Genomic DNA, 68115 nt, shown 5'->3' with positions numbered 1-68115 from the left:
CTCAACTTCGACGACGGCCGCGCCGCCGCGGACGTCGTTTAACCGTGCATGGCAGGTGGAGTGTGTGTATGTCTGTTTCAGTACTCCACTTCTTTTCTTTTTAACTTTAGAGCCTCCTGTAATGGAAGCTGGTTAGTGTGTGTGATTAGTGTGGCGGTACTCTGCTCTTCTTGCTGCTTAATTTGCTAACTAGGAGCTAGTACTATTTTTGGTGAATCGGAACTGGGAAGGCAGATTCTGTTGCAAGGGGAAAGAACGCTTCTTTGCCGTTTCGGTGCTTGCTTGCATGTTCTCTCGTTGGCGTTCAACCGTGAGTGATAGTGCCGTGCCGACGCTAAGCGAGACACTCAGTTCGCTGCAGAAATGATTATATTTTGGTATAAATTTGAATTCTAGATATACTTGTATTTTGAATTAACGGAGGAGTAAGTCTTTACTGGAGCGCTTACTACTGAGTACTGACATAATCGGGGTAACTCGGTAACCAAAGCTGGCTTGAGCAGTAATATTCCCATCCATCTTTTACTCCTGCTTCACGCGACGATGAAAAGAAAACTGACAAAAGAGTACACATGCCGTGTAGTGAACTGGTGACCAGCTACAGTCGAGAAATCAACCTGCTGCCAGTTGGGTTGGACGCACCTGTGCTCTATGCACTACAAGAATTCGAGAAACTGTAAATTGTTCGGGGTATTGGTAATTGGTTTATGCTGGGTTGGAAGTTTTGAAGTTTTCTCCGTAGTCCTCCAGGGAACTGAAGTGTGACATCATCTTTTTTTTTCCTTAACACTTTTTTCAGTAGTGCAAATTTTGTTACATCGTTTCGAAAAATTGCACGTCTTCAGAGATATCGGGCAATAATGAAGGAAGAACACACCAACCGCGCGCGAAGAGAAGGCGGCAATGCGGTTACCGAGCTTGGAAGAAAGTGGAGGCGTAGTTGGTCGGAATTCTGAAACCGAGCTAAAAGCATGAAGGCCCTTACCACAAGAGTCACAAATCACTTTGGGCGAAAGGCGCGACAGGAGGAGGACATGAACACATGAACCCACGGGGTGGTTGTTACTGCGGAGAGAAAGTGAGGTGGAGTTTAGACCGAGAAATTTTTTTTGTTAGAAGTGTATCGGATGTTGGAAGTGATTTTTTAATACGAATGAAAAAATGAATTTCATGGCTAGCCTGGAAACCACGAGATAATCTTTTGAGCCTAATTAATCTGTCATTAGCACATGTTGGTTACCGTAGCACTTATGGCTAATCATGGTCTAATTAGGTTTAAAAGGTTCGTTTTAAGATTTCTTTTATGTGCAATTAGTTTTTTAAGTTCAAAAATTCGATGTGATGTTTTCATAGAAAAATTTTAGGAACTAAACATGCCCGAGGAATCTGCATTCCCATCCATCAATCCATTCCTACCCGTAAGCTCTGCGCATCCTGACGTCAAAAACCCGGGCGAAAAAATACCAGGAAATGTGACATGTGAATTCCGATGTGCAACGGCTGTATAGTCTCATCGTTCATCGTTCTTGGCAGGGCTACGATCGACTGATCGAACTGGTCAGCTATAAGAAAGATGACGTGAAGGTCAGGTAATAGTAGTAGTACCGTACTCTGCACACACCTAAATACTAGGTCAACTCCAATTTCTAGGGCATCTGTAAATCTCTAATTAAGGCCTTTGATTAATTTCTAAAAACTTTATCAAAAACATCATGTCAAATCTTTGAACATCTAAATAAAATATTAAATATACATGAACATTAAACTAATTACACAGTTACGGAGAAAATCTTAAGACGAATCTTTTAAGCCTAATTAGTACATGATTAGCCATAAGGGCTACGGTAACCAACACGTGCTAATGATAGATTAATTAGACTTAAAGGATTTGTCTCGTGGTTTTCAGGTGAAAACCAAAATTTATTTTATAATTAGTTACGTTTAATACTTTAAATGTATAACCATACACATCGATGTTACGTCTCTCCCAAAAAAAATTTTCCCACGGGACCTAAGGGCCTGTTCCTTACCCATGGAATTTATCTAGATTCACTCATTTTTCGTACGCACGCTTTCTAAATTGCTAAATAACATATTTTTTACAAAATATTTTATAGAAAAGTTACTTTAAAATATCATATTAATATATTTTTAATTTTTTATAACTAATATTTAACTAATCATGTACCACCTTCGTTCCATAATAACTTTATTTTTTAATTTCTATGTCTAACGTTTTCTGTGTCTGACGTTTGACCATTTGTCTTATTTGAAAAATTTGTAAAAAACTTAAAAAAAATTGTTCACGCATAAAATACTATTCATGTTTTATCGTCTAGTAACAATGAAAATACTAATCACAAAAAATTTAAATAAGATGAAGAATCAAAACATTCATCTAAAAACTGAAAAATAGACTTATTATGAAACAGATATAGCACTAATTTACGTTTTATGCACCATGTAACATCCTCCCACCGGAGCACGACCTAAATGTGGGCATTCGCTTATTTACCAAAATTAGTTTTGGTTAATTTGGTTTTAGTTTTGGTCATGATCAAAATTTCACAAATTGAGATTGCAAAAAAAATATTGGAATTGAAAAAATAATTAACAACACATCTCCTCTTTTATGTCTTTGTTTGATAGTTTAATAACCGATGATGACACCAAATCATAAACATATCAATGAACATGGCATTATATTTGTATAATTTGATGACTTTGTGTGATACTAGACTTTGATGTACTATTATTTATATTAGTTTGCTTATTTCGGTTAACCGGTAACCATAACTGAATTAACCGAAATATTTTGGTTAGTCCCAATTGATGACCAAAAAATTCTGTTTTAGTTAGTCTGGTTTCGGTTCCGATTAGCTCAGTTCGGTTTTTCAGTTTTGTTTTTTTTTCTTCCCACGCCTATGTCTGAGAGCTGGCATTAGCTAGTATCCTTGACCTTACTAGAGTTATGGTTAGATAGAGATGATTAGAGAAGAAAAAAAAACTATTTATGCATATGTAGCTTGCTTAAGGATGTGCATGAGAGTATTGATGGTGCAATAGCATATAGTAGTATCTGTCTAACTATTTTATAAATATACGGTTAGAATCACTACAGATGACATGCCACTTTTTAATTTACAAGTTGGCTATACTATTAAACTTGTTATAAGGTCATTCACAATACCAGATTATGGTTTTAACTCAACGTAAGAGGTACGCCGCCATGGATGAGAGAAGTAATGAGGTTGGGTGGCTTGAGAGGGATCCGTGTGCTATTCGTAAGGCATGGTACCAGAAAACTGATGAGGGCTAGCTTGAGGCACACATTCAGTAGATTTTATTGAAGAATAAGTGCTGAGAGTGGGACCCAAGATACCCTCCCTATGAGTCCAGCCCTAGGGGGTAAAGCTAGGAACACAAGATCTTTCTTTAATCGGGAGCCAACAGTGGACATCAAGTTTAGACAAGTACATGCCACATCGTTTGTAATATCCTACTCATGTGTGCCATGTTGCTTTATTTTACTAAGGTAGTTGATTTGCCAAAGGTATAAAGGTCCTTAACTCGATCCAAGTTCTCCTTTTTATATACACTTGAAGGCACCTACATTCCAAGGCAAGTAACATCGTAAGAAAAAGACAATAGCATCATATTGGAAGAAGCCCCCTCGGGTTTTGTATATATATCAGTCTTGTCCGCCATAGCAAAAGAAGGTGACCGTCGGTGCACCTCCCCGATTGGGTTCCAACGGCCAGTCTAACGGGGTGGACAGAAAGAGTGGAGTGGCCACCGATATAGACACTCATGATTCAAGCACCGATGCACAAGCAAATGAGCCGTAATCATTTTGTCAAGGTTTTATCGGTCAATCAACATCCAATCTGTCTTGTGCTCCTGACAAAGCACACTCGTGAATAGGGATGAAAACGGTTCAAAATCTTTCCAGATTCCGGATCAGTTTTCAGAAATGGAAATCATCGATCAATCGGAATATATCGAAAACGGAAATGGATTCGGATTTTTTTCTCGCATTGGAAATGGATACGGTTATGGTTCTATCCGTCGGAAATCGGAACCGATCAGAAACTTTTCGTAATTTATTTCAGAATTTTTCTGCGGGCCTATATAACATAAATCCGCAACATTAACCCAAATAGTCTGTTGAAGATGCTCTAACAACCCGAGTTGGTTCACTCCCAAACCTCCTCCATGTTGACCATATCCCCCATAACATTGACGGACGCATCGTCTTGCAACACACTCAGCGATTCATTCCCATTGTTCTATTTATGAAGGAGTATAATTTATAAATATTCTATATTTCAATTGAAAAAAAATAAGAGAAAGAGAAAAAATCATGTGGAAATATAATTTACGATCTTAAATTCAAGTTTAAAATGATTATTAATTTGAAAAAGGTTTATATATGAGTAAATTTAGAAATATTTTAATTCTAGATAAAATTTAGATAATATCGAGATACGATTGCATATTTTACCTATATTAACTGGCTCTTCTAGTAGCCACATATTGATCCTATAAGACAGAATTAGGTAGAAATTGTCACGTCAATTGAAAATTCTTAGAGTTCACGTGTTAAGCAAAGAAAAGGAAAAAAAATTAAATCCACCCATTCACATAAAAGGTAAAACTAAATTGGATCCTAAAATCTATATCAACCAAACAATGGAATTCCTAGCTTGAGTCCAAACTGCGAGGACCCATAATGAAATAAAATATAAGAAATCTGGTAATACAATAGCATTGATAACTTATCAATGGACATCGTCCTATTGATTTTAAGAGTAAGACGAAGAGAAGAAGAAAAATAAATATACCATAAAATTTATATATCTTTGACTCATAGAATACTAAAGTAGCCATCATGTTTGTTTATGCCCATACAAAGTATAATAATAATTATAAAACTATACATATAAATTTGATAAAGTTTGGTCAGAGTTTAAAATTATATTAATATTTAAAATATTTCATCTCAATAAAAAATGAAAGTATTTATGCTACCATGCGAAAGAATTTTATGAAAATGCTACCCGAACAATCTATATGGCCCACAACACTAGTTCTCTTAAAGACTGAATCAAATTAAACCAATACACCTTCCGTTCTAAAACATAACTATTTTTATAATTTTTATCATATACTATGAAAATGTTAAAATATTCTTTTTTTAGTTATTTTCATGGTTAATTTTTGAATTTTAAAATGATTAGATTGTATTTCTAAGCGTCTAATTGACTCTTGCATCATTGAAATGATTGAAATTATGAAAACTAGTATAGAAATATTTATATTACGTATGAAATTCAAATTATACCTGATATTTTATATTTTTAAACAGAGGGATATAAACAATGCGCAGTATTCCCCACACAAACGTTCACTCGTACAAAAGGCCATAGCTGTGTAGACAGCCCAGTGGACGGTGCTCTTTTGCGGCAAAGCCCAAGTCCTTTATTTTTCGCTGGATATTAGACCCAGCTTGGTCGAGAGCTCAACAAGGAGCCCATATCCTTTGTTATTTTTTTTTAGCGACAGTCGTCTCCTGTTGCTGGGTACGTCACAAAACCGTTATTTGTTTTAAAAGGAGTCAAACCCATGACCTTAAATACTACTAAGATATTTATAACCCCTAAGCTCTATACCCTTTCGTAACGTAAGACCCCTTTATTTATTTGGGATGTGACTGGGTTTCTTCGTTAATGACAGGATGTCCACGGACCGGTCGATCTCATGCATCCGACCAAGTGATATTGTACTCGCCGACCTCTTCGCCGGTGATGCCGAGCGCGTCCCACACAGCCTGGGACGCGTCGACGACGTTGGGGCGGCACGGCGGCTGGTAGCCGTGCTCCTTGTCGCAGCCGTGCAGGGAGTCGCACTCGTCGACGACCTTGGCGAGCACGGACCTGCCGTTGGCGTTGATCCGGATGTTCTTGTTGCAGCGCCTGTTGTTCGCGTACCACCCCGTCGACAGCGCCACCACGAGCTCCGTGTTGCTGTGGTACATACCGTCGCACTCCGACGGATCTGATCCGCCCTCACCGTCGGCGTCGAAGTTGTTCAGCGTCATCACCGCGTTGTTGCTCCCGGTGATCGCCGGCGAGCAGGTGTACGTCGGGTAGGACTGGCGAGCGCTGCAGCAGTCCTCGCACGAGTGGCTCCTGGTCGGCCTGAGCGTGCCGCTCGGCTTGCAGCCGCCCGCTAGTTCGCGGCCGCGGTGAGCGCCGCCGTCGCCGCGCGAGAGGCCTGGGAAGGAGACAAACACGAGGCCCACGATCGCCAGCACGAGGAGGCAATTCGTCATTGTCATCTTGCGATGTTGGTCTTGCGTAATATGGCTAGGATACATGATGTATTTATAGGCAACTTTATCCGGTACTGTAGTGCGGTGTGGCGTGCCGTGCCGTGCGGCGCGTGTTTCCACTTCGTTTTGTGCTGACTCCTGTTACTAGCTCTAAATTATGTATACTTGGACTGCGTTCGTTGGTGTTGGGGGTAAGTTAACTTACCCCGGCACGAAAAACGTAGTAGCACGAAAAACGTAGTAATGATTAGTACATAATTAATTAATTATTAAGTATAAAAAAATATAAAATAGATTAATATGATTTTTTAAAACAACTTTTCTATAGAAAATTTTTGCAAAAGATATACCGTTTAGTAGTTCGAAAAGCGTGCGCATGAAAAACGAGAAGGTAAGCACTCTAACCTAAGGGGGACGAACGCGGTCTTAATCTAATAACTAATTCATATAATAGCTATTTACCAAACATATATTATCTTATCACATCTGTCATATACATATTGCGTCTCGGAGTTCGTGATACAACTGACTGTAAATCTATAGCTTACTGTTGTTCTCTATCGTTTTCTTAAAATATATTTACATATAACTTATATAACTTATAGTCTTATACTGTAACTGCTCTTACTGTTTGCATCTTGGCATGGAAAGTCGTGAAAGCGTTGTCCTTCAGAAAGCACCGAAGGGTTGAAGAGAAAAATTCCGTAGACTGTGGCCTTCCTTGTCTGACTTTTTAAAGAAAAATGAAGGGATTTATCCGTAGATAAAAAATAATTTAAAAATATATACTAGCTTTAATGATCTAAAAATAAAAAATAAATTAGGATAAAAACTCTAAAATTAATTTATAAACTTAAAATTTAGCCTATAAGTATAAAAATGCGAAAAGATAAAACAATGTATTCGGTCGTATGCTTTTCCAACCAATTCCACTCATTTGTTTTCCGCCAGCATCCGAACGAGTAGAATGCAAGAGGAGTGGCGTGACAAGAGAACCGATTGATCTTGAGTCTCATATATTCATTTATGGAGAAACACTCAGGGTCTTCTGGCTAGCTCTACGAGGTGGTGGGAGCCAGCGTTCGAAGCATCACTTTTCTCTATTTAATTGATAATTGATATTAAGTCCTTCTCTTGTATATATTCATTTTTATTTATGTTTATAAGCCAATATTTAAACTTTTATGGCTCCTTTGAAATCCAGAATTCTTAAAACATATTAATAGAAAAAAAGTATAATTGGATTGCACATCAACTTAAATCCTATGGATCGGAGAACCACAAGAGAGCTGCAAGAGAGCTGCAAGAGTATGGATCGAACCGAGGAATTAAAAGAGAGATAGCCACGAAGAAATTTTTCAAGAGTTTAAACCGTATGTTAAAAATAATTTAAAATTCCTATGCTTTGACGTAATCCTAAGGAATTTCAAAGGAACTTGGAAGATGCATTTCTTTATTCCAAATGGCCATATAGAATTTTTTTTCCACAAGAATCTAATCCTTTAATATTCCTACGAAATTCTTTTTGTTTCAGAGAAGCTATCAATCTTGATTTTAAGACTTTTAATATAGTTTATTTTTAACCTTTGTTTTTGGATTACTAAGAACGTATATATAAAAATTTAATTCAAAATTTTCTTTTCGTTTATAAATATGTTGGTTTTTTTCTTAAAAAGAAAAAAGATGCACTTTTGGTGATGTGTGACAGAGATATCAGTGGTACGATAAGTTCGGTAAAAGAGCATAAATCGACTGCGGATAACTGGCCACTGGAGCGGGTGTGACGTGCACGCAGGGCGTCCATGACGAATAATAGATTTTTAGGGGCGGGTGGTCCAGTCGCTTCAGTTCATAATGTTGATGAAGATTCTGGCTGTTGGTTGGAAATGCAGCAATCACCGGTCAAGCTCGTAGGGGCTCAAAGACTCAAACCGGTAGTGCCTTGTCGAAACGGGAAAGCAATCAGCCATTAAAGGAGTGGGAATGAGTCATGATCAGGGTTCTTTCACAACCTTACTACCTTACTTAGTTCTAAAAAGATTCTATACAATTTTATTTTCAGTCCGTTTTAACTCAACCATTAAATTTTCTAAACAAAATGGTTGGGTATATTATCACCCATAACCATTCTTGGAATTATAAAAATATGAAAGCATAGTCTAGAATCCAACGATTCTTGGAATAATAAGAACGTGAAAACACAGTTAAAAGTAAGAAATAAGATATGAAAGGCTTAGTTAAGCTCGTTCTTTAGACATTTATTGATTATGAATTATCCCGGACATATTATTTAAACTTCTAACTGTGTGTTTCGTATATTTATTTATATATAAGTTCATCATTATCGTTCTAAAACAATATTTCTAATTTGTAGTGTCTGGATAAATCATTTATACTGTTGGACAGTTAAAGAAAAGAAAATCCAAAATCGATGGTAAGAAACGGTTGGGGCCTAACAGATAAATTTTTTAAAAAAATTGAACATTGTTGAAACGGAAAATCACGTGACTAAATTGTTACTGGAATAAGTAAATGAAAATATTTAATAATAAATGGAGATGCGGGGGATCGAACCCCGTGCCTCTTGCATGCAAAGCGAGCGCTCTACCATTTGAGCTACATCCCCCCTTGGTCGTTTTACCAAAATTAAATTTGTAATCGGAAGCCGTCGCTACACTTGGTCGGAATCCAAGGATGCCTCCACGTAAAGCACGGTATTTGATCCATTTGCAAATGCCTCGCTTGGTTTCGTCCGGCCGTGCTATTGTATCTGTGGATCTCCGGCCGTGTCCGTTCACTAGCCACCTGACCTCTCAATCGGTGCAGGCCGAGCAACTAACCACCACCGGCGCTACATGCCTACAGACACAGACACACCCGCGACGCCGGAATGTGGGGAATTCCCGGAGTGTGCCGCACCGGTCGGTCGTTCAGCCGGACGATTCCCTTGCCTCGGCACTCGCGGCCGCAGAGAACGTGATGGCGGATGGGCTGGTCGTCCGGGGGAGATAGTGGGAGAGATCCGTAGGCGTGGGCCTACGGGACGGCCAATCGTCCGCCACAGAACCAACGATGGGAAGGGTGATTCCATGTCCATTGATGGGTTCGTGTACAATCCTGCTGCGTTGAGGTCGTACTACTCATTTGGGAATGATCGACAAATAGTTTCTAAATAAAATGGTTATGTATGTATTTTTAATGACCTAAAAAATCAATATTAAAAAATAAACTTCAGTAAAGAAATTAGAAAAATCAATCATAAATAAAAAAATTAAATTTTAAATTTTAACTCATAAATATAAAGAGAAGCAAGATGAGAGTGTGGGTATAGAACCGACGCTATATTCTTGGCATTAAGGATAATCTATTACTACATCCCGCTTAGAAAAACCTTATTTTTTGAATTTTTTGTTAAATGTTTAACCATCCGTCTTATTTAAAAATTCTCTAGAAAAACTTTAAAAAAATTAGTCATGTGTAAATTACTATTCATGTTTTATCATCTAATAACAATAAAAATATTAGTCATAAAAAATTAAATAAAATAAAAGTCAGACATTATATCCGAAACTAAAAAAAAATTATTTTCAAATGGAGGAAGCAGTGCCAGATGTGCGACAGTTCCGATGAAGTGCAATGTTTAGTTCGCGAAAAGAATTTTTGGATGTCACGTTGGATATTTGATCGGATATCGGAAAAGGTTTTGGACACGGATGAAAAAATGAATTTCACAGCTCGCTTGGAAACCGCGAGATGAATCTTTTGAGCCTAATTAATCAGCCATTAGCATATGTGAGTTACTGTAGCACTTATGGCTAATCATGCACTAATTAGGCTCAAAAGATTCGTCTCACAATTTTCACATAACTGTGTAATTAGTTTTAATTTTCATCTATATTTAAGACTTTATTTAGGTGTCCAAAGATTCGATGTAATGTTTTTGGAAAAAATTTTGGAAACTAAACGGGACCTTAGGCCTTGTTTAGATTGCAAAAAAATTTTGTAAAAACATCACATCAATTTTTTGGACGCATATTTGAAGTATTAAATGTAGTCTAATTACAAAACAAATTTCAGATTTCGACTGGAAACTGCGAGACGAATCTTTTGAGTCTAATTCAACATTGTTGAAACGGAAAATCACGTGGCAATCGCTAATCAGGCTCGTATGGGCTCAAACTGCTTGGGCCTGGTTTAAATGGAGAGCCATAGATGAGAACGGATTGGAAAAAGAACTCCTATATTTATTTTCATACATTTCCACAATTAGAAACTCCGGATAAACGACAGAACGAAACATTATAAATTACAAATACAAATCGAATACAAATCAAACTAAATATGATAATCAATATTTGTCAAGGTATAATAAGAACACCTCAAACTGACCTTTGTAAATCAACCAAGAGATATAGCTTTTGTTTTCCCAAAAGACAATATATTGAGATTTACAAGTTTTAACAGATAGGACTACATATAGTAGTGGCTACGACCATTTTACATCTCTGGAAGTATCCTTGATGTATATGCTTCTCAATAAATTCCATCCATTAGTGCAAGACATACGTTGATATTACTAGTATCATGCTCACATAGTATTAGTTAGCCCGCGTTCGTTTTGGTTAGTTTTGAGATAAGTTATTCGACGCGAAAAACATAATAATATATTAGTACACGATTAATTAATTATTAATTATAAAAAATAAAAATAGATTAATATGGTATTTTAAAGCATCTTTCCTATAAAATTTTTCTTAAAAACATACGGTTTAACAGTTTGGTAACGTGAACACGAAAAACGAGACTATATAGAGGAGAGAGACAGTCGAACGCGGGCTTACATCAAGCATTACCTAGTCTATTTGGAGCAATATATTAGGTGGATATAGATTGCAATGGATATATTATAAGCTCGGGCGCACATCCTAACAAGAAAAGCACGTCCAAAGCCCAATGGTCGTACCTCTCTTCTAAAGAGGAAAGAGAGGAGGTAATGTAATAATGTATGTTAATTCATTATTCATCATACTATGGCCCTGTTTGTTCCTGTTTAGTCCCTTCATTTTAGTCTCTATTAGTCATTTTTAGTCCCTAAAATCTTTAACAGGAGAGACTAAAAAGTCTCTATTTAAAGTGCTAAAAAAATCCCTAAATGAAGTGCTTATTTGGGACTAAAGAAACTAAAAACCAGCCGGTCTCACCCAACCACCCGAAGAGGAGAACGTGCTGAATAAGTCCCTACTTTAACTGTTCATTAATCGTCTTTTAGTCTCTTGAATCAAATAGTATAGACTAAAATAGGATGGGTCACATACAATTAAAAATTCAAGAATGATAAAAATACTCTTAATCAAATCATAAGAGGATGCACCGGAGGCGGTCATCCTCCGGCAAGGTCCACTCTAAACATGGCGGGTTGCCCATGATTAGCTTCTGCCTGAGCCGGGCAACGGGGCTTGTCGTCCAGGGGAATCATATCATTCGGCCGACGGGAAAACGTTCTTCACTTTCGGCCCAGTAGAGCCTAGGAATGGTGATTCCGTTGACGGGATCGTGTACAAGACAAGCCCCTACGCTGTGATCTTCTAGATTCTATAATATGGTCCAAACACCACTCCCGGTCACATCAGTTTCGTTATATCGATCTACTGTATCGAAGCCCTCTTCGTCGAACATCTGGCACTGGACTTTGTGCACGCAAGGCATGTTCTTCTTTGTGGTCAAAGGCGTGAAGCTGCACTCCAATTCCGGACGAGACTTTTAACCTTTTGTCACTCTTTACTAAGTGAGTTTAATTCATTTTACAGTACACTATAGAAAGAGAGTAACAAATTCATAGACATTCACCTATAAGAGTGGCAAAAAGTTACAATTTTCATTCCAGACTGCAAAAGCCAGGGGGAGTACCAGGTAGGTGCACAATCGGTGTTATCTGTTAGAATCCCCCCTATGAAGAACAAAACTCTCTTTCTCTCACACACGTACAAGAATGGCTGGAGGTTGAAGATGAACAGTAGAATTTCAGCGACGAATGGCTGGAGGTTGTATCTTGGCTTTATTACTCACTGAAGATTAATTCGGCACTTACACTGGACGAGCACGGGGCTTCTTATAGGCCAGGGACAACACCAGGAGCTAGCCTCCATGCCGGCCAACGCGCCACGTTTCAACAAGACCCGCTCGACGTCGCCGTGAGTAGCACGCTCGCCCAGACGATGCGGCTTCCTCCCGAGATCACGCGCCCACGCACACCACTCCTCGAAAGACTAGCATACTAACTACTACGTGCACCTGCATGCCATGCAGTCAGCAAACCAACAAACTAATGCATGCATGCAACCAGCTCACAACGCCCATGCGTGCAACAATCGATCAAGCTTGCAGCAAGCAACCTAGCATGCGACACACACTGACTCTATCACGCCAGGTACACATCCATGGCGTGTTTATTTCCAACAATATCTCACCGAACACCTTAACAGAGCTAACCCACAAGCTATGATATGGTGGTTTCCTGCAACTTTTCGTGCACTCCAGCCTCCAAAATCGAAAATATGAGTCACATTCAACCTAAGAAACCGGCGTGAACGAATTGTTCTGGCCATTTGTTATGTCGACCTAAAACACTACCAACCTCAGTTTTTAGTTTTGCAGCTTTTCATAATCCCGGCACTAGATGGCAGTCTCTCTTCATCCGACAGTAGTAATGCCATGTCCAAGCATAAACGTGTAATTGATCTAGAAAAAGATAGCAAGATATGTTTTTGCTAAGTGGTTGGCCAAGATTGGAGGTTTGGGGCCATACTAGATTCGCAACCTATTCATAATTACAAGCCCCCTACTGGATTGGCCTATATATGCCCTGATTTGTATATGGCACTCAGAGACTCTCACACTGAAAAGGCCAAGACCGCAGGAACTGCCGGTCGCAGTCTCACCTCCCGACATATATATCCACAGTTTGCTTAGCAGCAGCAGAACGATCTAGACACTGCACCTGCTTGCCAAGAGCGTGCGTTGCATGTGGACGAGGCATGAGCGAGCGACCGAACAGCATAGATCACAACACACAAAGCAAAAGACGCACAGCTCAGTTCGTAGCTGAATCAGCAGTGACACAAACGGCAACGGCGAGTTCAGCCGGGGACCAGAACCCACCACCATGACCTGTCGGCAATTTGCAATAACCTTTTGCACTGTCTCGATGCTAATTGGCAGCAGCAGCGAGAGACCATACACACACACACACACATCTCATTTCGACTGGAGCGCACAAACCCTGCCCAAAAAGCTTGCGCTTTTATTAATCACAAAGACCCATTATTATTACGATGTACAGAAATCCATCCTTATCTGGCGCAGGGGTAGAGCCCATTCTACTTACAATCTATATATGTGATCGTATCTCTGCTGCTTTCTGCGGTGCTTTGAGCCACTTTACAACAAGCGCGAGCCCCTTTTGCCATCAGATTGCAACCGTGGGAGTCAGTGGAGGCCAATGTCAAAAGCTTCTTCTTTAGATCGACCCTGCACGTACACGAGCATTTGGGTGCAGAGGGAATGGAAAGCAGACAGCCAGGCCGATCGGTTTAGGGGTTTTGATGCCACCGTGGCTTTGTATGGATCGCTTGCACCTCCTGATTAAGGAAAGAACAGTGCAAAAGGATGGCCAGTGTTCCTAGGGGTTCCAATGGGTCAGTGTGTTTCCTATATTACTACTGGTTGGCCGATTGCTGATTGATAACCTGGCCACTTTATCCTGAAAGCGCCAATCTCTAGCTAGTAGTATTTGGCTTTATATAAGTTAAATGAGAATATTATACTGGTAACAGATTATAATACTATGTGTTAAAATGATTGCTTAGCTCTGAACTGAAATTGAGCCACCAGTTTCTGAATAAAGGGCTTATTCGGTGAACTGGTGGTGGGGATCGAAGCCCTGATCTTGGCCAATGAATGAATCAATCTTCATGAATCATGAGTATGACCATGCGTTGATTTTTTTTTTTTTGGTAGCTTCTTGCGTAGTTGACTTTTATTCCTTCAAAGCTTAACCTGATGATTTAGACTTTCAGATGTCTTGAAATTTGGTCTTCCTCCTAATCGATGTACTTACCTTTAATCCTAGTGCATACCGTCACGGCTTCGTTTTAGTGGCAGGCTAATCTTTCTAGCCCATTGGTATGTGATTCCTTGGTTGAAAGATGCAGCAAGGAACTATTGAGTGTGCCTCAAGCCTCCAAGCTTACATTCCTCGATTCCTTTCCCATTTCTTTCAGCTTACGGCCAACATGGTACAGCTACAAAACAAAAGTCCACTGACCCTTCCAAAACTTCAACGGCCAAGTGCGTGTAGCTCTACATTCTTCCTACGCAACGCGCAATCAGACAATATAAATATCATAGCTATGAGTATACCAGTAAGAAACAAATACTACAAATAGATACAAAGATCAAAGCACTCTAGAACAGCATGTTATTTTTGGCACTGTCCTTAAGTAAACCAAATCTAAAAGTCATGCACATTTCATTCACGGCAAGCTGCATTGCACTGTAATGTTAGACAACACAACTTTACACCCAGAAACTAAAAATTTATAATGCAACTATGCAAGTACATGCACCAATAAACATCAAACTTTCATACAACAACAAAAAAGCAACCTTTGTGGAAGCAATAAAGAAAAGAGATTAAAGTAAAAAAAGGAAAAAAAACAAACAACAAGAAGGACAAGTTGGTTGAGCCATAACCCAGCGCAACGTACGCAGCGCTGTCAATAGAAAACCGTCCAAATGGGCGTGTGACTCGGACGCGACGCCGACTGGCTTAAGTGGCAGTGGCCTCCGTGGCCACAGAGCAAAGGGAGGAGAGTTGGGAGAGGAGCGAGCGAGCGACCGAACCGGCTGGTGACAGACGGTGCATTGGCTCGGCGATCGATCTACCGTTCGTTCTAGGCAGGGCTCCACCACCCCGTCTCGTCACCGTACGTACGTGTCGTCGTCTCCGGCTCCTGGCTTTCTGACGGCGCGGCGACGACATGCCTTGGGAACCAAGATTTTGATTCGATGCCGATCGATCTAGCTGTATCCAGTCCATCGATCGACCGCTTTGTTAGAGGCTTAGAGCAGGTACTGTTGTTGTTCTTTTTTTTTTTATTATCTTAGGCTTTTAGGTGCATGCAATTTAACATGTATCAGAGCCAGACTTGAGGGGGTCTCGTGTGAGGGAGAGTGTTGGAGTGTATAAAGTGAATTGTCCGTCTTTCCCTATTAGCTTAGGCTTTTAGGTGCAACTGGTGCATGCAACTTAACAGGTACAATAGCAGGTTATAAGCTAGCTATAAATATATTTTAAAGAGTAGTGAACTACTAATTTATAGCCGGCTACAGCATAAGTTTTAAGACGTAGTGTGTGTATGATATGTGAGACCATGTATTAATGCTTTATAGGTAACTATCGTATGAATTAGCTATTAGATTGACTATAGATGAATTGGAGCTAATAGTTGGCTATACTATTTAACTTGCTCTTAGAAGGAAATAGGAATGTAAACTGATGGGATTCTTTGGTTGGGTTGGATCATTCCTTGGTTTTCATACATTTTCTCCAACCGCTAAACATGATTATTTTTTTTATTTATATACACAAGTTCTTCATATCCCTATTATAGAGTAGATTTTTTCAAAAAAACTGTAGAGTAGATTATAAATTTTATATTAGTTAATTTTATCGTTTATACTATTAAATATTTGCCAAAATATTAGATATTTTTCACCTTCTATCTTTCATTAGAAAAAGTCATTAAATAACTAATACTCCCAATGATTCCAATAGAAGCCATTTATGGGAATTTTGGAAAGAGAGAAATCGGGTATTTTTTAAATAAATGTTTTTATACAGAAATTCATCATATTCCTATCATATAGTAGATTTTTAATAAAAAATTGTGGAGTAGATATTTAATTTTATATTAGTTAATTTTATCGTTTATACTATTAAATATCTATTAAAATATTAGATAATTCACACCTTCTATATTTCATTAGAAAAAGTCATTAAATAATTAATACTCCCAATGATTCCAAATAGAAGTCATTTGTGTAGGAAATTTGGAAAGAGAGAAATCAGAGAGTCATCGAACATATCGAGACCTCAATAACCAACCTCTTCCTAAAAATCAAGAGATTTACTCTGGTCTATCAAAAAATACCTCGAGATACTAAATCATTTCTCACCATTAGATCTATAGTTGATTAGGATATGCGCTGTTAGATCCAACGATCAGAAACGATTTGGTACCACGAGATACTGGTATCTTGAGGTACTTTTTGTTACTTTCTATTATTGTACCGTAAAATTACTCAAAAATCAAAGAGGAGGAGAGGACGTGGACTGGACGATGGCATGAGCAAAGAAACTTTCCGATTTAATCAGTCTATCCATATAGGACAATCGGCCTTGTTTTTGCCCTTCACCCATAGGGGTTGTATTTTAGTCCTGCTATAATGGAAGAGCACAACCTCGTGCTTATTCGTTCAAAAAATAGTCATTTTATACCATTAGGGACAAACAACTTAAGTGACTTAGTGTTTTTTTTTCTCGAGGAACTTAAGTGACTTAGTTGTATCTCATTTGGATTGGAGTCTGCAGGTCAACGCTGTACCCAGCAGCCAAATATGCCCATATAAACATGTAAGTACTCAATACACATTCAGTAATTTCGAAGCACATGAAGAAGTAAAATTTCTAGAGATATTCTAGAAATTCTAGCTAAGCATCAGTTGTTGTTTGGTTCTTTTTTCGTCATATGTGTTTTTTTGCCATGTTGGTGGGAAAGTCCGAACGATTTTATTAAGAAGATTTACTTTAGTCCAATAAAAAATACCTCGCGGTACCAAATTATTTCTGATCGTTGGATTTAACAGTCCATATTATATTCAGCTAGATCCAATGGTAGGAAATGATTTGGTATCTCAAGGTACCGGTATCTCAAGGTACTTTTTTGAACCGGTGCAAATCTTGGTCATAACACAGCAGTTGTTGGGACCGACTAGAGCATTGGTACAAAATCTAGAAGACTAGAAACAAAAACAAAAATGGAGAAAACTAAACTACTGTAGCTCGTTATGTTTCACCGTTGAATTGTTTGAACAACCTAGCTTCAAGCGACAATGGACCCTACAATGTACAATAGATCTTAGAATTAGTCTTCTATCTAATATTTTTCACAGGCATGCCTACTTTTGTTTGTTTTCTGGTTTTTGGGATTCTCTATCTTTTACTTGTATTCATATAAAAATTATATATTTTTCATATTAGCGTGTTTCCTCAATCCTACATTCTAAACGGGGCTAAAAGTCCACGGAGATTTTTGGGTTATAAACGTGTCCTAAATTTTTGGACCAACTCTAGTAGCATTTTGGCCTTAGGCATAAAGCACCTCCGACTCTCCAACAATTCAGTTGCAAGCTGTAGACCTCTCATTTCAAACGCTCCAAAAATGGGCGCTTCCACGTTCCAAATGGATTGCCGGCATCTCCATCGACCGACCTGCTCAAGCCATTTGGTTATAGTACATTAGTACTATCTCATGATCGAATTAATTTCGCCAGACACCGAAAATCTAGTCCACATCTCTGCTTGCAGAGCACAAAATAAATATGCACTTGCGCTAAACAAGCTCGATAAATACCGCGACTTTCACAAAAGGCTCCACACACACACAAAATACATAAAAGCATGACACACGAAAAGCTATGCGAGGGACCCACGCCCTCGCGAAAATTAGGTAGCCACCGAAACTTTTTAACGCAAAGCACTCTATCACGATGAGAAGATGAGGGCTGTTCCATCTATTCCAAATTCCAAAGTGCGGGGTTAGAGATAGCCACCGAGACGCCTTGGATCTTTCTCGGTGAGAAGACGGGCACCAACCCTATAAAAGAAGCTTTCCCTCTTGTCATTTGGAAGCTAAGCCTACCAGGGACAGGCAACCACCGCACATTGGAGGGAACGGCGCAGCAGCTGGGAGAAGGAGAAGGGAGAAGCGGGCCAAGTCTTCGGTGTTCCTTCCTTGCAAGCATCGTTAATGGAGGGGTCAACGAGCCAAGACCATGTGATTGGGATCCCGGTGAGCAACACGGCCTATGGCATAGAGGAGCCGGACTTCCCAGCGGAGGAGACGACGACCCCTGATCATGGCGGTTTCGTTGGTTCCTTCCAATTCAACGACGGTAGGGGATCGTTTTCTGCTTCACATGTTCGATTGCAGCTCGTTGCCTATAAAAAACATGTTTTTGATGATCCTATCGGTTCTTTTTTTTTTCTCGGTTCAGACGCGAATAGCCCGACGACGACGACGACAACCGACCGGGAGAGCAAATTTGGCAGGAAGGGGGGCAAGATTGCTCAGGGCATCAAAGAACATGGTAAGCAACCATCCTTTGAATTTGTCAACATGGAAGAATATAATTTTACATGTGTTTGGAATTTGGAAACGTAAGTCTGAACTCGTCGTTGCTCCAATGGTTTTCAGTGACCCTCGGCCCGAAGATATCGGAAACGGTCAAGGGGAAGCTCACGCTGGGCGCAAAAATCCTCCAGGCCGGCGGCGTGGAGAAGGTGTTCCGGCAGTGGTTCTCGGTGGACAAGAACGAGAAGCTGCTCAGGGCCTCGCAGTGCTACCTGTCGACGACGGCCGGGCCGATCGCCGGCATGCTGTTCGTGTCGACGGAGCGGGTCGCGTTCCGCAGCGACCGGTCGCTGGCGGTGGCCGCCCCGACCGGCGACAAGGTGCGCGTGCCGTACAAGGTGGCGATCCCGCTGCGGAAGGTGAAGGCCGCCAGGCCGAGCGAGAACAAGCACAGGCCCGAGCAGAAGTACATCGAGGTCGTCACCAACGACGGCTTCGAGTTCTGGTTCATGGGCTTCGTCAGCTACAACCGCTCGCTGCACCACCTGGAGCAGGCCGTCGCGCAGGCACGGCGATGACACGCAGCGCGCGCGCTCGATCATGTGGCGTGGCGGAGTTCCGGTCTCGTCTCTTCGTGTCGTACGTGTGTGTGCGCCTTGTGATGCTTAGACGGGCTAGGATTTTGTGTACCTAGGTTAAAATGGTTAATCACAACATGTCGTTGTGCGTTGGGTTCCCATGGTTGGCTTGCTTGCTGATGGATTGATCGATCGGCAGCTCTGCAATTGCATCCAGCAGGTTAGGTATAGGGAGATGGTAATTAGGGCATGACGGCATGCGATGTTTTCTGGGGACGCGCAGAATTGAAATTCATGAAGAAGTTGGAAGAGAAATGGTTTCGGCCGCAAATCGGCAGATGGCAAAACTGGCGATATAGGTGCATCGGGAAGTTTCAGACATCCATTCTTTTCTTGAGAAATGGTAGTGTACTAGTGTATAGATATCATTAAATCAGAGGGCTTGCAACAATGTTTGTATTCTTCTTGTTCCTGTTTCCCGTTCTGAGATGATGATAACGACGACATGTATATCTTGCATTTCATCTGTTTAATCTCAAAATCACTCCCTGGGGTTTGGTGCTGCCAGATTCAGCTACACCTGCAAGACAGCGATTTCATCAATAATAGTTTCAGACAAAAACTGATATATCCAGGACGATATTGAGGTGATGTCCGGCTGATTCCAACATTCTTCTTTCCCTAGGACTAACTGTTTAATTCTGACCGAAAGAATCAACTGTTTAATTCTGTTCAAGTAGCGCTTATACACCATCTCTACAGTTGGCATACCGCATATCTGACTGAAAGAGACTGAATTGAATGCTCTGCTTTCTTTGTAAAAACCAGCCCCATGATATATATTCGTCATTAAATTGTTTCAGACAATATACAGACACAATACAGTATGATGAGCAAATTAAAATAGGAGAACATTCTTTAGGTAGGACAATCTCGCCATGTCAGACATACAAACAAATCATCAGACACATCGCCGACCTGCACAATATATTAACTTGCAAACTAAGTTTTCGTCATCAGTACCGAATATTCTTCTCCATTCTTATTTCTTTTGTGAGGAGATTCTTCTCCATTTAGATACATGAACTCATATTTCAGAGCTTTCAGAACAAGAAAGAAAACTACACGTAGCTGAATCGATCAAGTAGGAGCCCTGACTTCGGCTAATGCTAATACCTCTAAGGGTGGACATTTGGTCTATTTGATTAATTTGGTTCGGTCTTTCAGTTTTTAAGAAAATTCAGTTGTCGAAAACTTAAGAACGAATTGTTTGAAAAAAAAAAGTCAAGAATAAGCAATTCGGTTTTGGTTAGTTCGGTTCGGTCTTCAATCACAACCAAAATATGTGACAGTTTGAGAGAAAAAATCAAGCAAATTACAATAAAATTTTGGTGACATTTTTTCCTTTTGGTTGGGCCGACCAACAAGTCGGCCAAGATGAGTTAAGATTAGAGAGAATGTACAAAAGTTACATTGACGATCTGCCGTTACATTCGCTCTGCTCAAACAGAGGCGAAGAAAGCACGTCCCGCTGGCAAAACCACATTTTTTCCCCTCTTTTATGACATGTTTTGTAAATTAAATAGCACATGATAAAAACAAATAATGAAATAATTTACCAAGATAGCATCAATATAAATTAAATAGCACATGATAATAATAAATAATAAATAACTTATGCTCCAAATTACCAATATTACTATAGCTATATGACATTTTTTTCTAATTTCCGGTTAGTTCGGTTAATGAAGGATGATGGTCGTATTAGCTGAATTAATTTCAGTTGGTGAAAAATGCACACCGAATTTATAACTGAACATTTCGGTCAAGGGCATTTCGGTCTCAGTCTTGGTCTCGGTCTCGATCTCAGTTAGTCAGTTTAGATTCCTCAATTTCGTTATTTTTGTCCACCCTAAATACATCCACAGCAGCCTTCAAGGCTTCAAGGCTTAGCAACGAAGCGCCCAATGGCAATGTTTTGTTTCGGGGCCAAGCAGGGATATGCACTTTGGCTTTTACAGATGCATTTGATCCGTCCCTTTTCTTTCAGCTATCTCAACGCTCCGTCTTTAGCCGAACCATTTCCTTTGCCCCGTCGAATTGGACCATCAGTTGATCCTCTTTTGGAATCTATGCTCTGCTATCGCTTATCGGATCAGACGGCCTTTCGATCAGGTCACCCTTTCATGGTTTTCACCCCACTTGGAGGCAAAAGCTACGGATCAGTTTTTCTCTTGCCTCCGAAGTTATCGGCTACCACTATAGCAGGAGCACCACTGCACCAATGCCAGTGTGATAGGATCAGGGACACCCACTTCACAACTTCAGAGTAACAGACTGAAATTCAGGGGGAAAAACAGACTTTGGATATTCAGGAAACAGAAAATTCAGTCCGGAAAAGAGCTGGGACTGGGAAAGAAAAAAAGAAATTGAACCTGATCCATCAAAATGAATGATTGGAACAACTTGTGTTTTGTGGCGCCATCGCGCTATAACTACTACTGCCAATCTGGAAAGGGCCATGCCACTTGATTTTTAACACCTTTTTTGTTGAAAAGATGGCATTCATGCAGCGAAAATGGTTCCACTCCGGATATTCCGACTACGTACTTCTCTTGAACTGTATATAGGTATCGTCGACACGTACGTACGCAAGCCATCGGCAATAACCCAAGACACGCCGAAACGATCCAGCTCGCGTCCGAGCTTTCCACATCACGAAGACGGAAAAAAAAATAAATGTACTCTGCTACCGCTCGAAACCGATCTAATGCAGAAAAAAAGGAAAATCAGAGGAGGGGCGCAACTGGCGGGCGAGCGCCTGGCCCCCCGAGCTGCCGGTGTAAACCGCGGACAGAGACAGCAGTGCGTCCGAGCCACTCAACTCGCGATCACTGGCCTATCACACACCGTATCGCGCGCAGTCGCGCACGCGGCCAGGCTGAGCCGCCGCCGGCGCGAGCGGCCGTGCTGACTCGGTGCCGCGCGGGCCTCGACGCGGACGCCCGCGCGCCGGCGGCTGAGTTGACGATTGGGGATTGTGCATGCGATCGATTGGGATGGAGACTTCGGTTGGGAGGGAAGCTGGATGGATGGGAAAGGCGACCATCGGTCCGCGATGACCGTTAGGTGGTGTGTAGTTATCAAATTTTTTTTTTAAAAACATTACATATCGAATGTCGAAAGGGGTTTTTGATAGGAATAAAAAAACGAATTTTACGGCTAGCCTAGAAACCACGAGACGAATCTTTTGAGTCTAATTAATCCGTCATTAGCACATGTTGGTTACTGTAGTACTTATGATTAATCATGCACTAATTAGTCTTAAAAAATTCGTTTCACGACATAACTGTGCAATTAGTTTTTTGGTTCATATATGTTAATTGCTTTATTTAGATGTCCAAAAATTCAATGTGATGTTTTTGGAGAATTTTTTTTTGGAACTAAACAAGGTCTTACGCGCTTGGGTTGGCACTGCGCCTCTGGGAAATCAGGGAGAAGATTATCCGTTTTCTCGGGTTTTGGCTGGAAAGGTCGTTGTTTTACACGTTGGATTGTCCTGTGTCCACATCGACCGCGGGGCCTCACTGTCCGTAGTCCGCTCTGGCCGCCAGGGGGGAAATCAGAAATCCGTGTGATCCGAACATGATCTCTCTCATGGATGCCAGTGATATCTCGGCTCTCATAACTCATCGTATACGCACAACCTCTTAACTTTTTTATACAAGTTTTATAATTCGTCTTATTCAAAAAAATTTCAAAATTATTAATTATTTTTATATCATTTCATTTATTGTTAAGTATACTTTTATGTGTATATATGGCTTTACATATTTTTTAAAAAAAATTAAATAAGACAAATGGTCAAACGTATATAAAAAATTTAACGGCGTTAAACATTTAGGAACGGAGTATATTAGAAGATTTTGATATCTAATAAATCGTTTACTCGATAACACGCCTTCGCTTACATTTGATGAACTGAAGCAGCACAGCAGACAACGGAGCCAACAGAACTACCAATCCGCCGGTTGCTTGTGCGTACATTTGGAATTTTGGATGATGATATACATAACTAGTTTTTTTTTTTGGCGGACGGTTCTATTCGTTAGTTGATTGATCATTGTATGTAGCCCGTTGCCGTTTGTTCATACATAAAAACACTACCAACCACTTTAGTTTTCTGAGACAAAAAAAGGGGTTCATGGAAAAGCCTACTGGCAGGTACTCTACAGGAAAATAAAAAGAAACTAACGACCGATCAATCGATCAATATGTTAAGATCCCTGGGCCTGGATCCCTGGCATCCCACCCCCCTCCTTTTTTACCCATAGCCCGGAGCAAGATTGTGCGAGCACATGGGCTGCCTCTTCGAAAGTGGCAACCCATCCACCACCTGGCCCCCGCACGCATCAGCCCGTAGACATTCAATCAACCGGCAGTCCGGTGCCCCCTCCCGGCCGCCGAAAGGGAGAAGAATATCCCGCGGTTCGGTTCGGTTCAGTTCGCCGGTTTGGCCGCCGCTCCATCGGTCGCGCGCACGATCGCAAGCGGATGACACAGCCCCACGCACGTAAAGCGAGCAAGCTTGCCTCTCGGAGCCCTTTTGGCGAACGTGGACCGCTTGCTTTTCCGGGCGCCGATGAGCAGGTGCTGACTCCGCGCGGGACGAATCCGCTGCCCTTTTCGCTAAAGATTTCGTCACCTCGCGGCCTATAAAAACCGGCCCGCATCTCCGCTACCTTCCCTCCCCTTACGCTCTCTCTCGATTGAGTCGCGCTCTTTCTCTCTCTCGAGCCCGGCCCGCGTTAGAGCTTACAGGCTAAGGAAGCGTGCCGGAGAGAGAGAGGGAGAGAGCCACCACCATGACGAAGTCCAGCGGCGCCCATGTGGTCGGAGTGCCCGTCACCTCCAAGGCGTACGCCATCGAGGAGGCGACGACGAGGGACGGCGCCAAGAAGGTCGACGGCGCCGATCGCCTCGCCGTCTCGTTGACGCACCCGAGCCCTTATACGTCGTTCGGCTACAAACACGGTACGTTTTGCCTGCTTTGATCTCCCAAGATCATTGCGTTTACGGCCACGACGACTGCACGTACCTGATGCTCATTAAGGTTTGAAACTCGTGTTCCGCAGGCAGTAAGCTCCAGGTGATCCACTGGGTGAACAAGCTGGGCAGACGGGCTCAGAGCTTCAGGGATCATGGTGAGTTACCATGCATGCATCGTGAAAGTTTTCGGCTTTGAGCAATTGAACCAAAACAGTGCGTGAGTACGTGCTAACCGATGCTCTGTTTCGCCATGCGTGTGTGCAGTGACCTTGGGGCCGAAGCTGTCAGAGACGGTGAGAGGGAAGCTGAGCCTGGGCGCCAGGATCCTGCAGGCCGGCGGCGTGGAGCGCGTGTTCCGGCAGGCCTTCTCGGCAGAGAAGGGCGAGCGGCTGGTGAAGGCCCTCCAGTGCTACCTCTACACCACCGGCGGCCCCATCGCCGGGATGCTCTTCGTCTCCAACCGGAAGATCGCCTTCCGCAGCGACCGGTCACTCGCCGTCACCTCCCCGGCCGGAGACGTCGTCGCCCGGGTGCCATACAAGGTGGTGGTCCCCCTGAGGAGGATCAAGAGGGTGCGGCCGAGCGAGAACGCCGACAAGCCGGAGCAGAAGTACATACACGTGGCTACCGTAGACGGTTTCGAGTTTTGGTTCATGGGGTTCGTGAGCTACCAGAGATGCTGCAAGTACATGCAGCAGGTGATCTCAGAACTGTAATGCATACATAGCACGGTGCACCCACGAGGGCGAGGCCAGCCGGCGGCCGGCCGCCAGCCGCCTCTACCTTGTGGCACTATGACAGAAGCGAAGTGTATGGGCTACTACACGGCAACCTCTTGTTGGAACGTACGTACGTAGACCTGAACTGCTCCACCAATTTTTTATGAGAGCGCGTTCCTTCCTCTTGTGATTTGGCAGATGCATGTGTGAGTTCTTGCAATTGTACAAGCTCTACGCGCGTACTGTTTGTAGGATTGATGATGAACCAAGGAACTTGGTTTTGCTGAATGAAAATATCTTAATTCTTCTCTCGACGGCGAGCGTATATTAACAACGAAACATATTGCATCTTCCGCCATGAAAATTAACTATTCTAATACAAGATACTAACAGTGGATAAATTAGCTATCCGCGCGGTTGACATCATAGTGCAAGGTGCACATTTTGTGACTGACTCGTGTGTACTAATGAATAACTCTTTTACAGTGCTTCATCTTACCTATCAAGCGATTAGAGCAACACTGCTTAACATATATACTCCATACTATCTTTGGCCTGTACAAAGGCGCGCTTATTAGTTGATTCTATCAATCATCACATAAGCAAATTTAGTGACGTGGAGGAAAGAGAGGAAAGGAGAGAAAAAAGTCATTGTCATGCATGACAACGGCTTAAAATTGACTCTTAGGATTTATTAAAGGAAACTTTCTTGTATGAAGATGGATTAAAAAAGCTAGCATAATAAAAAATATTTTATTATATTAATGAAGAAATTATATTTGACTCTACCTTTGTACGTATCGTTATAAAACCGGGTTCTTGTTGCTAACCTGTATCGACATTTAAATCTTGGTGAGTGTAATCATACACCCACCACTCCGCACTATATTACTGATGTTTTCCCTATATGTGTATTATATAAGAATAACTAAAAATCCAAATTTAGATAGGCTTATGTGTATGCAACTTTTATACTTGAGGATATACTTTTATTTGCATTTCGATTTTGATCTTATAGTATATCTATTTGCCATCTGGTCTAACACAATGGCAGTTTGGCACTAGTCTAACGTGATTTTCCAGCCTTTTCATTTTTCTCTAGTGCGTTCCTTAACTCAGAGTTACACCTTTGGCACTACTTAAGCATATTTATATGCGTGTGTTTTGTAAAATCGGTAATCCAGGGTCCCCTGTGTTAACTCCTCTTTGGCTTTAATGAAAAGTAGGGCTTAGGCCTTTTTCTAAAAAGAACTACTTGAGCATATTTTTCTTCTTCGACTTTCAGTCTTTTATTCAGACTATTTTTTAGTTTTTTCTTTTGGTTTATCTTTTTTCAGCTTTGCCATAGCAAGGGGATTGCAGTAGATAGGGTTTGACCCTACCATAGTTCCAATCAAGTTTTGGTATTGTGTTTTCATCTTGCATTACATGGCAGTTACACACCTGGCAAAACCTTTTCATCATTGTACATTGCATACTACTACATTCTATCTGACTTTGTTTACATAAAAAATTGCATAAAGGTAGTGTGCATTACTTTTCGTTATTTTGAATGAAATATTATGTTAACCCTGATATCTTGTGGACAATTGTATGATAGAATTGTTGTCAAAACGAATAGTGGTCTTCTCGAGTGTATACAAAGATAGGATTTTTCAGGATATCTTTTCTTAGAAAACCTTGCTTATTACTCCTTTGGAGATCTATTTATAACCATAGTGTTTGGCTTACACATAATTTTACAACATACTTCCATGACATGGACACGTACATGGGTATATATGTCTTCTTCACTGTCATAGCGCTATTGGGCCATAATGGGCCTTTAGGTGGGCTGCCCTTGGTGGGTCTTGGCCTTTCGATGCTTATCCTCCTTATGCCAAACAATCTCCTTTAGGCTATCGTGGCTTATAGCATTTGCCATATATTTATACTTCTGCGTCATCTCAGTATTCGCCACACATCGTGACCCTCACCATCATTCACGCTTTCTTGGTTTTGCACCTTTAGAATTTTCTTGGCTCAACTCCAACAGATGGACGGTGGTCCACCTCCAACAATGTTGATGGTTGACCCTAGGGTGAAACCCTTGGCTAGTTTAACGACATTTACAATTGTTTGTTGTTTCTTTGGTGAATGTGTTATGTCATAGACTATTGTGGATGAAAATCCATAATGACACATTCGTTTGATTCGAACAACAAAAATGAACAAAAGTTACTTCCTTCTTGATGGTATTGTTCTAGAGTGTGCTTGATAATCATGCTGCGGTCTAGAATTTGTTGTCCCAAGGTGGCAGGGTTTGTCATGCCATCTTTTTTTTTCTTTGGCTGTACTTAATGAAATTACCGCAATGGTTTCATATTAGCTTGTTCTTAAGTTTTTTTTATTTATTATGTGCCAAAAAGTTTTTTCATTTGTTGCATGTCAAAAAATATTACTCATTTATTATGGCCAAAAGGATTTTCATTTATGTGCCACAGATAGATATGCCTTTTAAATGTTCCTGCATGCAAGAGTAAGGTTGCATTGCATTTATGTGGATAGTAAATAAATGTTGGAAACTATTTGTATCACTGTCTATATAAAGCTAAGCCCTTGAGGCCTTTGCACTACTCATACCAAAAACATTTAGCCATGAAGTATCTCCTCCTCCTCCTGCCGCTCATCGCCATCTTCGCCCCTTGCATTGTTTGCAATGCAATAGAACTAGTGTATGACTCGGTAGGCAAGGAGCTAAGCAATGAAAATGAATATTACATCTTTCCAGTAGGACATAAGTTTGGTGGGGGTGCCCTCACCATAATGTATGCTGAAAATACACGATGTGAACATTTTGTGTCTCATAAGAATGAGGAGGCTCTACAGGGCACAAAAGTGAGATTCACAATATTGCAGAATTCAAGCGTTGGTGCTGTGGCTCCCTTGTCAACCGATGTTGAGATCGATTTTGTGGGCATCATGTGGTCATGCATGCGCCCCTCGACTTGGTACATCTCTAGTTTTCAACCGGTGTTACCACTGTCATAGTTGTCGTCAACATCTAAGCTGCAGTATGTCGTGGCCAACGCAGATATAGATCCTAACTACCCAGCATCAGCTAAGGTGTTCCGCATTGAGAGGTATAGTGATGACATCAAAATGGGGTACAAGATACTGTCATGCAGTACCCTAGGGGAGCATTGCAAAAACCTAGGATTTCATGGCATGAAGGATAGGATGTTACTAGTTGAAACAGATGAGCCATTAGCAGTGCACTTCAACAAGGTCAAATGATTTGTGAAAGTATTTATGCTTATGTTATATGTACCGTGTACTTGTAGCTTCTATAATGTGCGACATATACTTTAATATAAAGAATTAATCTTAAGTTGTATCTTTTCATGTGCCAAATGTTGAAGCTGGTTGACTTCCGAGTTCTAATAGCACGTAAAGAATTTTCTCAATGTATAATATCAAAAAATATATTTAGATTTGATAATGTCAGTTACAAATCATGAAAATATACTACTATTTTTTATTATGAAAGAGAGGATTGTTACTGGGTTATTTGGTTGCCTACACAAGGCATGGCTCACATTGTGTGCATGACCTGCCACACACCGTGTGTAGGTGAGTGCTTGCGTGGTTGGCTACATGCCTATTCGAGACAAGCTCCGCTAGTGTAAAAATCACCCCACAGTCAAGCCCGCAAGGAACGCGTAGGTCGAGCTTTGCATGGTAGCCAGGCTAGCATCGTGCAGGCATGGGTGTAGAGGTGGTTTTGCGGGTGCATCGGTGGCGGATGCAAGCAATGCATGTCCCCTCACCCCCTTTTTCATTCCCTAGGCAAAAGGAGGAATTAGTCCATTTCATCACTCCTACCTCTGCTCCTTTCTTGCTGATGCTCGAGCTATCTCATACCAAATCCAGGGGCGCTAGCCCTAGATTCACAATCTTGAGCTTGCCTTCTCCTTCTACTGTGTTGTTGTTGCCGCCGCCGCTTGGCTTGTGGCCATCATCATTTACGAGGCGATACGACAAAAGCTCTTATCTTTTCCTTTTTATTTTTCACTGATTTGTTGTTAAAAATTATCATGTTCTATGTATAAAGTAGAGTAATTGATGCTAGAGTAATTTTGCTCATTGACTTCTTTACCATTGGTTTTGACTGTGTATGTGATAAAAAGATACATCAATTTAATTCAATCATATGTTCACTAATGTCATTTTATATATGTAATTTTGTCATAAGAATTTTCCTTTATAAATTGGTTATCTCAACCAAAAAAATAAGTAACCATACATATGGTATATGTGATCAACCCAAAAAAAAATCTCCTCTTAATCATATTTCTCATAAAAGCAACCAAACACAATTTCATCCTACTCGGGCTAAACCGATACGTGCAACCAAATAGTTGCACTCATACCCGTAAGCGGTCCAAACTTAGCCTAAACAAGAGAGATTAGCCTATGCAGAAAGATGCATGAACCCACGCTAAATCGGAATAACAATCAAAATCGGTTAAAACAGCAGCAAGTATATCCACTACCATTTCCATGTTACTTCAGTTGGTTACTCCATCCCTCAAAAAAAAATGTGATCCCTCATGTGACCACGGATTTAGATTAAAGATTATTTAAATCGTTGTTGCCAGGATAATTGATTTTCTTTTAGGATAATTATAAATTTATCGTTGGTTTAAACGTTATTGCAAAACTACCATTAAAAAGTTAAAAAATACTACTAAAAGTCTAAAACTATTATTAGAATGGAATCCTTATAATTTAGAAAAAACCAATGATAAATTTACCAAAACCTACACAGTAATAAGCTGGGGACGAGAGGAGAGAAGGGAAGGGGCAGACGAGGCAGCCGCATAAGCTGTCCAGTCTCCACTCCTAGCTCATCCCATGTCGGCGGCGTCGTCGAGCGGCTCCGGCGGCGCCCTCATCAACGATGTACTCACCGATGACATGCTCCGTGCGGTGCTCGCGCGTCTGGGGCCCGAGGCGGAGCGCGACGCGTTCGGGCTCGTGTGCCGCCGCTGGCTACGGATCCAGAGCTCCGATCGGCGGCGCCTGCGCGCGCGTGCCGGCCCGGCCATGTTACGCCGCCTCGCCGCGCGTTTCTCGGGGATCCGCGAGCTGGATCTCTCGCAGTCGCCGTCCCGCTCGTTCTACCCTGGCGTCGTCGACAACGACCTTGACGTCGTCGCCGGGGGCTTCCGCAATCTGCGTGTCCTCGCCCTGCAGAATTGCAAAGGTGCGACTTTCTCCTCTGGAGCCGGCTGTATGCGCGGATCTTTCTTTCTCAATTAGCAATTGGGAATTCGGATTAGAAAAGGCTACCGAATGGGATTTTATTGCTTCCTGATTTTCTGTAAAGATGGCAGAAAGGTGATTTTTTTTTGTTCATTTTTATTCGCTCTGCTAAGCTTGAATTGAGATCGACATGTTCTGTCTTCTCAACCTGACTGCATTTGTTCCTGGATTTCATTCTCTTCTCTTATCCCCCTGTGCTGATGTCTTGCTTGTTGCCGTATCATTTCAATTTTGTGAATTCAGAAACTGTTTGCATGCGTAGGAACAGACACACAAAAAAAGTATTTACTACATATTTATAAACCTCTAAATATTAACTGATGATCCTTGCTTTTGTTGGACGAAGAATGGACATTGTGAAGAGGAACGCCACTTTAACTATTTTACAGCCGGAGTTTATGTTCAATATTTTGTTAGTCTTGTCGGTTCAATTCTTGATAAATAACCTGAACTTCTGATAAAGGTTAAGCAGCATTGATGATTATCTCTGTTTTCTCTAGTTTTCATCCTATTTGAATAATTTGACTAGGGAAAGCTGAGTGCTAGATAATTCCCCACTGGATGTGATTTTGTATAACAATATTGTGCATTTAAGAATCTGGCCTTTTTCATGTTCTCTCAGAGACTGTGATGTAGTTAATATATGATATTTTTCTGTGCCATACATTGATACTAGAAGCGAAACCAACATATTTTCAGTGTCTCTTTTTGGCTTTAGGCATATAATTTAGAGAATGGATTGAAGCCTTTGGTTTTTATGTTTTCTTGAACCTAGAAGAATGGTCAAAATTGCGATTAATTCATAGTTAAGGTTTGAGATTTTGGCATTGCATTTGATGAACTACACATTCATTGGTTGTAGTTATAATGGCGACTTCGTTGTGTTCTATTAAAAACAAGCAAACTCTGCTTGGGTCTGAAACTACTTTTGTTTTCCATACGATGATAAACCCATTGATGTTTGCATTGCTCTTGCATTTCATAGGTATAACTGATGTTGGAATGGTGAAAATAGGAGAAAGACTGTCCTCTCTACAATCCTTAGATGTTTCCCACTGCAGAAAGCTTACTGATAAAGGTTTAAAGGCAGTTGCACTGGGGTGCGAAAACTTGAGGAAGCTGGTCATCGCTGGTTGCCGATTAATAACTGATAATTTGTTGACTGCTCTATCAAAAAGTTGCTTACACTTGGAAGATCTTGGGGCTGCAGGATGTAACAACATAACAGATGCAGGGATCTCAGGTCTAGCTGATGGTTGTCGCAAGATGAGGTCACTAGACATAAGCAAATGTAACAAAGTTGGAGATGCTGGAGTCTGTAGATTCGCGGAGGCTTCTTCGTCGTCATTGGTATCATTAAAATTGTTGGATTGCAACAAAGTGACCGATAAGTCCATCCATGCACTAGCTAACTTCTGCCATAACCTAGAGACTCTCGTCATTGGTGGATGTCATGATATTACTGATGAATCCATAAAAGCATTGTCTCTTGCCTGCTGTAGCAGCCTAAAGTGCTTAAGAATGGATTGGTGCTTGAAGATAACAGACTCCTCGCTGAGAAGTCTATTCTCTAACTGCAAACTTCTCGTCGCTATTGATGTGGGATGCTGCGACCAAATTACAGATGCAGCATTTCAGGATATGAATACAAATGGATTTCAATCTGAACTGAGACTTCTAAAGGTCAGTAGCTGTATTGGGCTCACAGTTGCAGGAGTCAGCAATGTGATTGAATCATGCAAGGCCCTTGAGCACCTAGATGTTCGGTCATGTCCTCAGGTCACAAGGCAGATCTGCGAGCAAGCTGGGTTGCAATTTCCTGGTAGCTGTAAGGTTAACTTTGAAGGCAGCCTATCTGAGTCTGATCCATCTGTTGATATATTCTTTTAAGATCAATAGCATCTCATAATCCTTTATTTAGATTAAGCCAAAGAACTTCATCATGTACAAAATGCACTTAATATTGTGGTTGCTTTTGTGGGCGTGTTGCATTCTCAGATTTGAGGTAGAATTGGATGATGCCATGGACTAGAAAAAGGGTGCAGTTGTGCACTGCTCAATGCTCATGTGATGTACCATGTCCAAGGTACTAGCACACTAGCACTAGCACTAGTGTGTGTAAATATATGTGCGTTGTACATGCACGTTCTAAGGGGATGCCCATTCGTTATTCAACAGTTTGTTGCATTCGAGTAGACCATTGCAAAATACTGAGTCTTCGTTTCCTCGCGAGGCTGACGACGCCATCGACGCGCTTCGTCGACCAGCGGCTGGCGCCGGCGCCGGCGCCGGCGCGGGTGAACTCCGGCGCTCGTCCACCGCATCCCCGGTTGCCGCCGCCGCCGTGGTAACCCCGTATGCTGCCGCCTGCCGGCCACAGTTATTGGGCCGGGCCGGCAGCTGGGCCGTCTCCATTCCTTGCAGTTTCAGCCTTTCAGGGCGCCACGCTCCGATAACAAGCCCACGCTGGTGAGAATGACATGTGGGGACCATAACGATAACCGGATAGACGAGGAAAGACGAACACCAGCCAGCCGCCGCGGCTTCAGGCTAAGCCCTAAACCTTACCGGCACGCGTCCCCTCCCTCTCCGGCGCGGCGTATCCGTCCGCCCCGCGCGCAGGTGCAGGTGCAGCTAGCCGCCCGGGTTTCCGGAGGTGAGGCAACCCTCTCTCTCTTTCTACTCCTCCTCCTCGGTTCCGTCCTCGATCCTTTCCAGTTGGTCTAGAGCGGAGATCCATCCGGACTTGGATTGATTTCTTTTTGTTGGTGATGCGTGGACCTCTTTTGGGTCCATTTCTCCGTTATCTGGGAATGCTTTTTTGTCCTGGGAGGGATGGGGATACCCCAATCCATGATGTCCATCCAGGTCTGGCCTCTATGGATTTGTGGGTTGATGCATGAAAATTTTAGTTATCACCCGTGATTTGAACTGATGTGTAGTTTTTTGAAGCCTAGGCCAAGCCAGCAACCACTGAATGTAGAACTCACTTTTGGGTTTATCTGTTACCGCCAGAACGTAGAAAGTGCATTAGAACTAGAAGTCGTGTCAAACACGACTGATGCCACCATTCTCCACAGATTTCTTGTGCTTTTCTTTGTTTTACTGTGCATGTTGGGAATTCTGCAGTTTGCATAATGCAATTGTTTGATTATTTGCACAGCCAAGAGCATCCCCTCGTGAATTTGTGAGATCAGTTGAGAGGAAGAATATTTAGCTGCTGTAAATCTGGTATTGATGAGTAGAGCACAGATGCGGCTTACTGTTGGCCAAGTTCATAGGCATGTACTTGCATTGGCATCTTCTCGGTCATGCTTCGTCCTTGGTGACCACCTCCCATTCAGAATGTTTTCACTACCACGAGCAGTAAGATTTCACCAGACCGCTTGGCGAGGTACTGAGGCTGTGGAACATAAGAGTGGTCCACTAACTCTAGCTAGTCTTGAAGTGCAAAGCAAAGTTGAATATGGTAAGAAAGAAAGAGCAGCAAACACTAGAGGTCCAAAGTCATCATCAAGAGCTTCTTCTCTTCACATGAAACCAAAAGTTTCTTCATTTAATGCCAAACCAGCAAAGAGTGCCTTTCCGAAATCAGCAGTAGTGAAGAAGACTCTGAAGATAGATGAATCTCTTTTTTCTGCAAAATCATTTGAAGAGCTCGGTTTGCCACCTTTGCTTATAGATAGGTTGAACAAGGAAGGTCTGACTGCTCCAACTGAGGTCCAGTCTGCTGCTATTCCTATCATTTCACAAAGGCATGATGCAGTGATCCAATCATATACTGGCGCAGGGAAAACACTTGCTTACCTTCTCCCTATTCTTTCTGAAATAGGACCCTTAAAGAGGCCTACAGAAGAAGATAGTTCCGATAAGAGATCAGGTGTGGATGCAGTTATTGTTGCTCCTTCAAGAGAATTAGGAATGCAGATAGTGCGAGAGGTGGAGAAGATTTTGGGCCCTAATGATAAGAGACTTGTCCAACAACTTGTTGGTGGTGCTAATCGTTCAAGGCAGGAAGAAGCATTGAAGAAGAACAAGCCAATTATTGTTGTTGGAACACCTGGTCGTATTTCTGAAATTTCAGCAGCTGGCAAACTACAAACCCATGGTTGTCGCTTTCTTGTACTGGATGAAGTTGACCAGCTTTTGTCTTTCAATTATCGTGAAGATATGCATAGAATACTTGAACATGTAGGAAGGAAATCGGGTACTTCATCTAGAGATATTCTTGGTCCTCTTGCAAGGCGGTCTGAGCGCCAGACTATCTTGGTTTCTGCAACGATACCATTTTCAGTTATACGAGCAGCCAGGAGTTGGGGTCACGATCCAGTCCTTGTTAGAGCTATGAGTGTTGTTCCACTTGATTCAATTACTGTTCCAAGACCTGTGCTGTCCCAGACAGATGCCAACTCCAGCTCTCCATCAAATTCAGTGAATCAAGCTGCAGTTGACAGCTTACCACCATCTTTGGAACATTACTATTGTACATCCAAGGCTCAACACAAAGTTGACACTTTAAGGAGATGCATCCATGCTCTGGAGGCTCAGACAGTAATTGCATTTATGAACAACACCAAGCCATTGAAGGATGTTGTATTTAAGTTGGAGGCCCGTGGGATGAAAGCTACTGAGCTACATGGAGATCTTGGAAAGCTTGCAAGGTCAACTGTCCTGAAAAGGTTCAAGGATGGTGAATTCAGAGTTCTAGTTACAAACGAGTTGTCTGCCAGAGGACTGGATGTGCCAGAATGTGACCTTGTGATTAATCTGGACCTTCCAACAGACTCTACACACTATGCCCACAGAGCTGGCCGAACTGGCCGTCTAGGGCGGAAAGGAACTGTTGTCACAATATGTGAAGAAACTGAAACATTTGTTGTAAGAAAAATGCGCAAGCAATTAGCTGTACCCATCAAGCCATGCGAATTCACCGAAGGGAAACTCCTTATTCAGAAGGAGGAAGATGTAGAGTAAACTATTGTTCAAATGAGTTTTAATGTCTTGAAGTGTTATTTTCTATAGGCATTTTCATAGATTGTATCTTCTTAAAAGGTTGTCAACAAATGCTTTTAGCATGATCCAAAGATTCAGATAAGTGGGTATATTCATATCTTGGAAACTTTTTACTCAACGGGGAGTTGGCACTCTACCTCTATTGTATATTATATATGCCCTAAAATGTAATGTAAGCATTTATAGGTTGTTTAGCATATATTAAGGTTGAGAAGAAAAAACTATGTTACCTTTTAATAAATAAAGAATGGATGGGATGAGAGGTTATGTTAGGAGCAGAAACTGATCAGAAGCAGCCCCTATAGCTCAGTGGTAGAGCGTCAGTCTTGTAAACTGAAGGTCTGTAGTTCGATCCTGCATGGGGGCATCTTTCACATTTTATATAAGTATTTTTTATAAATTGCTATTGTCACTGTATTTTGCATTTTTACAGATTTTTCTATTCACTGGCATTGACCCTCTCTGTATCCGTCTACTCTCTCTATATGCCCTGGCTTAAGCCCAACTTCGAAAGCTGGAGTACTTGCTAGTGGACAAGGAAACTGGCTTTGCCTCAAAAGAAAAATTATGCTCGTCTTGCCCAAAAGATATTATACATTGCTATTGTCACCCTATTTTACTCTTTTACAGATTTTTTTTCAATGCACTGATATTGATCCTCTATGTATCCGACCACTCTCTTATCTGTCCATGCTTAAGTCCAACTTCAAAAGTGAGCAACCAACTTTCATTTTTCGTTGCTACCAGATGAAGTCAGAGCTACTTTACTGTTTAAGATGCAGCTAAGCTTGACAACATTAACACGTTACAATTTCTTCTAGGGTGTTGGTCCTTTCATAGTCTAGGTCTTGTTGCTTGATGGTTTAGGCTTAGGTCCACCGTGAGATGTTGTTGCTTTGGTTTGGTTTGATTTGGTAAGAATTATTGGCAACGCCGACATGATAGTCGTGGAGTCAAAGATGTGTCACTAGACAAGCTCAACAACGATGACATGATTTTGTAAAATCAGAACCTCAATGTCGCCTTTATGACAATTGACAAACTCAACAACAATGGCTTGTGTTGGATTCTGCCATTTATTTTTTCAGTTGATGGTGTAGAGTTGTATGCCGCTTGTGCTCTGAGGTGTTCTGGCCTAGGTGTTTTTTTCCTTTTTTATAACCTGTCTAAGTATTTTACTCCTTCTGCCGGTTTAGTTTTTTTCTATAATAGAAAAACTTGCTAGTGGAGGAAGCTGGCTTTCCTTCAAAAGAAAGGAAATTCTGCTTGTCTTGTCAAAAATGAAAACAGAAAGGTTCTGAACAACAGAACGTGTTTTTCTATTGCTTTTATCATGCCGGAGACTGTCCCAGCATTGCATTCCTCCTCTTCTACTTGACAAATTTACTGAAATTCGGTTGAATATAATTAAGAAGACTCAACTATTCACTATAAGTTGGGTAGCATTAGCAACAGAAGTTCCAATGCCACAGGGAAGTCGCATGTCATACATATAGTGGAACAAGCTCTGCGGCCGGCGACATTTTAGCCTGTAGATGGAGGATAAAAACGGTACGATAACTGTTACAAAGGCAGCGGTAACAGCAGCACCAGATCGGCCAGAAATCTGCATCTCTGCTCATGCTCATGGATTCTGCAGCATGCAGCAACCAAAACACTGTTTGCACTAGTCTTGCAGCCTTGCCAAAGCCTGGGTAAATATACCCTCAAGTGAAACATTGTGGTCCACACAATAAAGCGATTTCAAATTAGATTTGTTTTCAAGGCTAAATCCCCATGCTCCAAATGAGGCCTGAAATTTTGAATTCCTTCGTGTTCACATGTTTCTAGGAAAATTGCAGAGAATGATAAGAGTTAAGACAAATGATAAGTAGGAGTATATCACTGCTTTCAAATAGGATATTCAGCGGAAGAATAAAAATGCTGTATTCATACAAAATCACAAGACGAATGTAGCCGCACAAACTTTTCATTCACAGATAAATCGCTTAGTAATCTTATCCGCAAACACAAATTGATACTATATGTTATTCAGCTATGCTAGTTTTCACCCGATGAAAAGATGAGAGATAAAACAACTGCCAGAACTAATAGTATTATTGTTTATTGATGATGCCAAGATTGGTAGATAATATACCAATTGGACAAAATAGGAAATACATCTAACAGACTGTCACCAACACAAAATGTTATAACAGATGCTTACAAAAGTGCCACATAGGAAAATCTCGCCTCATGATGAACAGTGAACAGGTATGTGAATTTGATAGTCTCTATCATTTCCATAAATTTTCATGGCTGCGGCCATTCATTGAGAAAAACAGTGCACAATTTACTGAAAACACAAGGTTTCAGTTTTCATACAATTGTTTTGAAAAATGACTCATGGTTACATGATATTGCTGCAATCAACTTATTTCAAGACAAGTACTCAAGTAGTTGCATTTTTTACATTCAGGATCCTGACTCTTTGGGAGTTTTCGCAACAATTGAGATAGCATGAAGTCCTGAGTTCAACTCATCAGTCAACAGGTCATACACCATCCTGTGACGCTTCACAAGGCTCTGGCCCTCAAACTTAGAAGAAATTACCCTGATGTTAAAGTGCGTCTCATTTGCATTGTCCTTGACAGCTGCATGCCCAGCATGTTGGTAAGAAACGTCTTCAATGTCTAGCACACTGGCCTCCAAAGCAGGCTGCAGCTTTTGCCTCATCCGAGCAGCTCTTGAAAGCACAGCACTAGTGCCTCGTGAGGCCATCATTAATAGTAGTCCGTTTCACAGCAACTATACCTGGCAACAGAGTTTACTGGTTATGCAAGATAATCACTATTACAAGATCTAAACTAGATCGGTGGGAATGCACACATGTTCAATACAAATAGTGAAATGGACCTTTCACAGAATTTGCATGCTGCAAAAGATTAATCTGAGAGACTCAGACCATCTCAGAAAGTATACTGAAAGCACTTCCTGCGGGATCATGAACAAACACCAAGGCCATGATTTCACAACATAAATGAGAGCTGTGACTTAGCTTAAATTATATCTAAAACTGTTCTGGTCCATAAAACATGATGCAACTGTGCAAATTCTAATTTCTGAACTAATATGAATTCAAGTCACAAGCTACTGAAAACAAATACAGATATCTGTCATAGTCCTAGGAAATCCACACCCAGCTGAAGCCTGGAATATGTTGAGAGCAGCTTAAAATGCAATCCAATTCAGTTAGTAGAAGCCCTATCTGGTCAATCATGTGTCATCTTCTTTCCCCTTCGTATGCAGTCAAAACAGAGTTCAGACTTTACAAACCCAATCCGCCTAAACATATCCCTTTGGAGGAGGGTGTATAGCCTCAATTCGCTGCTTCTATCAGTCAATCAGTGATTCCTCCCCTGTTCCTCCGAAATACCCAATCTTGGAAAGATCATTCCGAACTCTAAGCGTCAATCACAAAATCGAAACTTTAAGGATAAATACGTTGAAATTAGATAGCCTGTACAGTTTAAACGAGGGTCAAGTAGATCCAGAGAAAAGGATCCTATCGATTCAGTATCCAAACTAAAGAGGATCTAGCTAAGAGCTTGCAAGGGTACAAGAGAAGGGGAATTGTGCAGCTGCCATGAACTAGCTGCTCTCACGCGCAACGAAACCGAATGCGATAATAAACAGGGAAAACCTTCCGATGCGTCGTACTCTTCGTTCCGATCCGAACAGTGGCAGGAGTGGCGACGGCGGCTACTTCTCTTCCAATCCGAGTAGGATAACAGGAGGAGCGACGGCGTCTAGGGTGGAGTCGTGCAGATGGAAAAAAAAAAACTGTCGTGAAGTAAAAGAATCCGTGGGAAAAAAAACTATAAAATGGGTAGAGATGAAAAAAAATGCGGTGAGCGTGGATCGAACACGCGACCTTCAGATCTTCAGTCTGACGCTCTCCCAACTGAGCTATCCCCGCTGGTGCTCAAATAACTCTCTACGCTTTCTATTAACAATAAAATATATCTCCCTACACGGTGTACTATCAAATAAAATAGGGATTTAAATATTTGAAATACGAGATGTTTAAAAAAGATAGCACATTAATACGGATGGATTTTAAGGAAAAAATGAGAAGAGCTGTACAATGTATAATGTATTGATATGAGTTTGATGTTAAATTAATTTAAATTAGGTTACATGATATTTGAAGAAATTTAACCAGTATATTCTTATATACTCGTTCCGTCCCAAAATAAATTAATTTTTCGTTCATCTCATACAAACCAATACAAAATTAAAAAAACTAGAATACTCTTCACTTATCATATATCAATGCAATTGTTAATTATTTTATTTAGATTTAATGCACTTTTACGTGATTTCATAAGCTCTAATATAATAATTACATTAAAATGAACTTATTTTATGAGTTATCTGGGGAACAGAGGAGTATATTCTAAGCAAGTAGTCAGGGAACTTTTAATGGAACTTGGATCTATGGAAATTCGTATAGAAATATTCAATTCCAAAGGAACCCCATATGTCCTATATGTTTACTTTTATTACTAGAAAAAAAATTTCCGTACGTTGCACCGGGTCGATGTAATTTAAATTGTACAAATTAAAATAAATTGTGCGTAGAGCCAAAAATAGTAAATTGCGGTCAATATGTAATTGATTTGAGAAGTACATATTGCATCGGGAAACTTATAATTTAAAATAGTAAATTATTCTTAACATTATACACTAAATAAATAAGATAAATGGTCTTTCAACAACGAAGAAATATAGAGGCACCAATATACTCTGTTATGTCATTTTCAACCAAGTTTTCTAAGTCATATTTTCTTTATTTTTTATTTTTGTTGTTAATTATATTTTTACTCATACTTTATTTTAAATAATAAAGTGAATTGCGTTGCTACTTGATCGTGTTGGCAAGTAAAAGAAAACAAGGAAATTAAATATGACATTGCTAAGATTTAAACCTAGCACAATTAGGTCTAGGATCAATGCCTTAACCATTAAGATACAAAGCTTTTGTTTACTACGGTCGAGCGTGAATCCCGTTGAAACAAAGGTTTCGGACGGACAAGCGTGAATCCTGTTGAAACAAAGGTTTCGGACGGACAACTGCTATAAAGAAAAGAAAGAAACATAAAACATGCTCCTGGCGATGATCGAACTCATGACTTTTTGCTTACGAACAAAATACACTATCACTGTGTTACATGTCACAACCCACTTCCACTCAAGGTATACCACTCATGCAAACAGAAGACACGCACAGTGCACGTGACGTGGGCGACACGACTTGACCAGCTCACTCGAGTGAGGTGGACGGGCAAACAGAAATACAATCAAGTTTATAATAGTAGATAGCAAAAAATATCACGTGTGTTGCACTGGTTCAAGTTAATTTTAATGGTGTAAATTAAAATAAATTTTAAAATAAGTTTTAAAGTTGAGTTAGGAACAAGAAATTATGGTCAATATACAACTGAATTGTTTTGAGAAGCGTAGTATCAAGAAACTTATGTTTGAAAACAGTAAATGGGTTCGATATCGTAAACAAATTAAGATAGTTGATATTTCGACTATAAAGGAAGATGGTGGCACACTAAACACTATTATCAATTTTCAACCAAGTTCTCTAACTCATACACCCTTTGATTTTTTTATTTAATGCAAATATTCAATTTTAAACGGTGCACGGTGACGACTACTATGAATCTTTTAATTTTCATTTTTTTTTACAAATATCCTTATTTTCTCTTTCTATTTTTCCTTTTCTATCATTTCTTATTTCTTTTCTATTTTCTTTTGTCCTCTTTTATTTTTCCTTCTTATCCCCGTACAAACCATTTTTATCCTTGTGCAATTCTAAAACGATGGACTAAAATCCAAATTGAACTTAAATTTTACATCTGATTTAGGCAAAACATATGCTTGAAATCTGAATTGGATGTGAATTTTACATCAGATTCCAGCAAAACATACGCTTGGTTTGTTTTAAAAAACATACAAAACATCGCATATAATTTATTTTCAAAACTTCCCTTAGATTTATATAATTAAAATTAACTTAACCTTTCTATTTTTTTTAATTTTAAAAAATTATAGAGATGCAATGCGTCGGGGCTACAACTAACACAGCCAAAAGAAAAGAAAAATTTTCCGGCAAAACAAATGCTTGGTTTCTTTTAAAAAACGTGCAAACCACCGTATTCAATTTATTTTGAAAACTTACTTTAATTTACTTATATAACTAAAATTAAATATGTTAATAAGTTTTTCTATTTCTGAGGATCGAACTCAGAACCTCTTGCCGGTAGAGGCAGACCTTATCCGATGTGATATGAAGTCGTCTGCTACTCGGAATGATCGAGAGCTCAATCTATAAGATAGAGTCACGTTTAATGCCGCGTCCGAGACGAACTCGAGGTTTACTTGATCCGCGCGGCATAAAAGCAAAACACCGCGCTCGCTCCCTGCAGGCTAGAGCCACCAACACAAGACGCCGACCCCCGCCCGCCCTCCCGCGCGCACGATCCGTCGATCGATCGGTCGTCGTCTTCGCGTGCAAATTCCCCAGGTCCCAACCCGACTCGCACGCACGCGCGCACGTGGACGTACAGAGAAACAGAACCGATCAGCGCGCACCGCGCGCGCAACGACGACCCGACCCCGCGGTGCGCACGGCGTGACGAGGAGAAGGAAGAAAGCAAGGTCGTCGTCGTGCGGTGGTTGTAGCAAAAGCGGGCCACCGGGCTAGATTACCGACCCCCCGCCGACCATGGCGCACTCAACACTGGCGATCCAAGAATACTGCGACGCGGCAAGCAACTTCCTTCGCAAAGTAAAACTGCGATTCATATCCAGGCCGGACGTCTACGAGGGGCTTACAGACGTTCTCAGGGGGTACGGCAAGAACGACGACGCCCCCGCCTCCTCGACGGTGGACTCCGTGGCGAAGCTCCTCCGCCACCAGCCTGACCTCATCGCGGATTTCAACGCCTTTCTGCCTCCGGATTACCAGATAAAGGTCGCGCACGATAATTATGCCACTGCAACAAAGCCCGGCGGAAGTAGAGATGAACGAAAGCCCGGCGGCAGCAGAGATGGACGACAACGACGCGTGGCCGGTGCCGACGTCGAGTTGGAGCTCAAGGCCCACCGGCTCTTGATGCGGCTGGAGGTGGAGGATGGAGAGCTTTACAACCGACTCACGGGCACGCTTAGCGACGTGCACAAGAAGAGTTGGTTGAACGCTCATGAAGTCTACACAGAGCTCGAGCAAGTGTTTGGTCCAGCAGGACGTCGAGACTTGCTCCAACTCTTCTCCCAGTTTCTCCCAAACAGCCCGCCGTCACACTTTGCAGAAGAGAGGCTGGAGCAAGATCACCGCCCGTCGTCGAAGCGCAAGCGCGCCGCCTCTCCATGCGCGGTCACAGCAGACGCTGTTGTAAAGCCAAGCAGGGCCAAGAAGCCCCGCGCCGCCAACCCCCTCCAGATCAGCCCACACGCCAATGGCGATGTCTTCGCCAAGCCCATCAAAACCAAGAAACCCCATGCCACCGTCGACCTCCAGGACGGCGAGGACGATGACTCATGCTGGCACGTCGCTACTAACAACCCGCACGATGCCGCCGTCCCGTTCGGGAAGATGCTTAAGTTCTTCCACAGGTACTCGAATCTAGTGGCCACAATGAAGCGCGCCGAAGAGCTCGAGAGAACGCAACACCCTCAGGGCGCCTTCGAGGTTCTCTTCCCTGATCGCGAGTGCCACCAAATTCTCGCGGAGCTGTACGGTGACGGCTGGAGGACGATGCAGGTAGCGCTCGAGGACGGAGAGCGCGTGGACGTAACGCTGGCGATGATACTTCTCCGTCTCAAAGCGAAGGAAGATGCCACCGTGGAGGTAGCATGGGCCCGGCGGGATAAATCCCGCTACCCATGAACAATATGTATCGACATGTTGGCTTGCTACCATGAGCAACATCGACATGTTAGTCTAACTCCATGGCCATGGCCATAACAAGACCATGACTAGTCTCTCGCTTAGTCGTGGTGCATTGGCGATCTGGCATGGTCATAGACTATTGTATTGCTTTTTTTTGCTTATTCATCTGTAACTTGTTGAGGGAAACTATTGTATTCTTTTGTTTTTGATGAGTAGATAAAATTTCATTGTTTTGTTGTTAAGGGAGGCAAGGTACATATGCAGATACAGCCTTTTCACTGTCCTCAAAAACATATCTTAATTTATCGTTTTTTTAGTGTAAAAACTTATACCTCTATACTTAATTACCTATAGGTAACAATATACATTTTCAACAACCACAAATTTTCTCTTGCAGATATGCTATACTAGCTGCCTAAACAAAAATGCCAGGACAACCTCAAGTTTCTTACGTTAGAACTTAGAACCATTTCAATTTTCTGTCTGGACGATGGAGATAAATATAGAGGGAGACTGCACAGTGGTATAGCAGGTATGATACCCAGGTATCAGCCTATATTACTCCAATTTTGCCGTGTGTTTCTTGGGTGTGACCCTGTTTTGTGTCACACGAAGAGAATCGCGCGCGGCGGATGGCCTAGGCTTTATATCCACTGCTGCACGCAGGGCCGCAGGCGGCGATGCCCCGGCCGCACGGCACCTCCCGCGCTCGGAGCTGCGCCCGGCCGGGACGAGAGATCCCGCTGCATGCTCGCCGTCGCGCACGTCCGTGCGCCGATCGAAGCACGGGGCCGGGGAAGTCAAGTTTTGACTCCCGGCCGCCAACAACAACATCCTATGGAAATGGAAGTACTACCCCTTCAGTTAATTATTACCTGTCGCCTCCTGCACCAGTCTACGAAAGCACGTTCAGAAAAAATACCAGCCGACCTCACAAGTTGCACCAGCAAGCTCTACTGCTCCATGTGGAAATTTCTCGGCGCGGCGAAACAACTCCCGGGTTAGCTGCTGCCTCCATCCGGCACGGTGGTGCACGCGAAAGTCTCGCTCGCGGTACAAATTAAGCACTCCATCTCTCGCGCGGAGTACAGTAGACGACGACCACGGCACAGTACGTAGCAGCAGTCATCACACTGCCACGGTCGCACGCAAACACACACTCACACTCGCACGGCGCGCGCAGCCACGCCGGCCGTGACATGTGCTTTGTACCGCCCAATGGCAAGGGAGGAATATGCAGAGCTGCAGCTGCAGCAGCAGCAGCTGGCCGCCACCAACCAAAACCAGGCGGCAAAGGGACGGACCGTCCCAGTCTGCGGCCGATCAGAGCATCAGAGCCCCGTGCTCCGAGACCTGTGCATGGGAACAGCGGCGAGGACGAGTGGACCTTGGACGCCCAATTCTCGGCCATGCCGATCTTAACAGACACTTTCACTGGCTTACATGCATAACAAGATCATTACTACTACTCCAGTAATCTGAACGACTGAGATACACTGATGAATGACCGGTCCAAAATGTTCAGGGTATGAACCGGGAAGGCAAAAGCAAAGCTGTAGTAGTAGGGGTGTAGGCACCACGTACGTACCGGGATAGCTAGGTACGCTCGCACGTACTAGTACTGTCTACTTTCTCCAAGTTTGTAGTACTGACACGCTGCATGGCATGTACGTGGTGACAGATCAGACTACCAACCGACATCGTACTAGCGTCTCTCTTATTGGGATCTCCTGACCATTTTGACCAGGAATTTACAGCAACTCCAAATTACATCCGTCCGGCCCTTCCATATTGCGCGCGCCTTTAAAATGCCCGACACTGCTGCTTGCACTATAACTCCTACCAACACACTCGAAACAGATCATCCAAACAAATTGCCACTGCTTTTCCTAATGCTCTAAAATGCCCGACACTGCTGACTAGTACTCCGTATATATAACTTTGATCATAAATTGTGTATAAATGATTATATTATAATGAATGAGATATGGATGATGTATTAACATCCTACTTGATAGTATGGTAACATATTTTTTAACAATTAAACATTTATAATTTACAAAGACAAACAGGCTAAAATTTAAATTTAAACACGGTTAGTGTGTTAACTATTTAAGAACGGAGAAAGTACACAGTTCAATTTACCAGACACATTTATGTGTGACTCCCTAATTACAGCAATACGTAAGCTGTTCACAAATATAGGTAATTATTGGATTTAAATTGTTTATCACAATATAATCATGGTATTGGTACCATGGATCAATTATTATTCAAAATTCTTTTTATTTTATCTCCACATATCCTCATGGTTTTAATTTTTTTTCTCATTTAATGAGGGATAGCATAGTCTTTTTTTTGCTTGATCTTAATATGTAACAAACAAACTACTCCCTCCATTTGATAATTCTAGTCATTTTAGATAATGGTCTTCTAAATATATGTTCAATTATGATTTTTGTATATATATATAATTTAATCAAATATTTACTTTTATTAAATTACTCTTTATAACTAATCTATATAGGTTGTCCTAGTGGTTTCAAACTAAATATTTTAAAAATTATTAATAGTTAAAGTTTTAAAAGTTAGACTACGATCTTATGTAAAATGACAATAATTATGGAACTTAAAGGAGTACAAAGGTTTATATTTTAGAATAGAAAATGCGTATATATGTACTCCAACTATCCCAAAATAAGGGATCAAATTAAATTCAGAATATTCTAAAATAAGTTACCCTTTAAGTACTACTTCCATCACGTGAAATATCTCATTTAAACTTATTCCTATTTTACTTATAACTACCCTTATAATACTAATAAGTTACCCCTTTAAAAGTGCTCACTTATTTTGGGTTAGGAGGTACTACCTCCATCCTAATTATTACATTAAAATTTAAAAGTTGAGGATAAATACACTAGGAGTTAAAAAGGCAGATGTCATTCTAATCTTTCTGTCTTTCTACTACATTAAAAATAAAGTCAATCAACCTCATCTTTTCGCTTTTGCTTATGTCTATAAGCCAAAATTTGATTATTTTTTTAACCTTAGATTTGGAGGTTTAGGGGTTTTTGTCGTATTTTATTTTTTTAGTTTTGTATTTTAGATCGCTAAGAATATACATATAAAAGTTTTATTCACAAATTATTTTTTATTTGTAAATATACTGCTTGGCCATTTGTCTAAGTAAATCAAACAATCGCCCTTCTTTATGGATCGTGGTATCATAGTCTAGAAGTTCACCCCGCTTTTCTCTTCTGCTTATACTTATTAGCCAAAATTTAGAATTTTAACCTTAAAATCCGAAGTTGATTTTAGGATTTTTCTTCCAGTGAAGTTTATTTTCCAGCCTGGTCCTTTAGGTCACTAAGAATGCGCATATAAAAATATAATTTATGGTTTACAAATATATTATTTGATTTTTTCAATAATAAAACCAAACTATCAGCCGCTGCGGGTATTCAGCCTACGGCCTACCATGAATAACGGCCAGTCAACCTTTAGCTGGTAGTAATCCGCTGCGACTGTAACATCGCAAGAGATATAACAGTACTCCATGCATCTCTTTATCTTTTATACGAAAATGAAGCTATTTTATCATGTACGCCTCGTTATTTCAATGAATCATAGCCATTCTCTATTAAATTTTCTCGCATATGTTATATTATCAACCAATCAAAATTTTTATTCAATTATTCTCACTTAGTTTGCTGTAGAAATAATTAAATCTGAGTACGGAGCGAGTGCTATAGTAGCCAGCACGAGACATGCCAAGGCATGGCAGCATGCAGGACGTTGTACGAAAGGTAGGGCTGCCTCCAGCTTTGACACGCAACGAGAGCCCTATACATGCACAACGGTCTCAACCTTTCATCAAGGGCAAAAGCTTCAGGCGCGGCAGCAGCAGCACTACTGTGTACAGCACTGCGCAGCTGCAGCGCCGCAGCCTTTCCTCCTTTTCTTTTTTTTTTCCTTCCCATTGGAGCGAGTATAGCTTGCAGAAGAGCAGCGAAAAAAAAGGGAATTTTTTTGAGAGAGAAAGAAATCAGAGGAGAACGGGCATCTTCCTAGCAAGCGTTATCATTGGTGTAATCTGCAGCCATGGATGGGGTAACCGAGGAAATTCTCGGAGTTACTCGATCGAGTACTCTTTCTCCTATACTAGTGAACAGCATTTGCTTTGTCCTACATCCACTCCTCCCAGTATACGATGGAGATGAGCTCAAGAACATTTCAGATAAGCAATGAAAGATTGTGATTGATGCACACACTGTAATATGGAGAGATTGCTGAGACAGTGCACACAAGGAATTGCAGCTCATTGGAACATGTTTGGTAAAATGTCAAATTAAGGACTTGGGTCTGACAAAGATGCAGATGGAGCTAAAACTGAAACAAATTCCATGGAATCATAACACAAGGTGAAACAAGTGGCAAACACACTAACACATGCGGCGCTGGCAATTGTAGTGAGAGATGAGATCTAAGGACTCGTATTTACAGTTTTGCGCTTGAACACCACAGCAACAATTTCATCTTGAGCAATTGAAACCGTACCCGCACAGCATCAGCAAGAAGGCAAGACGATCGATCTCGACAGGTAGAGAGATCGAGAAGCACACTCCAATCAAGAACTGTCCGAAGAACAGACGTACGGACGCCAATGCACGCGTCGGTAATTGAAGAAAGAGGACGTGTCAGCAGGAGCTAGGAAGATGCATGCTGCGTGGTTCATCGGGACTCCTCCTCGGCGCGCCTGGCGGCGCCGGAGAGCGCGGCGAGGAGGTTGAGGTGGTGGTGGTGGGCCTGCGCCATCGGCACGTACGTCGGCTGCGCGTCCAGCGGGGAGAAGCCCCACGCGTCGGGCCGGCCGGGTGCGGGCAGCGCCGCCCAGAAGGCGGACGCGGCGCTGGCGACGGAGACGGCGCCGGCGTCGGCGGAGTCGTGGCGCGGGCGCTTGCCGAGGAGGGTGTGCTGGTGGGAGGAGGAAGTGGACGGCGCGGAGGAGGACACGAAGGCGGCCGGGGTGGTGCCGGTCCCCGTGGCGGCGAGGATGGACGGCTCGGCCTGGCGGAGCAACCACTCGATGGTCTGGCCGTCGGACTTGAGCCCCAGCTCGCGCGTGAGCTGGAACACGCGCGCCGCGCACACGATCGGCATCCGCACGCGCCGCCCGCGCCCGTTCACCTTGCTGTGCCGGTCCTTGCCTCCCGCCGCGCCAGCCGCCTTCTTGGCCGGCGCCGGAACCAGCTGGACGCCGGTTTCTGCCGGCGCCGCCGCAGCGGGCGCCAGGGCGGTCGTCGTCGGGATCTGCATCGGCTGGTAGACGTGGAAAGTGGCAGCGGCGTCGCGGGAGGTCATGGCGTTCCAGCAGCGGCAGGGAGGACCGGAGGAGTGATGCGAGGTGGTACCAATGGTGATGGTGGTGGTGGTGGTGGTGGTCCGGCGCCCTGTGGGGTTTGAGAGGTTTTGAGGTGATGGGGTGAGGGACACGCCGGATAGATTTATAATGGACTTGATGTAGACTTGCTCGGCTTTATTCTGCGTATTTCACCACAATCTTGCTCCTCTTTTTATCTCAAGAATTTTGGACAAGCACCGTGTTAAGATTTTATCCATAAAAATGTGATCTTTTCTTTCCTAGGCAGAGTGAGTCCATTTTTGTCTGCATTCTAAATTTCTTCTAATGCATGCAGCCCATGCATACACCATGCACCGCTCGCTACATGTTGGTAAACAAGATGGAAATACAGAATATACTATTCAAGGTATTCTACTCGTGTGTGGAACGTAAATTAATGCCGAGTGCTAATCTGGTCACCGGAGAGACTTGGCCTTGATCAGGAGGGAGGAGGAGAAAATGGGTGGAGCAGAAGAGGGCAAGAGGCAGTGAGGGCGCAGCAGTAGTACTGTACCACCATAGGGGGGAGCAGGGCACATGGGAATCTGGGTCCAGTAGCTCTCACACTTTGCTGGAATCTGCAGGGTCTTTTACAAATAGCAGCAGAAGCAAGCGCTAAATAGCTAAGCCTAGCTACCACCGTATCACATCACGGCTAAGATTAGAGCAAGTTCAATTATATACTACATCCGTCCTATAATAATCTTATTTTTCGTTTTTCCGTGTTTAACGTTTGACCATTCATCTTATTTGAAAAATTTATAAAAAACTTAAAAAAATTAGTCACACGTAAAGTATTATTCATGTTTTATCATGTAGTAAGAATAAAAATATTAATCGCAGATTTTTTTAAATAAGACGAATGGTCAAACGTTGGACACGGAAAAACGAAAAATAAGATTATTATAGGACGAAGGTAGTAGTCAACTAGTACTAGCTCCAATTCATCTATAGTCAATCTATATAGTTACCTACAAAACATTAATACATGGTCTCATATGTCATACACACACTACGTCTTGAAACCCGTGCTGTAGCTAGCTATTATCTCCATCCCATAAGGCCATCTCCAATAGGTATCTATATAATTTTTTAATAGAAGAGAGATAAAAGTTATCTCTTAATCAAAAAATAGTCTCTTGCACATATTTTAACGTCAAGTGAGAATGACTTATAGAGTCATTTGTATTATGAGCTACTTGCTAAGAGCTAGATCATTGAATGGTTATCTTTTAGAATGTTTAGAGATAGTATGCTTCTCTATTGTTATAGGTGGCCTAAGAGCAGGTACAATAAGCCAGCTATAAGCATATTTTAAAGAGACAAGATGGGAGAGAGAAGAGATGTGGGTTATTAATTTGTAGCCAGCTGCACACGGGCTCCAAGACAAAATATGTGTATGACATGTGGGACCATGTATTGATGTTTTATAGGTAATTATTGTATGAATTGGCTATTAGATTGACTATAGATGAATTTAGTTGGCTATACTATTGAACTTGTTCTAATATCTTTATTTTTCGATTTCTGTGTCTAAAGTTTGACCATTTGTCTTATTTAAAAAAATTACTTAAAAATTTTAAAAAAATAGTCATACATAAAGTACTATTCATGTTTTATTATCTAGTAACAATAAAAATATTAATAACAAATATTTTTCAAATAAGACGAAGAGTCAAAGCATTGTATGTAAAAACTGAAAAATGATCTTATTTCAGGATGGAGGTAGTACAAATTAGTAGCCCACTGTCTTCTCTCTACTCTCTTATCTCTTAAGAATATATTTACAACTGACTTATAGGCTACTATTGTACCTGCTCTTAGAGCGATGGACTGTAAGCCGGCTAAGAGCATCCCTAACAGTTCATCTATACCATCCTATATTCTAAAAATAGAGGATGAAAGATAAAGATTGAGCTCTAGTAAAACATCCATCTCATCCTCTTTTTAGATGTCATTCATATTTAGAGAGAGGAACTCTATATTTGGATGTTCTCTCTCCATCCTCCAAATAAATATGGAGGATGTCATATATGGATGATCTGCTGTAGTACAAAGAGATATAAAGAATAAAACTGTTTTAGATGATCATCCAAATAAAGATATGGATGACCAAATTTAGATAATCTGTTAGGAATGCTCAAAATGCTAAGGCAGAGAAGAGAGAGAGTGGAAGTGGACTATAAACTTAACAGCCGGCTCGAACACAAGAACCAAAAAACTCTGCAAGAGAGACAAATAAGTTATGTATTAATGATAAAGAGCTAATTACTATTTAAATAAACTTAAAAAAACTACAGAAGAGTCTTACAGTCGACTCAGTGGCTATATTATTAGCCTTGTTATTAGACGGCCGTGAGCTTACAATATCTTATCCTCATGTGTGCTGAACTGGATGTGTGAAAGAACCAAACTGTTGAGGCACACGGACCTGACGCCGAGAGATCTGGGAATTTCCCGGCAGCAACAAAAACCAAACGGATTCAAGGGGTTTTTGGACGGGAAAATCGATCGAAAAGCTCGGCGACGATTCGATGGACACCGGATGATGGGGGCTACTCATGGGGGTGCACAATAAATCTTTGCACGCTCGGCCTTCTGTTTACAAGTTAACATTTAATTTTTATCTTTAGATTCATAGCCGATTTTAAAGTTTTTCATCGTAGCTTAATTAGTTTTTAGCTTTTACTTCTAAATTATAAAAACACACGTGTTATTTATAAATTATTTTTTAAATATATTGTTTGACATGACTTATTTATTGTATAAGCCAAAAGATGACCAAATAGGCCTTTGGCTTACTAAAAATCACTATCATGTGGTCATGCACGTTCCGACCGTGTACAGATTTCTGGCGTCCAACTTGCGAGCGTATGGACGTGGACATGTACATTGTACAACGCTGTAGCGTACAGTTTTCGCAGCCATAGGTTGTGGGTTAGCTTGCAGGGGTGTGGGTGCTGCCATGCTCTTGCTGTGGGGGCCAAAGCTAGGATGGACGGCGGCAACTGGATCGATCTATCACCGGGGAAGAGCAAAAGCGTACCGTGAGATGGACGATGGGATCCATGGCTTGGCGCTTAGGGTTGTTTGCAGAACAAGAATTTTGGAGGATCGGGAACGTGGGTGTGCTAGTGAGCCATGTGTTCCACTTAATTGTGGACAGCAACTTGCCGCGATATTATACGAACTGCGATTTTTGTTTTTTATGATGTTTATATGATAAAATGTTTCTCTTATAATTGGGCTTTAGGACCAACGGGCGTAGTTACGTTTTTCTTTTACCCTCTGCAAAGTTTACGTTTGATCGTACTCTCTTTCCCTCCACAAAAGTTACGTTTAATCATACCAAGATAAGAGAAAAGACTGTATGCGTAACAATTTCCTATCGCTTACCTATATATCATACCACAAGACAAACAACTTTATGACTATTAGCGATAAATCCTACTCCCTTCGTCCCATGATGTAACAGGGTGTTTAATTTGATGGAGTTCTTTAGAAGCGAATGAGAGTTTATTTTGAGATTTTCTTCATCTAGTTTATTTTCTAGTTTTAACTTTTACATCATTAAAAATATGTATATAAAAGTTTTATTTGTAAATTCTTTTTTTACAACCATATCGTTTCGCATATTTAATTATAGAACAATCATCATAGTATGATTGGTTTACAAATATACCGTTTCACTTATTCAGCCTTAACTCCGGCCGTCAGGATCATAGGTAAAGACTCGTACGCGTAAATACACAATCATCATAATATGATTAGTTCGCTGGAGAGTTAACGAAGATAACCTTGCTAGAAAAGTTGCGATAAGCATGGACATTAATAGACTCTTTTTTCATACTCCTCGTCTTCCAAAATAAAGCAATTTCTACCGTAAAAAAATAAAGTTGTTTATCCACGTACCTCATCATTTTAACCAATTGTAATGATTCTACCATACACACATATCTTCAATTCATATGTACTATCTTCCAATCTTCTGTTCCCATCCCCATTCTATCTCTAATCCAATATATTTTCTTTCTATCTGCATACCACTTTGGAATTCGGTCTATACACACCTTAAATATACGCCTATTTTTGTGTTATAACTTTTATATAGAGCACGGTCTATATTTTCTTATCAAAGCGCCTTCAGTAAATCCTATAGTTAAAGACCGTACCAAGTAGCAATCACAGCATGAACATGAAGATGCCAAAATCAGCGTTAATTAGTTGACTTTGCAGGAGGTTGGGAGCATTTTTTTTCCAGCAAAAGACGACTGGAGAAAGACGTCGAGAGAAGGAAAGAGAGAGGGGCAGAAGCTTGGTACAGGGCGATGAGCCGATGATGATGATGACCTGTGTTGAAAGCGAAGGCGAATGGACCGGCTACCAAACCATCCTAGTTTTGGATATGCATGGCGTTGGTCGCCTACTCGCTTTCAGCGTGTCATTGGAGTCCCACCCGGCAAAGGCTTCATGGCTTCGTTGGCTAAAAAAGAGCATGTCGGCGACCTCTCCCGCCACCTGATTTTAACGCAAAATCTTCCTTTCTTCCTCACCGAGGAAGTGAAAAATGTTCATACTCTGTCCGTATCTTACACTGAAGCTACCACACTACTCTTACCGCTGCCCTTCTCACCTTTGATGTTGTCGCACAGGACATGAGTGGTGAAATTTCGCAAGAAACAATTCAATTCTGTTTCTACCGTGGGGGCGAAAATTCCTTGTCCCTGTCCAAACAGGACCGTAGCTATTCACAACACATCGTCGTTCTGGTCCACTACCATCCTGCAGGGCATTTTCGATGCAATGCAAGCAGCCAACATTCCTGGTGAAATTCATCTGGCCATACCGCCATAGTCTTAAACTGAAGGACTGCTTCGCAGGGACAGGTTTTACCACATCACGCGGTTACCCACACAGTTATCGCGGCCACCTTTTACGGTAACCCTCAGGTTTTGCAACCTCTTGGTTTTGCGCGGTTACCCTCCCAGTTTTTTTTGCGGTAACCATTATACTGCCAGGTAGCGGTAACCCTGCCAAGACGGTAGGGAAAATCCTGCTGTTATGACAACTGACAACTAGAGTAGGGAACCCTGTTCATCTTTTTAGTTATTGATACATAAAAAAGATCAATAAAAACTATAACAAGTATGACACTATCACTCTAATGCACCTGACAAACTTGATTGATTGTAGATTGATTACCAGTAGAATGTAAAAGCAAGTAAATAGCTCATACTACTACCGTGGCTATGGATCAACAAACTACACAATCAGAAGAACAAGTTTCAGGAGTTACTAGGAATTACATTAAAGAAGTGGTAAACTTCATCTTCATCAAACACTCCAACCTCAGTTGAGCAGACCTCACAACAAACAGGGTGATAAACTGCACCCTTGTTTTCACCTTCTGATGTAGCAGAAGAATTGGCAGCCTTTCCCTTGCGGTTTTTTCGTTTGCCTTTCCCCTCCCGTAAAATCTGATCAGTCTTGACCTTGCAGTTGCGAACAAACATTGCACGGTACTGATTTACATATATCTCATGCCTGAACATCAATTAAAGTCACTATTAATCATTGCAAACACATTTCTGAAGATTTGAAAATAAGATTTGAAGCATTCAAAGTTAAGACTCCAGGAGTTTCTTAACATTGTGCAAATGAAAACAACAGTGTAATGTTTCATGATATAGAGTGATTACTGAAATAATTGCAAACAAGTCGCATAAACTTGATCTCCAGATAGTAAAAATTGGACATGTTCAGTACAATGGGACATGCATATTACAATCAAGTCCTATAATTGCATATCCTGGAGAGGGAAATGATCAAGCACAGTATATAGCTACCAATACAAGTTTTGAGCAGGTTTTATTTTAGTTTCAAATACACTAGGTTCCACGAAGATTTCAGACTTTCAAGGTGTATGTTTCAAAGCGAGTTCCAAATAAGTGTTCATGAATGTTATAGCATGTTTCAAGATTCTCACAGTTGTTTCAGGTGTCTTCAGAAATTCCCGAGATGGTTCATTACCGTTTAGTAAGCTTCTGAAAATTAGTCCAACCTCTAATACAAATAATTGTGGCATGCCTCCATTTGGGCAACCAACAATCTCTGACATATTACTTTTGAATTCCTAGAGTCAACACTTCATCATAGGTATATAAGGCTAAGCAATTAAACACCCTCACTAGTTTACATCAGTTGCTATGGCTTCCACTTGCAACAGGGGTTCTCTGAAGGAAGCAAAACCAAACTAAAAATGGAAATTCGGGGACAACTCACCTGTCCACATTTATCCTGCCATTTATTAAGTAATTCCATTATTTCTCCAACCACTTAAATCAACCAATTTAATCATTGAGCCATGGATGTGGATTGTATGGAAAATATTTGCGCATTTCTCTATAGGTATACTCATGGTCCAACATACACCAACATTTCCAAACAAAATTATTGATAGCAACTGCTCCATACAGGCAACAGCACCACAAGTCCACAACCCTGATATGGGTTATGGCAACAGACGGTTTCTTCATCGTTAGGACAAGCATCGACTAATAATCTAAAAAAAAAAAATCAGTAACGGCTTAACGCGCATATTGAAATCCAGAAGCCTCCTCCTCCTCGCCTGACACAGTACGAAGCAGCGAGGAAATATTACCTCTGGCAATCCAGGCACAAGGTAGTGAAACACGCGGGGCAGCTGAGCACGGCGTCAGAGGTCCTCCCTTTCCTCTGCCTGTTCACCCACCGCTCATCCGCATCGTCCAGCTCGGGGTCGTAGAACTCAGGCTCCGCGGAGTAATCTATCTCATCGTCGCTGGACACTAGCAAATCAGGGACAGCGCAAGGAAGCAAAGCGGGTCACATGAAGGATTTTAGCCATCTAAAGCACGGGAGGGGGAGGGGGAGAGCTACCTAGTTCTCGGGGATCGACAGGGTCGCCGCCGGCCTCCGCCTCCATCGGCTGGCTCGCCGCCGCCTCTTTGGGTTTCTCGGGCTCCATGAACCCTCGTTACCCCTCCTCGCCTCCTCGTCTTCGGTGTTCTCTCGCCGCCGCTCTTCTCAGGCCTTCTTCTTCCTTCGAGACAACTCCGGTGGCTGCGGCCCGGGAGGAGAACGAAATGGAAGTTTTTGGGCTGAATCTGTCGGCCCAATTGTCGAAACCGACTTTGAGTTCTTCCATTTTTTTGTGATTTTTCTGTCGGATAAGATTATTAAGAATTTAAGATACGAATTTTTCCAAGTATGAGCAGTACAAGAGAGTTTGAAAAAAATCATCCATAAATATGTGTGTGTATGATTGTAGCTCCTCAATGACGACTTTGGTCGAAAGCCTGCCCAATGGCATTTCCTCAGAGCATACCAACTCGACTTTAAGGTCAGTCTTAATGCTCAATTTTACTGTACAATTTCTAAAACAGCTATCGGGATGAAACGATGCATGAAACAACTACCCACAGTGCAACGTTTTATTGTACCATTTTTAAAGTTAAATAAATCATTTAATGTGAAAGGACATGTAGCCTAGTGGTTGCAGTGACTTGAATAGCACCCAAGTTCCTGAGTTCAAATCTACATAGGAGCATGAATTTCAGATTTGGGTATTTGAGAGCCTAAGTCTTCTACTTAGGCTAAGTTCCCAAAATTCTCAAAAATAAAAAATGGCTGCATATATCGAGTGGATATAGAGGCGGGGTAAAAATGCCCTTCTCTAAAAAAAATAAAAAATAAATAAAATAAATCATTTAATTACTGCTAAAAATTTGATTGCATAAAACATCTCAAGCCCATCAATAAGTCTTCTACTTAGGCTAAGTTCCCAAAATTCTCAAAAATAAAAAATGGCTGCATATATCCGAGTGGATATAGAGGCGGGGTAAAAATGCCCTTCTCTAAAAAAAAATAAAAAATAAATAAAATAAATCATTTAATTACTGCTAAAAGTTTGATTGCATAAAACATCTCAAGCCCATCAATACGAGTTTCACTGTGTTACCGAGAACTTAGTAACGGTGCTCAAAGGTTTTATGGTCATGAAACTAATTCCCTCTCTCTCCTCATACATCATAGTTCATGCAACTGATATGTCACCTAATTAATATGTATGATACCTCCATAAAACCTATTGAGACCGGCCTAAGTAGCGAAATCAGGGAGATAACCCTGTTAGTGATGTTGCAGGCACATTTTCGAGTTCTGTTACCAACTCCGCATTGACAATGTCCATCACTCGGCTGTTCAGGGACAGCTCAACGTACATGCGAAGGCTGAATCCTTGCTCAAATGAACTATCTGTGGGCCTCCTTCCAGTAATCATTTCAAGAACAAGAATTCCATATAGCTATAGATGTTGAAACCGTATTTCCAGTACCACATTCTGTTTGCATATTGCACAATGATGATGAGTACAATTACTGATTAAACGATAATAAGTAAATTTTCTTGTGTTAAGATGAGAAGACTAGACTAGTTTTAGAGGCATTTCTTTCCCAGCTGGTAATAAATTGCCAAAATGTGAATAAAAGAATGATAAACTAACCAGGCGGAGCATAACCAATTGTCCCTCTAAATTCATCGAGCTCGTTGAGGGTTGAAAAGATGCATGCTCCTCAGAAAGAATCTTGGCTGTGTTCGCCCGCTGGGCCGAGTGTTCGTCATTGAGCTGGGAGAGATTGCCCGAAGAGGGAAGCTGGCATCTCACCGTATAGCATGTTGTGTCCTAAATTCAACAAGGACAACTGGTTATCTTGAAGACCAAGAGCATTGAGCTGGGAGAGATTGCCCGAGGAGGAGGCTGAGATCTCACCGTATAGAGCATGTTTGTTGTGTCCTAAATTCAGGGAGGTAACTCGGTTAAGTGATGACAAGTTCTCTCCATGGACGTTGTTGATGGACAGAGCAATCTTCACGATCTTGGTGCATCGTTTCGCCAGCGCCGTTGGGATGGCCCCTTCTTGTAGCGAGTTGCCGGAAAGGTTCAGGCGCCGGCGATGGCGAGCACGCCGCCGCACGGCGACACAGCAGCAGCGTGGAAAGCAGTAAGATGGTCATTAGCGGGTTCATGGCTGTCTATATGTTTTGGCGCCAAGGGAAGTGAAGATGGGAGATCTCAAACTCTCAAAGGGTGGTAAATGTGCAGAAATTGTGGTTGCAATTTGGTCGCTTAAATAGAGATAGCTAGCTTGCCTAGAGCATTTGTGCTTGGCTGCACCGCATTTGCCTAAAGCTGGCCACTGAACAACTTGCTGTTCGACTCCATGCCGTGCGACAGGCACACGCACTATAATAGTTCAACTTACGTCGAGGAAATGGAGCAAATGGAACACGGCTGCACGATGCAGTTGATCACTGATCACGTACAGTTGCTGCTCCAGCTTGAGTATCTAAAATCAGAAAAAGTCTTCGTCGGGTTCTTGTGCTTCTCCTTACTCGGAAAGGTATTTAGGCTGATGATGATATACCTAAAGCAGTTTTCGAGTTGCCTGAATTGAAATGCAGTTATGCATGCTAATTAAAACCTGGCTTCTAATCAAACTGGTGGAGTTGTAATGCAGACAGTGATGCTTCTGATATGGCTACCACATAAAGCCAAAACAGCATTTAGCAATGCGGATGGATAGGCTAGTTCAGACTGATCTGAACTTGAGCCTATTTCTTACAGAACGTAACACAGGTGGCGACAGTAAAACCATGCAAGTGCGCACTGCATGCACTACTCAGATTTGATATGCAGGGGAACCAAGTTTATACCGAGATGGGTGAGCAAGATACTACCTTAATACCATTAGGCACGGCGTAAGAGGAACAGGGACAGGCTCTACAGACCTCAGCAGTTTGTTTTGGAATGCAATTTACAAGCCAGGGGATGACAGGGAACGTCAGACGTGGGTGATCTGAGCCAACGACTCACCGATTTAGTGACAATTATCAGTCTCGTGGTTGAGTCTCACGGTCTCGCTCAGTAGAGCCTTGCAGTGCTGTCACTCTTTGCGGCTGAAGTCTTCTCATTCTCAGCAGCAGAAGTGAAAGACACAGGGAGGTGCGGTTGGTCATTTACTACCAGGCTCAAGACTTCAGGTCGAGCATAGTGGCCCACCACATCAAAATCAAACTTGGCTCGCGCGATTTCTCCAAGGTCTGCACATGGATTTCATTATGAATTTCTAACATGGACTGTCAAATCAAAACTATTCAAAATGTACAAGGAAACTGAGGGAGGACTGCAAACAAAATCGATGTGTGAATGCATGTACTAAAAACATATGCTGTAGACATATGATAATATTACTTTCTTACCTAGATCAGCTGTAATCAGCGCCTCCCCTTCGTAGTTGGGACCTGCCAAGACCTCTCCAGACGGAGAAATGATAACACTACCTCCAGGGCATACAACAGTGTCTGGAGAAGGCTCTTCACCTAAACCAGAAAACACATACTCCGGCGGAGGAGGATAGTCCTTTCTGCGGCAGAATTGGTTTGCTGACAGGACAAAGCATCCCCCCTCTAAGGCAATATGAGTCATGGAGGCTTGCCAAACTTGCCTGGAATCAGCAGTGGGAGCACAGTATATCTCGATACCTGATCAGTGCATACAATATATGAGCAGATGATGAAGGAATTCAAGTGACACCAATGCCTTTTTCAACATTTCCCCATCTGACTTACTTTGAAACTAATTTCACCTTTTATTTCAGGAATATCATTTCATTAGGCCATGCCACTTCCTCAAAAGCTGTATGTACACTTCTGTTACTATTGTACTAACAATATTAGAAGAAATAGTCTTACTCTTACCTTTACCATATAATGCTGTTCTCAGAAGTGGCATTTTATTTTCCCAGCAAATTAGGGCCCCAATCTTTCCAAGCGGAGTATCATAAACAGGAATTGTTGATCCATCTCCAAATCCCCATATTATTCGTTCTAATGCTGTTGGCATGAGCTTGCGGTGCTTACCCAGGTACCGGCCTAGAGGATCAAAGAAGAGCACCGAGCAATACAGTGTGTAACCTTCCCTTTCAATCACCCCCATCACTAAAAATATCTTATATTTTCCAGCCATAGCAGCCAAGTGTGTCACCTCTGGACCTGAAGGCTACTTTTGTCAGCCGATGGATATATCAAATCTAGAAGAAACAAACTGTATTTCAACACTGATAAAACAGCTAGCAAGCTTGTTCATTATGATAAAATTGCATTATGAACCATACAACAACAGCACAATATGTGGAGTGACTGCCTTACCCATTTAGCTAAAGCAGTAGAGGCAAAAATGACTAGCAGTTATCCATTGCAGATGTTTGTCCATTTTGGCAAAATCATGTCTTACTGTTCATTAACTGTGGGAGGATTGGAATTATCAATGTTTTGTATTGGCAATAAATAAAGGGGTGGCGAACGAGAGTGAAAGATAGATGGTACACAGAAGACAAGGGATTTATACAGACTCGTATTCGAAGTAATACCCTACCAATGTTGGCTTGTATTCCACCGTATGTGGTATTGTGGTGTAGGTTAAATAACTGGCAATAAATATTTGATAACATATAAGATTCTTTCCTCTAAAAACTTCTACAGTCATATATGTCATGAATATTTCTAGTATTCAGCAGATATAACAAATAGCCCCTTGACTTTCAATTTTGTATCCAAACACAATGTTGCATTAAAATAATCAACTTCCTTTTCTTTCCAATGATAAAAGGACATCAATGCATGAGTTAGTAGCAAATCACAATAAGTGAGTAGATATAATCCAATACATTACAACTCACCAGGTACATCTATGGCAGCAGCATGATACTTTCGAAATTCATCCTTGCTCTTGTCTTTTGGATTACCAATAGTTATGTTGATCCCAAAACCAAATGTGGATCCACGAGGATAGCCGCCAACAAAAGCTTCTGGGAACACAACCAACTGTGAACCATACCCAGCAGCCTCCTCTATCAACCTCTCTGCTTTATCTACGGTAGGAATAGTGATGTGAACAATAATTAATCATCTGTAATGTAATGCATCTGGTTCTCACAAAGTGTCAGCATTGGGTTTAATGTTTATATACATGAACAAGAAAATTAATATGCATTATGTTTCCTGCCTAGGCAATGGCAGTGACCGGAGGATAGTGCAGTAGTGTCATCATGGGTAAGGATAGGCAATTGGACATGAGTCCATGATGCAGCATGCTGCACCAGCGAACAGAATGGAATACAGTTCCAACATTTTGTTTGGCCTGGCAGAGTAGATCATTTCACTGAGTTATACTGTCAATGGGTTATTTCAGCAGAATAGTAAAATGTGCAGTAAATGCCATCCCCTCAGTAAATTCTGAAGGCTCAGATAGCTTCGTTTGCTATCCCATACGGCAAATCTTTCGGTAGCAGAGTCAAACAGAGCAAATACCACCCAACTACAATTTGACTACAGATAGAGCCCAGGTAGCATCCACAAAAGAACACAAAATTTATGGTGCCCATTACTTGGAAAATGCATAATTTACAAGATGGAGCAGAACATATGCGGATCAAGACAATTGTCAAAGGAACAGAGTGAAATCAAAGTAATAACTCATAAGGATTGTGTAATAAAGCACAAGAAATAAAATCTGTTAGATGTTACAGATAATTTTTATGATTTCACGGTTTCACCACAACTGACAAAGGACATCAAGCAACTCCATCCAATTCTGGCACATTGGTTATGCAGCCATTACATACAGAAGTCAACTATACCAAATCTCACACTGAACCCTCTCAATACTTCCAGTTGCAGCACATTGGAGATTAGTTATTTATTTAAACCCCAACAAAAAAAGGAAAACGAAAATCAATCTCGACCCTCGATCAACTAGAAAAAAAATACACAATTTCAGCTAATGGCGCATGTAAACACAGGTCTAACCAGAACGTACGACGAGGGCAACCAAACTAACACCTTGCGTACAGCAATAGTCAATATCAAGCACAGGCGGAATCAGAACTAGCCAACGAATCATCACGCACATAACAATTTACCAAAGCAGGGGGGTGGGGGGGCACACGAGCCGACGAGCGCGCGCTTACCGAGAGTGGCGGGGGTGTCGTAGAACACGGTGGAGGCCTGCACGACGGTGGCCCGGACCGTGGTGGCGCCCGAGTCGGCGCCGCTGTTCATCTCCACCTCCGCAATCACGGGCGGCCCACCGCCCGAGCTCGAGGGGACCATAGCCATGGGTACGGCCCGGGGGGGGGGGGGCGGCACTCACCCGTGCACCTAGCGGACGTCACTCGTGGAGCAAGGAACTAACCGTGAAAGCGCGCAGCGCGCCGGCGGCGGCGAGGTGAGGGAGACGGGGGGGAGGAGGAGCTCGCGGGGAACGTTCAACTGTCAAGTGTGACTAAACAGAAGCCGAGCTAGCGAAGTCCTTCACGGATGCCTCTAGACCCTACCTTCCCACAGCTCTTTTCCATGGCTGTAACGTTTTTGTGCTCTCCTCTCTTATCTCTCACCGGAGAAATCAGCTGCTGCCTATAAATTCGGTCATCTCCTTTTTTTTTTCCCTCATATCTAATATTAGTTAAAATCCAAATTTGAATTTCTCTCCTCTCTTATCAAACTCTCAATTATCGATATTCCTTTCTCTGCGATGATTATCTCATAAACCATGCGATTATCATTATCAAACTCTCAATTATCGATATTCCATTCTCCGTAATGATTATCTCCTACTATATCACACTAATTATTGCGTATCGTGTGATCTCTACGTTAAAACCGCCACAATTCTATTCTTTTTTAAATTCAATTTGGATGATTTTTGGGCAATTATCGCCAAACCGTTGTCTTACGGTTTCGGCCACGAAAACGATATTACAAAACCTGATGGAGACATCTCATGGTCTTATAGGATGTTCTTTTGCACCACCACTTTGGCAGCGACTCATTAGGGTTATGTACAAGACTCCCGAAGTTGCACTCCTCATCCAATCTTAAGTGTGGCAAATAGTTAAAGCCCCCATTCCTCCAGTAATCTTCTCCCGAATTTGCTGCACCAAAAGGACAATCATTCAAAGGTGCTACGCCGTTTCCAAATTCATGTAGCATTGTTGGGCCATGGTCTAATTTGGAGGCGATCGGCCATCCAAATCTTATTTTGAAGTAGCCGTGATGAAAAGTTAAGAGGGTGCCTAGGCTTTCCATATCAATTTTGCAGCCGCCACTCTAACATGGCACAAGAAAACAGGAACTATGTCAGGCCTGAAGAAATTCAGTCTCGACTTGGAGTCTCAGGCTCGATCTTTGGTGATCACCGCCCACAAGCCAAAATACAGATATTAAACTAGGGTTCTAAGAGCACGTACAAAGGACTCTAATTGCCGTCTCTATCAGTGCATGCTCGCTGACGTGGAGCAGAGAGACGATAGGAAAGAGAAAATTGGTTGTTTTGCATGAAGTCAGCAAAACATCGACTCTTAGCGCATAAAACGAGTAGACAACCATAAAATCTACTTTATACATGTGCTGACTCTAATTAGAGACGCTGACCAAATGAAATGCAAACGAAAAATTAATTAGTCTAGAATCAGCTTGAGAAACTGTCCTTTGTACAAGGAGTTTTTTCTGCTAACGTGACTTGAGATGGAGCACATAATAGGCTCGCCTAACCTAATGAGAAGAAAGTATGGAGCATCGATGATTCCTTTCCATTCCAGGATGGGTCTTAACCCATAAGAATTACAGCTCCAGAGTTTTTACATGAGTAAATTCAAGCTTTTGCCACAAGTAGAAAAGATAAAGCAGAGAGAAACGGTAAAACGACACTAGACGACAACAGTGGACGTAAGGCAAATAAATAACGGTCTGGATTCGTCCACCTTTTTATCCTTCTTCCTCAGCCGTCCGATCTCCATAACAGTGTTTAGCTTCAACTCTGAACTTTACATTGAAACACTGAAACTCTGAACTTTGGGCTGAAACTTCTGAATTTCAGTGATCCTGACAAAGTACCACAACAATATAGCCACTGATTATTTATCAGGGAAGCATCGTCTCCAGATCTTTACAAGAAACAATAGACATTAAGACAGATTATTCATGTAATACCAACACTGGCCAGCTGACAACTTTAATATACACGGCGGTGGAAGATTTGTGGTCTCATCAGGTCCTAGAGACGTCATCACTCTTTGCGGCGGAAGTTTTCTCTGCAGCAGAAGTAAAAGAAACGGGCAGCTTTGGATCGGTTTTCACGGTCAAGCTCAGAACCTCAGGTCGTGAATAGTGTCCTACGACGTCGAAATCAAACTTAGCTCGAGCAATTTCGCCAAGGTCTGCAAAACATATCATGCAGTTGCTCTTTAGTATTCTTGGGTGATGTTTCACGGTTACAATACTGTTCTTGTGTGTGTGTGTGTGTGTTGGGGGGGGGGGGGGGGGGGGGGAGTTGTATATCTGTAAGCAATCACATTGCAGTATTGGACAAAGGTTCCTTGTTTCTTACCCAGGTCAGCTGTGAGGAGGCCCTCGCCTTCATAGTTTGGACCTGCCAGAACTGTTCCAGATGGTGAGATGATAGAACTTCCTCCAGGACAAATAACAGATTCTGGGGATGGCTCATCATCTAGGCCATCAAAGGTATATTCCGGTGCTGGAGGATAGTCCTTTCTGCGACAGAACTGGTTTGCAGAAAGTACAAAGCATCCTCCTTCAACGGCAATGTGCGTCATGGAGGCCTGCCAACTAGGCATGAAATCAGCAGTTGGGGCGCAGTATATCTCAACACCTGCATGAATGTAGAACATACTGACATGATGCATCTTGGGAGTCCATCAAAGTATGCTTCTCCTTCTCTTTCAAGATAGTAGTGTTTGTTTAGAAAATGCACAATCCTAGTATTCCTTTTATTGTGTCTTAACTCTTAATTTCTTTGCATTACCAATCGATAGAACTTTGACCCAGAGTAGGTGCTCAGGTCGAAAAACATGTCAGATTGCTAGAACTAGGAATACCTTTGGCATACATTGCTGTCCTGAGAAGTGGCATTCTGTTTTCCCAGCAAATGGCAGCACAAATCTTCCCTAGTGGAGTATCATAAACAGGTATAGTAGATCCATCTCCGAACCCCCAAAATACTCGTTCCAGTGCGGTAGGCATGAGCTTGCGGTGTTTCCCTAGGTATTTCCCCAGAGGATCAAAGAAGAGCACTGTATTATACAGTGTGTACCCTGCCCTTTCAACCACCCCCATCACCAGGAAAACCTTGTATTTTCCAGCCAATGCAGCTAAACGGGTTACTTCTGGACCTGCATTCAACAGAAGTAGGTAAAATGTTCTGCAGGAATAGAAGATGGACACTACATATTCTCTGCAGTAAGGAAAGCTACATATTCAAGTGCGGACAGAAGAAAATAGCTAAAAATGGTGCAAGATGCACTTTAGCTGATGGTTAATTAACAGGAACAAAAAATGTAAACATGAATATGTGGCGAATGCAAATTCTGAACATAACTACAAAAAAATATGGGGGGGTTACTAATGCTTTTGTTCTTTAATGCATAGGTATGTGATTTATCAGCTTGGGGTCTGCATCACGAGTTAGGCCTCATCATTTTTCTGTTTTACCTGTCACAAGTTAGGAAGCATAGTTGAAATCGATATTTCATGGTTTATGCTTCACATTTAGCAGTGTCTTTTCACTAAATTGGTAGCCTATTATAAACTAAAGCACAGACCTTCAAAGAAAAGTATACTGAAAGTGAGAAAGCAAAGACAAAAATGGACCTTATTTTGGTAATACTTGATAAAATAATGTGCGACAATATATCATTAATTAATAAAACAATTTCAGAGTACCAGGAACATCTATAGCAGCTGCATGATATTTCCGGAAGTCTTCCTTCCCCTTGGCAGATCGATTGCCAATAGTCAGTCCAAAGGTAGATCCGCGAGGGTAGCCACCAACAAAGACTTCTGGAAAGAGAACTAGCTGTGAACCATATCCAGCTGCTTCAGCTGTCAGTTTCTCTGCTTTATCTAGAGTTACAGAAATTAACACAATATCAATATTCCAATATTCTAGAATTTCATTCATAAAAAATAACATGTCATATGATCACACATTTCCAGTTTTAATTCCATTGAATTATTTACTTCTTCAGTTGTTTCATTCTTCACTAGATTTGGTAGATAAGATCATTGCAGTTAAATCATTAATAACTTCAAGAAAAAAAACAAAATATAGAAGTTGTGTTTTGTTTTGATATACAAGCATCCATGAACTCTCTAAATGAGCTTCCAACAAGTCTTTGGTTTTAAAATGTGCAATCATTCTGCAAAAATTCATGCTTAGAAATTGGTGTACAACAGAAGATCGAAAAATGATCTTACTTTAGTTTTTCTTCACAAAAAGAAACTTCCAGTAGGCAGTAGGAGATTGTAAGTCAATCTTAACATCTTCAAAGAATGTCACAACATTTTTATATGGACCAAAGAAGGAAGTTGGGAGCACAGACTGCCACCTTCCATACCATGCTCTTATTAATGATGTGAAATGCAACAACAACAGTAACAGGTCTAAAGTTATAATGTTATATACATGTTCTAGCCCCAACAGGCTAAGATCATACATGCATGCCAGTCACAAATCCAACATACCACTCTGCTAGCAAGAAAAAAAATATCCACATAATTCACCAATTACTAGTCAAGAAAAATCACAGCCAAATCTTTTCCTTACGTTTCTTTGGTGAGAACAGTTTCTTTTCTAAATGCCGATTAAGACTATGGGAGAAGTGAAATATGGGCACACGCCGAGAAATCCAACTTTCTGTTCAGTTTCAGTTCACTCCCGCGGCGTTTTGTGTGGATAAGTTAGTGTGGCTGTGTGGGCGAAACAAACAAGCAAGCACCTTGCGCGCAGCACCCAATCCAGACAGCCGCACGGGCGAGCTAAATGACCGAACACCTCGCTAGCATCAGCCGCATCAAAAACGAAGATCGGAGCACGCACCGAGAGTTGCAGGGGTGTCGTAGAACACCGTGCCAGCCTGCACGACAGTGGCACGCACTGTGGTGGCACCCTGGTCGGCGCCGGCGTTCATCTCCACCTCTGCGACCGCAACCACCGGGCCGCTGCCCGAGTTGGCGGGGGCCACCAAAGCCATGGTGGCCTCCGAGAAATTCAGCCGGACGAGGGTCTCGGGGGACCGAGATCCTTGTCGTACTTCCTGCGGAGGTAGTCGCGGACGAACTGGTCGCGGGCGAGCGTGCGCGCCCGCTGGGGCTCGACGTGGGCGTAGGAGAGGTGAACGCCGTACGCGAGGAGGCCCGCGCCGAAGGCGAATAGCGCGACGGTGGAGAGGAGCTGCCGGGGAGTGGACGGGGAGCACAAGCCCATCCGCTGGGAGTTTTTGGTGGGGGTGAAGTGAATTGTGTAAAGGTGAAGGCGACGGCGGCGACTGACCGGAAAAGGACGAGGGGAAGACGAAGTATATGGGTTCTTTCTGCCCTCCACTTGTTACTCCCTCTTCTGTAAGCTGCGTTTTTTACCAATATTTTGCCACTGCATTTTTCCATCACAGGAGACTTTTACCCTGGAATGGTGCGTTTGCTCAAAATTTTGCGCTGTATTTTCCTATTACAGGAGATTTTTGCCCTGGAGCGAACGCATTTGCTCATAGTGCAATGGCAAGAAGTTTGCACATTCATCACATATCAGTAGGCTTTATACACTTGAAACACCTATTAAAATTTAAAGAAAATACGTATGTTGATTTTATTTCTTTTGGAATCCTATGTTTTAACACTCAATTGTAAATCTTATTTTGCATTTACGTTTGACACGCCTATGTTTTATGCATGTTATGTTTGTGAATCATTTTTGTTTGGAGCGTGCAATATCAGCTATGCATCCTGATCTGTTTAAGCCTAGTAATGGGCCAGCTAACCCATGGGCCAAACGGGTCAAAGGTCTAATGGACTGATATGGGTGCATCTTTTATGGCATGTACGAACTAGAGGACAGGGTTGGGTTGGGCCATATAAAATGAGGGTTGGCATGGGCTGGGCACGAAAATAATTCTTATGTCCTACAAGGGATTCAGCCCATGTGCTATGAAAGAGGGTTGCACAGCCAGGAAGGCAGCAGCGGCTCTCATCTTCTTCAACTCCTTTGCATCGTCGTTGTCGCTGCCGCCATGAGCTAGCTTTGGATCGGCCGTGGCAGCTGCCTTGAGCAAGCTTATCCTCTGCGCCTCCTCTCCCACAGGTGTGCCCTTTGCTTCCATTCTTCCCCCTCTCCCCTCTCTTCCACTCCCCTTCTCTCCTCATTTTCCTTGTTTTCACGTGCTAGGGTTTTAGGGTTCTTGGTTT

The 68115-nt window shown here is 41.9% G+C and overlaps 11 protein-coding genes and 3 non-coding genes across 17 annotated transcripts; 7 read left to right on the top strand and 7 right to left on the bottom strand.

The window, feature by feature from the left end:
• Positions 1-5728: 5728 nt before the first annotated feature.
• On the bottom strand, positions 5729-6352 carry LOC102703555 (putative ripening-related protein 2). Its single transcript, XM_006647513.3, has one exon. It carries the CDS (start codon positions 6338-6340, stop codon positions 5759-5761), a length of 582 nt encoding a protein of 193 aa, XP_006647576.1. The 5' UTR covers positions 6341-6352; the 3' UTR covers positions 5729-5758.
• Positions 6353-8887: 2535 nt separating this feature from the next.
• Positions 8888-8960, bottom strand: TRNAA-UGC. The gene has a single exon. It is a non-coding gene; the product is annotated as a tRNA-Ala (tRNA).
• Positions 8961-18199: 9239 nt separating this feature from the next.
• LOC102703280 (putative GEM-like protein 8) lies at positions 18200-19616 on the top strand. Its single transcript, XM_006647512.3, has 3 exons — positions 18200-18568; positions 18671-18763; positions 18871-19616. The coding sequence occupies exons 1-3, from the start codon at positions 18424-18426 to the stop codon at positions 19323-19325; spliced, it is 693 nt and encodes a 230-aa protein (XP_006647575.1). The 5' UTR covers positions 18200-18423; the 3' UTR covers positions 19326-19616.
• Positions 19617-24091: 4475 nt separating this feature from the next.
• LOC102703006 (GEM-like protein 4) lies at positions 24092-25400 on the top strand. The gene is made up of 3 exons (XM_006647511.2): positions 24092-24359; positions 24461-24529; positions 24639-25400. The coding sequence occupies exons 1-3, from the start codon at positions 24191-24193 to the stop codon at positions 25088-25090; spliced, it is 690 nt and encodes a 229-aa protein (XP_006647574.1). The 5' UTR covers positions 24092-24190; the 3' UTR covers positions 25091-25400.
• Positions 25401-27730: 2330 nt separating this feature from the next.
• Positions 27731-28369, top strand: LOC102719933 (trypsin inhibitor BvTI-like). The gene is made up of 2 exons (XM_006648805.1): positions 27731-27970; positions 28124-28369. The coding sequence occupies exons 1-2, from the start codon at positions 27731-27733 to the stop codon at positions 28367-28369; spliced, it is 486 nt and encodes a 161-aa protein (XP_006648868.1).
• Positions 28370-29915: 1546 nt separating this feature from the next.
• Positions 29916-32592, top strand: LOC102719652 (F-box/LRR-repeat protein 2). Its single transcript, XM_040520866.1, has 2 exons — positions 29916-30341; positions 31386-32592. Exons 1-2 carry the CDS (start codon positions 29990-29992, stop codon positions 32288-32290), a joined length of 1257 nt encoding a protein of 418 aa, XP_040376800.1. The 5' UTR covers positions 29916-29989; the 3' UTR covers positions 32291-32592.
• A 318-nt stretch (positions 32593-32910) lies between these two features.
• Positions 32911-35784, top strand: LOC102702724 (DEAD-box ATP-dependent RNA helicase 47A). Its single transcript, XM_006647510.3, has 2 exons — positions 32911-33056; positions 33564-35784. The coding sequence occupies exon 2, from the start codon at positions 33638-33640 to the stop codon at positions 35372-35374; it is 1737 nt and encodes a 578-aa protein (XP_006647573.1). The 5' UTR covers positions 32911-33056; positions 33564-33637; the 3' UTR covers positions 35375-35784.
• On the top strand, positions 35709-35780 carry TRNAT-UGU. The gene has a single exon. It is a non-coding gene; the product is annotated as a tRNA-Thr (tRNA).
• A 3514-nt stretch (positions 35785-39298) lies between the features above and the next one.
• On the bottom strand, positions 39299-39371 carry TRNAF-GAA. Its single transcript has one exon. It is a non-coding gene; the product is annotated as a tRNA-Phe (tRNA).
• Positions 39372-42191: 2820 nt separating this feature from the next.
• Positions 42192-43355, top strand: LOC107303541 (paired amphipathic helix protein Sin3b-like). Its single transcript, XM_015833186.1, has one exon. It carries the CDS (start codon positions 42192-42194, stop codon positions 43353-43355), a length of 1164 nt encoding a protein of 387 aa, XP_015688672.1.
• A 4290-nt stretch (positions 43356-47645) lies between these two features.
• Positions 47646-48834, bottom strand: LOC102719085 (transcription factor TCP7-like). The gene has a single exon (XM_040521087.1). The coding sequence runs from the start codon at positions 48720-48722 to the stop codon at positions 48093-48095; it is 630 nt and encodes a 209-aa protein (XP_040377021.1). The 5' UTR covers positions 48723-48834; the 3' UTR covers positions 47646-48092.
• Positions 48835-53805: 4971 nt separating this feature from the next.
• On the bottom strand, positions 53806-55850 carry LOC102702444 (E2F-associated phosphoprotein). Its single transcript, XM_006647509.3, has 3 exons — positions 55681-55850; positions 55424-55589; positions 53806-54306 (listed from the first exon to the last, which is right to left on the bottom strand). The coding sequence occupies exons 1-3, from the start codon at positions 55766-55768 to the stop codon at positions 54048-54050; spliced, it is 513 nt and encodes a 170-aa protein (XP_006647572.2). The 5' UTR covers positions 55769-55850; the 3' UTR covers positions 53806-54047.
• An 825-nt stretch (positions 55851-56675) lies between these two features.
• LOC102702164 (bifunctional nitrilase/nitrile hydratase NIT4) lies at positions 56676-62233 on the bottom strand. 2 transcript variants are annotated; one of them, XM_006647508.3, is made up of 7 exons: positions 61830-62233; positions 60540-60731; positions 59560-59853; positions 59062-59343; positions 57572-58902; positions 57305-57484; positions 56676-57142 (listed from the first exon to the last, which is right to left on the bottom strand). In XM_006647508.3, the coding sequence occupies exons 1-5, from the start codon at positions 61975-61977 to the stop codon at positions 58724-58726; spliced, it is 1095 nt and encodes a 364-aa protein (XP_006647571.2). In that variant the 5' UTR covers positions 61978-62233; the 3' UTR covers positions 56676-57142; positions 57305-57484; positions 57572-58723. The 2 variants fall into 2 exon arrangements, with proteins under 2 accessions (XP_006647571.2, XP_040376670.1); XM_040520736.1 differs by having other exon boundaries at positions 59560-59847.
• A 1108-nt stretch (positions 62234-63341) lies between these two features.
• LOC102701789 (bifunctional nitrilase/nitrile hydratase NIT4-like) lies at positions 63342-67140 on the bottom strand. Of its 3 annotated transcripts, none has more exons than XR_001549710.2 (6): positions 66755-67079; positions 65599-65778; positions 64755-65048; positions 64247-64528; positions 63854-64076; positions 63342-63741 (listed from the first exon to the last, which is right to left on the bottom strand). XR_001549710.2 is itself a non-coding variant. In XM_006647507.2 (5 exons), the coding sequence occupies exons 1-5, from the start codon at positions 66906-66908 to the stop codon at positions 63907-63909; spliced, it is 1080 nt and encodes a 359-aa protein (XP_006647570.1). In that variant the 5' UTR covers positions 66909-67140; the 3' UTR covers positions 63749-63906. The 3 variants fall into 3 exon arrangements, 1 of the variants encoding a protein (XP_006647570.1); XR_423179.3 differs by having other exon boundaries at positions 63343-63741; positions 63850-64076; XM_006647507.2 differs by lacking the exon at positions 63342-63741 and having other exon boundaries at positions 63749-64076; positions 66755-67140.
• Positions 67141-68115: the final 975 nt, after the last annotated feature.

Source organism: Oryza brachyantha, chromosome 2 (genome assembly GCF_000231095.2).
Source record: "Oryza brachyantha chromosome 2, ObraRS2, whole genome shotgun sequence".
Taxonomy (NCBI): domain Eukaryota; kingdom Viridiplantae; phylum Streptophyta; class Magnoliopsida; order Poales; family Poaceae; genus Oryza; species Oryza brachyantha.
Note: the sequence above shows the minus strand (reverse complement) of the source record. Positions and strands in the feature narration are given on the sequence as shown.

What these genes read in the sequence shown, in the direction of transcription:
- LOC102703555 (XM_006647513.3), bottom strand. Translation starts at nt 6,340, where the DNA reads ATGACAATGACGAATTGCCTCCTCGTGCTGGCGATCGTGGGCCTCGTG.
- LOC102703280 (XM_006647512.3), top strand. Translation starts at nt 18,424, where the DNA reads ATGGAGGGGTCAACGAGCCAAGACCATGTGATTGGGATCCCGGTGAGC. An exon ending in TTCCTTCCAATTCAACGACG is followed by an intron (nt 18,569 to 18,670) that starts GTAGGGGATCGT and finishes TTCTCGGTTCAG; the next exon opens with ACGCGAATAGCCCGACGACG. An exon ending in TCAGGGCATCAAAGAACATG is followed by an intron (nt 18,764 to 18,870) that starts GTAAGCAACCAT and finishes AATGGTTTTCAG; the next exon opens with TGACCCTCGGCCCGAAGATA.
- LOC102703006 (XM_006647511.2), top strand. Translation starts at nt 24,191, where the DNA reads ATGACGAAGTCCAGCGGCGCCCATGTGGTCGGAGTGCCCGTCACCTCC. An exon ending in GTCGTTCGGCTACAAACACG is followed by an intron (nt 24,360 to 24,460) that starts GTACGTTTTGCC and finishes CGTGTTCCGCAG; the next exon opens with GCAGTAAGCTCCAGGTGATC. An exon ending in TCAGAGCTTCAGGGATCATG is followed by an intron (nt 24,530 to 24,638) that starts GTGAGTTACCAT and finishes GCGTGTGTGCAG; the next exon opens with TGACCTTGGGGCCGAAGCTG.
- LOC102719933 (XM_006648805.1), top strand. Translation starts at nt 27,731, where the DNA reads ATGAAGTATCTCCTCCTCCTCCTGCCGCTCATCGCCATCTTCGCCCCT. An exon ending in AGGCTCTACAGGGCACAAAA is followed by an intron (nt 27,971 to 28,123) that starts GTGAGATTCACA and finishes CCACTGTCATAG; the next exon opens with TTGTCGTCAACATCTAAGCT.
- LOC102719652 (XM_040520866.1), top strand. Translation starts at nt 29,990, where the DNA reads ATGTCGGCGGCGTCGTCGAGCGGCTCCGGCGGCGCCCTCATCAACGAT. An exon ending in CGCCCTGCAGAATTGCAAAG is followed by an intron (nt 30,342 to 31,385) that starts GTGCGACTTTCT and finishes TGCATTTCATAG; the next exon opens with GTATAACTGATGTTGGAATG.
- LOC102702724 (XM_006647510.3), top strand. Translation starts at nt 33,638, where the DNA reads ATGAGTAGAGCACAGATGCGGCTTACTGTTGGCCAAGTTCATAGGCAT.
- LOC107303541 (XM_015833186.1), top strand. Translation starts at nt 42,192, where the DNA reads ATGGCGCACTCAACACTGGCGATCCAAGAATACTGCGACGCGGCAAGC.
- LOC102719085 (XM_040521087.1), bottom strand. Translation starts at nt 48,722, where the DNA reads ATGACCTCCCGCGACGCCGCTGCCACTTTCCACGTCTACCAGCCGATG.
- LOC102702444 (XM_006647509.3), bottom strand. Translation starts at nt 55,768, where the DNA reads ATGGAGCCCGAGAAACCCAAAGAGGCGGCGGCGAGCCAGCCGATGGAG. An exon ending in TGTCGATCCCCGAGAACTAG is followed by an intron (nt 55,590 to 55,680) that starts GTAGCTCTCCCC and finishes CTGATTTGCTAG; the next exon opens with TGTCCAGCGACGATGAGATA. An exon ending in TTGTGCCTGGATTGCCAGAG is followed by an intron (nt 54,307 to 55,423) that starts GTAATATTTCCT and finishes ATTGATGTTCAG; the next exon opens with GCATGAGATATATGTAAATC.
- LOC102702164 (XM_006647508.3), bottom strand. Translation starts at nt 61,977, where the DNA reads ATGGCTATGGTCCCCTCGAGCTCGGGCGGTGGGCCGCCCGTGATTGCG. An exon ending in CGACACCCCCGCCACTCTCG is followed by an intron (nt 60,732 to 61,829) that starts GTAAGCGCGCGC and finishes TTCCTACCGTAG; the next exon opens with ATAAAGCAGAGAGGTTGATA. An exon ending in AACAGCATTATATGGTAAAG is followed by an intron (nt 59,344 to 59,559) that starts GTAAGAGTAAGA and finishes TGCACTGATCAG; the next exon opens with GTATCGAGATATACTGTGCT.
- LOC102701789 (XM_006647507.2), bottom strand. Translation starts at nt 66,908, where the DNA reads ATGGCTTTGGTGGCCCCCGCCAACTCGGGCAGCGGCCCGGTGGTTGCG. An exon ending in GACAGCAATGTATGCCAAAG is followed by an intron (nt 64,529 to 64,754) that starts GTATTCCTAGTT and finishes ACATTCATGCAG; the next exon opens with GTGTTGAGATATACTGCGCC. An exon ending in CCTCCTCACAGCTGACCTGG is followed by an intron (nt 64,077 to 64,246) that starts GTAAGAAACAAG and finishes TATGTTTTGCAG; the next exon opens with ACCTTGGCGAAATTGCTCGA.